This window comes from Macrotis lagotis, chromosome 7, assembly GCF_037893015.1.
Source record: "Macrotis lagotis isolate mMagLag1 chromosome 7, bilby.v1.9.chrom.fasta, whole genome shotgun sequence".
In the NCBI taxonomy this organism is placed as follows: Eukaryota; Metazoa; Chordata; class Mammalia; order Peramelemorphia; family Peramelidae; genus Macrotis; species Macrotis lagotis.
Window position 1 is genome coordinate 198,551,612 of NC_133664.1, and position 72,089 is coordinate 198,623,700.

A 72,089-nucleotide genomic window follows, 5' to 3' on the forward strand; every position below is an offset into this window, starting at 1 on the left:
AAAGTGGGGAATATGAATGTTAAAAAATTGATTTGTATATTGTAAGAAATGATAAATATTAAGAATTCAAATACAATGAACAAAGTGAGAAGATAAATGAAAGTGACAAAGGAGATATTAAAAAGAAGAGGAAACCAGGTAAATATGTTATCTCTGATGCTTAGGCAAAAAAGAATATCTGCTAGGAGGAAGAGGTCAATAGAATCACAAGAGGAGTACAAGAGAATGAAGATTGAACAAAGGCCATTGAATTTAGCAATTAGCATGTCATTTGAGACATTTTAAATAGCAGTGCTGATAGAGTGATGGTAAAAACCAATTTAAAAAGCATTGATAGGTCTTCAAGTTTAAGAGATATCAAGTGTTAATAATTTTTTTCTTTAAGATGTTTATGAAAAGGGAGGTGGTTTAGTTGTTAGATCAAGTAACTAGGTAGAAGGAAGTTATTTTTTATTTTTTTAGAAAGAATTTATTTATTTTGAATTTTACAATTTTTCCTCTAATCTTGCTTCCCTCCCCTCCACCCCTCACAGAAGGCAGTCTATTAGTCTTTACATTGTTTCCATGGTATGCATTGATCTAAGTTGAATGTGATGAGAGAGAAATCATATCCTTAAGGAAGAAAAATAAATATAAGAGATAGCAGAATTACATATAATAAGATAATGGGTTTTTTAAAAATTAAAGGTAATAGTCTTTAGTCTTTGTTCAAACTCCACAATTCTTTCTCTGGATGCAAATGATATTCTCCATCACAGAAACCCCAGAATTGTGCCTGATTGTTGCACTGATGGAATGAGCAAGTCCACTTGAGTTGATCATCACCCCCATGTTTCTGTTAGGGTGTACAATGTTCTGGTTCTGCTCATCTTGCTCAGCTTCAGTTCATTGCAAATGAGGGAAGTTATTTTTAAGGTTGAAGAGATATAGGTATATTTGTAGGCAAATGAGGACAAGTAGACCTCACCCAATCATACAAAAAATTTATTTCCATTGTGTTTTACTCAGGTTTGGGTGGGGATAAAATCGTTGATTAGATTGCCCAAGGCTGGGGGTAATTTAGAAGTAAATGAAATAATCAAAATTCATTAGAATAAGTCCAACCCCTCCTTGTAATATTCCTTCTCTCTCTTTAATCAATAACCAATCAGAGTTGATGACCAGCCTTTGGAACACTCACTTTTCCAAGGCCAGCTAAGTCTTGAACTTACACCCATGAAGGTTTTGGCATTTGCCTAGAAGCACTAGCCTCTTTTATTAAAATATTAACATTATTAATAAAATGACTAGTTACCTAGAAAAAACCAAAACCAAAACCAAGAAGATAAGTGAAAATATGACAGAAAGGAGAAATACAAACAGAGTACTATAAGATGGGGAAAGATCACTTTCAGTTTGAGGGGAGGTGTTCACATGGAGGAGGCAGTGTTGGAGCTGGGTCTTAAAGGAAGAGAATCAAAAATTAAACAATCACCAGTAAAATGAAACATGAAAATATGAAATAGTATTTCACCCTGGGTGCTTCATTATCTAAACAAATCTTTCCAAATCCATGTTTTTTTCCTGCTAAGGATTGTTCTATGTTAGTGGTCATCTTCTCTGCAAAGAGCTAGCATAATTGCAAGGAAATCCAGAAACACAGTAGGTGCTGACTGAGGTCTTAGAAATTTTCAACCTCTCAAACTCATAAGGTTGCATCTAGGAAGGCTAACTAGAAGCATTTATCTCAGGAATTCTGCTCAGCTATCTATTATCAGAACAACAGCAACAACAAGAAAACAGAAAGAAGTAGCTAGGGCTTGAAATAAAATCTCAAGTTGACTTAGGCTAGTACATATGCTGACTGCCACTATTTCTTCCGGTCTAGGAATGACTACTTCTCTTCTGGGTCTCATCATTCTCAATCCAGACAAAATTACTTCACTGCTATTTCCAGACCTTTGAAGCAATGTTAAACTCTTTCAGTAAATAACAGTATTAAGACTGGGATCTGCAAAACCATTCTGGTTGCTTCTCTAGACTTTGACAGGTTTCATCAATGGAGCCAATAGAAAGTTACATGTTGAAGAGCAATGTAAGCAAGCTACTGTGGGGGTTCCCCTTTCTTAAGTGAAAAAGGTACTAGAGAACAAGGTACCTTTTCATCAGTCATTCCTTCAGGCTTAAGAGTACTGGGACTGGAATCATCCAGCTGCAGCATATTCCTAGCTATATGATATTGGACAATTCATTTAACTGTCTCAGTTTTTTTTAATATTAAAATGAAAATAATTATAGCTCTAGATTGTTGCAAGGATCAAATGAGATAATATTTGTAAAGAGCTTAGAAAAGTATCTGGCATATTTTGTGGTTGAATTGTTTTTCAGTCATGTCTGACTCCTTGTGACCCCATTTGGGATATTCTTGGCAAAGATACCTAGAGTAATTTGCCATTTCCTTCACTAGCTCATTTTACAGTTGGAAAAACTGAGACAACCAGGGTTAAGTGACTCGCCCAGGGACACCCAGTGAGTAGGTGTCTGAGGCCAGATTTAAAATACAGGAAGATGAGTCTTCCTCCTTGCAGGTCTGGTCTATCCACTGTGCTACCTAGCTAACCAGACTTTCACATAGTAGAAACTTAATAAATGTTTGAGTTTTTTCCTTCCTCATAGGTCAGGTGTGTTTACCCTGGGGGCCTATTTATTAATACATTTTAGGGGTTCTCTGGACTTGAATGGGAAAAGAACATTTTCATTTTCACTAATCTTTGTTTTACTTTAAACTCTTATGAATTTTATTTTATGAAATTTATGAATTTTATAAATTTAAAAACAAAGAAAAAATGTTATCATTCTGATAAGAGGGCCACAGATTTCATTAGATTGATGGAAAGGTGGATGGCACAAACTAGAATTAAGAACCCCTATTAAAGGGAATTGTTTTGGCAACTGAGGATTGATTGGGAAAATGAGACTAGGGAGACCAATTAGGAGGCTTTTAAAATAATCCAGATGAGAAACAATGTGGTCTGACTTTGGATAGTGATCACCAGAGTTGGAGGGAGGTAATATATGCAACAAATCTTTTAAAGATCAAATTGACAGAACTTGGGATCAGATTGGATATGGTAGCGAGGGAGGGAGAGAGAGAGAGAGAGAGAGAGAGAGAGAGAGAGAGAGAGAGAGAGAGAGAGAGAGAGAGAGAGCATCAAGGATTATTCCAAGTTTAAAAACTGGGAAGATGATAATGATCTTAACAGAAATAGGGAAGTTTAACAAAGGGTAGAGCTTGGCACAGTAAGACAATATAAATGTAAATATAAATCTACATAAAAATCATCATTGACTCCCACAGAATGTGGGTCAATAACAAAGAAAAAATAAAATAAAATTACAATTTACATTTTCACATAATCCATATTTCTACCCCTATAGTTCTATGGAACAGAACCTCTAACTCTTTGTTTTGGATCGGATAGATAGATAGACAGACAGACAGACAGACAGACAGACAGATAGATAGATAGATAGATAGATAGATAGATAGATGTGAAAAGACTTCAGAGCCCATCCTAATCAATCTCCTTATTTTACAGATGAGAACACCAAGGAGAAATTCCTCAGATACTCATTGGCAAAGTCAGGAATAGGAAATAGGTCAAGAAAAGGGAAATAGCACATAATATTGTTAGAGTAATCTAAATCAATGAAATGTCCTTTAGGACTTGAGACAGGGAGGAGCTTAGAAGATAAAGTGGTAAATTAAAATCTGACTTTCAATGCCTACTAGATATAGGACCCTGGGCAAGTTCCTTAACATTTGTCTGCCCCATTTTCCTTAATTTTAAAATGAGGATAATCACCTCCTTCCCAAGGTAACAAATCTTGGTAAGGCTCAAATGAGATGATACATAAAGCACTTAACACAGTTCCTGGAACAAATCAGACATTTAATTAATGATTGTTTCCTTAGACTTATGATTATTATTTTTTTTGCAAGGCAAATGGGGTTAAGTGGCTTGCCCAAGGCCACACAGCTAGGTAATTATTAAGTGTCTGAGACCGGATTTGAACCCAGGTACTCCTGACTCCCGGGCTGGTGCTCTATCCACTGCATAACCTAGCCACCCTAGACTTATGATTATTTAGAACCTATTTGCAAAATAGAACTTTCAACATGTTAGAATAAAATCTTTCCAGTCTTTTATTTAAAAGTTCCCAAAGAATAGATTTGGTGAGGGGAACGATAACAACAATGACAAAAGCTAAAAACAAAACATCTGACTTGACTTGTAATTAAAGTTTCCAGATTGATTCTTGGCTATGCCACTAACTTGCTGTATGACCTTGAGTAAGTCTTTTCTCTCCTCTGGACCTAAATTCACTCATCTATCAAATAGAGTGTTCTGATTAGACAGTCTTTTAGGTTCCTTCCAACTTGGATACATTGTACTAGAGTAATGGTCTTATAGAAAATTAAGCCCAGAGTCATTTTACAACAGAAACTTCATTGGAAGAACTCTGTGGAGAACTCTTTTTCCAGACCATAGCCAAATCTTTCCCACCAGCTACTGCAGAATTGAACAGTGATGGATAGAGAAAGCTCTGCCAAAAGGAGCTGCTCACAAAAATATGCAAGGGAGACAATAAAAGATATTATGGTAAAGCACAACTCAGAAGTCCAAGGAAAGCAAAGAAAATCATATACTGCAGAGTGTGCTGAACTTGGCTACTTGAACAGCCTGGTATTTATTTTGAAATTTGATCAAACATAATTTCAGAATGGGAGCCTTAGAGGCACTGAAGCATGAACTGATGATCACTTTGAGGATTCCTCACCCACTCCCCTTAAATATTTAGAAAATTCAACATTTCTCTTCATAGACCTAAGTAGAAGTTCAGATATTTGACAGTCACAGAGAAGGGGATTATTTCAATGCTTAGATGGAAAGGGAAACTCCAAAGTCTCAAATATCATCTTATTTACTCTGCCTAGAGTCAGCACAGTATAGCAGAAAAGGTATTGGCTCTAGAGTCAGAGGCCATTTCCCCTTTTACTCCCTTCCTTTTCTGTATCCTGTTTCTCCTGTCTTACCTTCTTGAGCCAATATTGGGCAAGTTACTTTGCATTCCTAGGCCTCAGTTTCCTAATCTGTGAAATAAAGATGTTAGACTAGGTAGTCCCTGAGGTTCCTTTCAGTTCTGTGACTTCCCTCTATGCAGGAGTAGGATTTCATTTCTGCCATCAAAGAGGAGTGTTTTTAGTTGGACTACCTATTACTTTGTTTCATAATATAGGAAATTCATGTAAATTTATCTTTTATTTAAATTAATATTCTAGATTTACAATATACTAGACAAGTATCTAATTTTTGTGAAGTATTGTGCTAGGTGCTGGGAAAGATACAAAGTTTAGGTAATAAATGATCTTCATTATTATAAAATTTATATAATAGGAAATATAGGATTAAATTTCCTTCTAAATCTAAATATTCTGACCTGATGACAAACATACCAATACCTATAATACAAAATAATATATTATAAATATATCAGAAAGGTAAAAATGCTTTCTGAGATAATTACTAATTAAGGATGGTAGGAAATTAAGAAAAAGCTCCCTGAAAGAAATTGTATTTATACTAGGTATTAAAGGACGGCTACAGTGTAGTGGAGAAGGAAGGCATCCACCATAATTGGTGAGGGAGGCTATTGTTAAAAGAATCTGACTATGGTGCAGGAAATATATATGAACCTTCAATATTAGACTGGGAAATCATGGTAGAGTTAGTCTGGGGGAAGTTTTTTTTTATTGGGAGGCCCAATAAAGAGCTGTGCCTCCATGAACAGAGTCATCAACCAGGAAGAACATATAGGTGAGTTCCTAGGACAATTTGGTACCCAAGAGTGGGGGGAGGGGAATACAGATCAAGAGATGATGATACTCTCTTTTCGAGGTACTGCCTTCATACAATATTGGTCCCTTAATGATGTGGTATTTTTTGGAGTGATGAATGTAATGTAAAAAAGAGAGGATGGAGTAAAAGTCACAAAAACAATGACACAGAAATTGGTTGAAAGGGGTAACTTCAACTTGAAATTTTAGAAACTTTAACCCCATGAAGGAAATGAATATAATAATAATAATAATAAATGAATAAAAAGAGTATGTCATTAACCATAAAATTCAGGATAGACTGAAAGAGAAGATAAATAATGAAAAGAGCAAAACAAACAAAAACTGCTTAGAAATATAAAAATAAGGTATGCATTTGAGTGTTTCTTAGTGTGTGTGTGTGTGTGTGTGTGTCTGAGATCAATGGATTTGTTTTAACTATTTACTTAATTGAGTAGGCAAAGAGAAGGGACAAAGGAGGAGGGGAAGAAAGAGATCACAAATACAGTTTTAAAAGAGATAAAATAATAAACTTTTAGATCTTAAGCAAAGGTCGGTGAGGGGAGAGAGAGAGAGAGAGAGAGAGAGAGAGAGAGAGAGAGAGAGAGAGAGAGAGAGAAGATCAGAATCAAAAGAGTTTAAATTAATCACAGGGATGAAATTTTAACTGAAAAGAGATAGAAAGAGCAGAGAAATATAGAGAGGTTATATATAAATAAATATGAAGAGATAAACACAAACCTAGAAATCATAAATGCGAATGGATTAAATGATCCAATAAAATGAAGAGACTGATAGACTTGTTAAAGAATTGATTCTCCATAAAATCCTATTCTATTACCTCATCATTGTGTAAAGGTAGTAGTAGCCCTGACTTCCCAGAGACTATTCCAGAAAATCACCAGTTTTGATAGATTCTACTATATTTGAAGGCTTTTGCTTGGCAACAGAATAATTCTGCTTTCTGAGAGCCAGTCTAGTTAAACACAAAAAGATTCAACACCAGTAAACTAATGATGAATTCTTTGGTTATGGTCACCCTTGGAAAAAAGAAAAATATATTATGTCCTTCAGTCTTATGTGCATATTCTGAAACATATCAGCACTCCTTTAATTCTTCTCTTTTACAGAGTAAATATTCTCAGTCTTTCAATATATTTCTGCAATTGTTGTAGAAGAATGTTGGGAAAGTGAGACAATGCTAATAATTGGAATTTTAAAATTCAAATTTAATTATTGGTACTTTAAATATGAGATCCTTGTTCAATGACATGAGAATAGTCATATTACTGACGTAATTAAATCATTAACTTGACTTTCTCAATAAAAACAAAACCATAAAAAGGAAGTTGAAATTGGAAGAAGAAACTAAAAAAAGGGAGATGTACTTGGTTTTATTAGATGCCCTAATACAACAAGAAATATCATTTGGCCATTTCATAATGAAGTACTCACAATAAGTTTTGCAAGGAGACTGCCATGAAAGCAAAGCTATTGAAGAGGATAATAAAGTGGAGAAATAGTATGAATGATTTGATGAACCTCTAAATTAAATCAACTATACTGTTACATTTAGTGACTTCAGTTGAAAAGTTTCAGTTGTTGTAGTTTCATGTCATATATTTTTCTTAGTTTTATGCTTTCTTCTTTCTTTCTGCAAGTTCTGATCTTTGCCCTAACAAATTGATAGCTTGATTATTCTCAGTTAAATCAGGATTGATTCCTATAAGAGAAATGAATCATTCTCTGTAAAATGTAATTTTCTTGTGTTTTAAGAAAATGTCTACCATCTTCTTGAAGAAGTCTTCATAGTACATATAGGAATGAGACTTCCATGGGGTCTATATAAGACTTTGTCTCTTACTCCTTGTTTCTAATTCATATTTTCCAATTTATTTCTTACTATCCATTTGTCACTTTTGAACTGAAGTCATTATGTATCAGAGTAAGACTGATTTAATTTGGAGACTCATCAAATCCTTTATAACATTTCTATAACATTTGGCTTGGGTTGTTTGTCAGAATTCCAAGCCACCTATTTAAATCGTATCAGGAGGAAAGAAATGTGATGGGATATAATAGAATAACAATATATTTAAGTTTTCAGATATTTGCTGAGAGTGCTTATGCTTTGCTTTATAGTTCTCTCTAGCTGAGGAGAAGGGGAGCTAAAGGGAAGAGACATTGTTTGTCGCTGCTTTTATTTTCGAGGAGTGTTGTTGATTGGAAGAAGCATTATTGTTGGGAGTTGGTTGGATAAAGTAGAATCCTTCTTAGTGAAGGTTTATCTGGTTAGTATTATTCTTCAGGACCCAGAGCAGGGAGTAGACCTAGAAGGTCTGTGCTACACTGAAGAAGAGCAATGCTGTTATTTTTGCTAAAAACGTTTAATACTTTCTCAATGCCCTGACAAAGGTAGCTGTCCTGTGTGCTGAAAAAGTTTGTCATGTCAGAAGCTCTTGAGTAGTAGAAAAGCAGTTTTTTTCTCAGGAGAGTTGTGAGGAAGAGAAGAGCAGATAATAGAAAAATGATTTTCCCAGCAAGTAAAATCAAGGACAGCAAGTTCTGCACAGCATAATTGTGATTGATCTAGGGACATGGGTCTCATACTCCTGTGCTTTCTGGCTAGGTTTCTTAAGATGTGAACACCCATTGACCCCGAGTCAAGAGTGGACATTAAAGAGTTCCTTCCATATCCATATTTAAGGAGGTACTTAGGGCAGTTATTTCATCATTTCCCACCTAGTTAACACTTCTCTGGACTTCATCATATTCCCTGGCTAAGTTCCCTCCCTTCCTTTATTCCCATTTTCAACTTTTTTTGTTCCCTGCCTGCCACCACATTAGATTGTGACCTCCTTGATGGCAGAGATCATCTTTTGTCTTTCTTTATATCTCCAGCACTTACCAAAATACATGATAGGTACTTACCAAATGGTTATTGACAGACTGATCAGGGACATTATTGTGATTGCTTTGTGTAAATGGGAAGCACACCAGTGGGGATTCAGGGGCTAAAGTAGTAACTAGGAGTTATGCCTCCCCCCTCCCCACCAGGGTTACCTTTAAGACCTTGAGGTTTTAATTGTAGCCATGTAGATATCCTTCTGAAGAACCACCCTGATCTGCCAAAAAGGATGAAGAAGGGAAATAGCCTTCCCCACAGGAGAGAGTTTGAAGAGAATGGAAGTAGATATCATATTCCAGCAAAATCAGTTTAGGCTTTGGATTCAATCTTATATTTTTTATTGTATAAAAGTTATTTTTATTATATACACACATATATGTATATACATACATATATATGTACACATATGTGCTTATGTTATATGTTGAGAACTAGTATTTACATAGTATTATGGTTTGTAAAGTACTTTTCATAAGTTTTCATTTGATATTCCTGTGAGAGAAGAGTTACTATTTTGCTCATTTTACAGATGAGGAACCTAAATTTGAGAGGTTAAGTGATTTATCCAAGGTCACACATTTAGTGTCTGAAACAGTATTTAAACTTGGGTCTTCCTGACTCGAAGTCTAGAATTTTATCTCCTATAACACCTAGGAGCCCAGACATCTTGACATGTGTTGAATGAAGATCTGGCCTCAGAGTTAGAAAAAATTAGATTTAAATCTTGCCTCTGACACATACAGCATTACCTGGATGGCTCTGGGAAAGTTACTTCACCTTTAAATAGGCCAACTATTCTCTAAAATCATAGGTTACAGACTAATTTAAAATCTGTGTTGGTGGAGAGAATTTCTTTACATGAAGTTTCCTACAATCATGAGATCACAGGTTCAAACAAAAAACCCTAATAATAATTTTTCAAAAGATATGAAACATTTATTCTAAAACTGACCCCATTCCCCATCACCTTCCATCTGTATTAGAAAAGGTATTAAAATACTTTGTAATAAATATCTCTATGTAACCTTTAGAACCCATGCGTGACTCAGTACTTCCTTTCCCAACATTCCTTAATACTCCCTTCTCTTCTAAAACAACAACAAAAGCAACAACAGCAATAACAATGAACTGAAAGTGATCCCTTCCTCATAGGATCTTATAGCATTTTGCATTTCTTAATGAACTTATCATGTTCTAATTAATAATACTTATTTATGCCTTTGTTTTATCAATTCTCTTAGGTTTTAAGTTCCCTGATGCTTTTGCTACCTTTTTATCTCTCCATAGTAGGCACCAAAATGGGTTGAATGTTGATGAGTAGTTGAGTTTCTGAGCTGGAAGCTGCCAGAGGAGGAGAGAGTAGGTGTGGACCAGTCATTAAAAAAACTTAAGGAAAAGGAGGGAGACAAAAATGTTGAGACAGTGCTAAGTGGTAATTTTAAATGATGAACTGAGTTCCAAAATCAGATAATGAAGAAATTTTTCTTCTAAAGCTTGAGACAAATGGTTCTTCAGTTTGTTATGAGTATGCTGAAAATCTGGATAAATGTTGAGTTATTTGGTAAAGTCTTTGAGTATTTGCTATGTTATTATACAAAACACATATACTAATATGCAGTGGCCTTGGAGAAAGAGCAGAATTCTCCTAGCAGAAGCATTTAATTCCAAACCATTTCACTGCAGTCTATAAAATATTTACAGTGTTATTCTACATATACATATTGCTTATATTCCATCACATTTCTTTCCTCCTGATGTGATTTAAATAGTGGCTTGGAATTCTGACAATATAGCTCAAGTCAAATATTAGGAGAAAGGACAATAGAATTATACATTTTGAAAGTACTTATAAGCAATTAAATTCTTGCTCCTACCCCTTAACAGAGAAGTATCTAAACTACTTTAAATATGAGCATCTATATAATATCTAAATATTTATTCTATGAAATTTTAAATATATAAAAAAAATCTCTCAGTTATCACCCAATCCTCAAAGGAAGGACATTTAAAAAATATCCCATAACTTCCTTATTTTTAATTAGTACAATCCAATTTAATTAAACATATCTTTATTAAATTCCTATTATTCTCACCAAGCTAAAAATAGGAGCAATTGCATGGGCAATTTTTAAGAAGCTCACAACCTTATTAGTCCAATGACATAAAATGTAAAAATAAAAATTTGATTAGGTAGACTGAATTAAGGAGGAGTCCAAAGTGCTTTAGGAAATTCAAGGAGGGGGAAAATCACTTTTTTTTTGAGTTGGAAGGGATTTTGTTGTTCAATTCTTTTCAGTAGTGCCTGACTCTTTCTGCACTCATTTGGCATTTTCTTGACAAAGGTACATAGGTGGTTTACCATATCCTTCTCTAGCTCATTTTACAGATGAGGAAATTGAGCAAATAGACTTGTTACTGCCCTAGGATCACTCAGCTAGAAAGTGTCTGAGGCCAGATTTGAAATCAGGAAGATGAATTTTCCTTACTCCAGGTCTTGTGCTTTATTCTCTGAGCCACCTAAAAAGTCCTGGAAGAAATTAGGGAAGGCATAAAATAGAAATCTGTACTTTTCTCATTTCTGTTCTTCTGTTAGAGCCTGATGTCTCAAAAGCTTGGATCTTTACAAAAGTTTATATAAAGACACATGAAGAAGAATGTTGATGACGATGATGATGATGAAAAAATAATGGATAGACTGCATTCAATTGGAGTATACTCTTTAGCAAAAGGCCTAAATTCCTAAGGATTGCAAAGTGCTTTATCTATGTAATAGATGAGGTAGACTCAGAGGGAGTAAGTAGAAGTCTAATTTGTCCTTCATTCTCAAAGAAGATGACATGACAAACTAGTGAACTGGATTTGAGTGAGGGGTTGATGTGCTAAGTCACCAGTCTCACATTTTTTCTCCTGTGTCATCTGGGTCCAATGGCCAGACATAAATCAGGCTGACTGGAGATGGCCCTGGATGCAAGATGCTGAGACTAACAACTTCAGAAAAAACAAGTGATTCAATGCTGAAGGACTTGTTTCATTGGGCTTCTACAGGAAATTCTTGATCTGTACTCTCCTCCCTGCCTCCACCTATTATTTCTTTGATTTCTATAGTGAGTTGGGGGAGATAGGCTACCTAAAAAGATTGGCCATGGAACCAGGAGGAGCACCTCACTCCTTATTGATCCTAAAAGAGTGACTTCTCAATCTTTGGATCTTGCTTCTTCTTTCAAGGTTGAGTAACATCTAAGATCTTTCACCAGGATTTCCCATGAAATGGTTTGGAGCCTTCCTCTACTCAGCAGCATAGAAACTGGGAATATATTTATCCTCCCAAGGAAAATTTGATACTGGATCTTGGGTACCTTTCTAATGGTTTTTTTCCCTGAGAATAGCAGTAATCCTGAGGAAGATTTCCAACCTTGGAAGCAGCTATGTGAGTTTGGAGACTGGGAATTCAGTTCCTAGGTTGGTTAATTGGCTAGGAGAAGCCCGACCACTTCTCTAATACTCTTTGAAGAAATTGGAAGGGAGGAAATGAGGAAGGAGGGCTGAAAGGAAGGAGGATGAATACAGTTGGTTTTTCATAATACATAGATAGATCTTAATGGAAATAATTATGCTAGTGGCCATAAATTACTGCTGTTTGTTTTGGTCAATACAGAATTGTAAATCTTTTGAGTTGAGTGTTCCTTTTGTGTATCTCTGATGTACATTGTAAATTGAAATCTTCTTATTCTTTTTTTTTTGGAGACATCCTAGACATTTCCCCAGGGTTCAAGTGTGAAAATATAAATAGCCAGAGAGTTAAACAAAAAGCCTGACCTCTCTCTATACAGGTTCAGATCTCCTAGAACTGAACATAGTCTAAATTTGTGGGCCCAGAGCTGAAAATGGCATTTTAATAAAGAGAGGACATACATCCCTAATGGAATTAACATCAGTTGTATTTATAAGATATTATCTCCCAAATCATAATCAGACATGATCACATCTGATCCTATTAATAACATTCTACAAATGTTATTATGTTCATTTTAACAGGAAAACATTAAGATTGAGAGAGGTTAAGTTCAGTTAACAGAACAACAAACCACTCCTGATTAATAGCATCTACTTTTTCCAATGTGTAATTTTAACAATTTGAGCTGGTTCAAGCTGGCTCCAGCACATCTGTAGATAAAGGCTTGGATCTATCAAAAAAAAAGTTCATAAGAGATGTAAACCTTGAAGAATTTCAATAGATAGAGATGTAAAGGGGGGTATGTTTTAGAAACAAGGATTGACTGTGCAATCAAATGATTCAAGGCAAAATGGGATCATGAAATTAGTCCAAAGTGTTTGGAATGTAGAGTAATTGAAAAAGATTGAAAAGACAGATTGGATGCAGATTATGAAGGACACTAAATGCCATACTAAGGTGTTTGTATTTTATTCTTTAGGCAATGACTGTAGAAACATTAAAGGGTTTGGATCAGGATAATCATATGGTCAGACCTGTGCATTAGGAAGATTATTTTGGCAGCCATGAGAAGGTACTGTCAAAGACAAAACTGGTGTAGAATACTAAATCATCTGTATAAGATTACACTGTAGGACAGTAGAAGATTACAAGCAGCAGTATCACCTCATAAAACACGGAAAAGTAGGAGAAGGGGAAATGAATCTGCAAAAAACTTGATCTCATTGAAGCTAGGTCATCCCAAGAGCATTGGGAGATGAAACTGGATGTCAGCATTTCTGTAATCACTGATTCTCATCAATGGTGATGGTGACATTGCTATGTATGAACTTTAACTCTTCCGTCCCCAATGTGCCACATGTTTATATAGTAAAATTGAGGTGGCAAGTAAGACTCCATTATAGTTGTAAAGAGTGGCTGGAGCAGACCAAGTACTTGCAGAAGAAATTTGTGCTAGAAGGAACACAGTTTTAAAAGCATTGGTTGAAGGTTTTTGTTTTCTTTTTCTTTCTTTCTCTTTGGAAGGGCAATGTGGTTGTGACTTGCACAGGGTCACATAGCTAAGTATTACTTGTCTTCAATCTGATTTGAACTCAGTTCCTTCTGATTTCAGGACTGGTGCTCTATCTACTGTGCAATTTATGTTTTCTTAATGCATTTTGGTTTATATACCATAATCACTTTCCAATAATCCCTCTCTCCACATGCTATAATAACATGAACCAAAACAGGTATGTAAAACTATTTAAATACAATGATGAAAATTAATAGAGAATGTAACTTTCTGTACCCATAGTTCATCATATCTGTTATTAGAAGAAAGTCCAGGGAACTCACTATTGATCACTGTATTTGTTTTGTGTTCTATTATCTTTTAGTTTAGTTTAGTTTTGTTTGTCTTGCTTTACATAATTGTGATCAATGTGTAAGTTTAGATCATTCTGCTTTCTTCTGTATTAATTCAGAAAGACATTTCTCTGAATTAATCATTTAATGGTCAGTCAATAAACATTAAGTTTCTACTATTACCAAGTGTTGTGATAGATAATGGGAATACAAAAGGAGGCAAAAGACAGTTCCTGCCTTCAATGAGTTCACAATCTAATAGGGGAAACAAGTAAACTTTATATGGACAAACAAGTTATTTACAGGAAAATAGGAAATAAGAGGAAAAGCATTAGAATTGAGGGATTGGGAAAAGGTTCCTGTAGTAGATAGAATTTTAATTGCCCCCCCCCAAGTCTCCTATCACATGCCTATAAAAAGTCTAAAAAGTCTGTTCAGCCATTTTCCAAATGATAGGTAAATCAAATCAATAAACAATGTACTATATTTCAGGAAGGGGCAACTGTGGTGTAGTGATGTGGCTGTAGCACTCAGGACTTGAAAGACCCAAGTTCAAGTCTTAGTTCTGGGACATACTAACTACATGACCTTGGGCATGTAAGTCACTTCACCTCTTAGTGACTGGTCAAATCTAAAAGATTCTAAGTTGGAACAAATGCACTGATTTACATTGTTAAAGGGAGCTTCCTCAATGGAGAGTTCCTTATATTAATGAAATTACAGGTCATGCCCCAATCCCTATGGTTCAGGCACCTTACAGGTGCCGAGGATATAAACAAAATTATGTCTGCCTTCAAGGAACTTACATTCCAATGGGAACATGCAATACAAAAACAGGCAAACAAATCCAGAGAACATCTAAGTAAATAGAAAGTAACCAGGAGGAGGGAAGAGTAATGCCAACAGGAAAGATCTTGGGAATGTAAACTCCTCATTAAACCTTAAAGGGAAGTAGGAACTTTAAAAATTGAGATGAAAAGAAATATCATTCCAGATATGATGATAGCCTGTGCAAAGGCATACAGGCAAGGGACGGATGCCATATACAGCAGGTCATTTTAGTTGGAACATAAAATGTATGAGGGCAAACAATTAAGGGAAAGATGGGATGAAGCCAGATTGTGAAAGTCTTTAAAAGCCAGGGAGGAAGCTTGTATTTTCTAGAGACAAAATGAAGATACTGAGGGTTCTTAGAAAGAGAAGTGACATAAATAGACCTGTGTTTTATAACACTGTAATTTCATACCAATGTAGAGGATGAATTGAAGAATGAAGGCACCATAAGCAGGAATATCAATTACAAGGATAATGTAATAGTCCATGCAATGGAAGATGAAATCTTGAGAAAGCCATTCCCTCTATCTGTGCTCTTGATACCTCCTTTGTGAGGTTTCCCTTTCAAACCATCTACTTTCTATTTATAATCTTCAATTTTTACATACTGGTTCTTTCCCCATTACATACAATCATACCCAGAATTCCCTTATCCTTAACTGACACTACCATCTCCTTAAGCTATTATTCTATTTTTCTCTTTTTATTTCCAAACACTTAAGAAAAAGACTATCTATATTGTCTCCAGTGCTTGACCTCCTATTCACTTCCTAACCTCTTAATTACAATTTGACTTCCAGCCCTATCACTCAACTAGAATTATTCTCTACAATCTTACCAATGATCTCCCTACCTCTAAGATCTAAGGTCTTTTTTCAGTCTTCTTACTTCCTGATCTTTCTGTAGTTTTTGACACTGTTCACAACTTTTTCCTTCTTGGTGTTCTCCTCCCTCCCACCTACCCTCTTGGGTCTTTGTGATGTTTCCTCCTTATTTTCACTATCTGTCTCACCTGGTTTTCCTTGTCTCTTTGATTGGATCATGTCCAACCCCTTTAAGTGGGTACATCTCAGATTTCTGTCAAGGGTTTCTTCTCTTCTCTGTAAATATTCCCTTTCCTAGTTATTCCATCTGCTCCCATGGCACTGTCATTTCTATATAACTAACTCACTAATCTACATATCTAGTTCTCATCTTTCTTGAACTCTAGCCTTAGTTCTTGAATTACTGGATATTTCCACTTGAATTTCTCACTGATATTTCAAACTTAATAAATCCAAAACTAATTATCTTCTCTTCTAAGTCTTCCCCACCCCCATTTCAAACTTCACTATTTCTGTCACTACATTTCTAGTCACCCATATTCATTACCCATGGATCATTTCTCAATTCTTCACTCTCATTCAATTCCCACATACAATCAATTGCCAGGTCACCATAACATTTATTTTATCTCTATTCTCTACATTCATACAACCTTTCTGATTCCTCATCACATCTCACCTAGACTATTGCAATAAACTCCCAATTGTTCTCCTTCCATCCAATCTCTTCCATAACACTTTTGCCAAACTGATATTACTAAAGCACAGGTCTTAGTCATGTCATTGACATGCTCAAGAATTTTCACTGATTTCCCATTATCCCCAAGTCAAATGCAAAATCCTTTGGCTATTTTTTAAAGCACTTTACAATCTGACTCTACCTGATCTTTTCAAGCTGATTGTACACCTCTTCCTCAAACACTCTATATTCCAACCAAATTAATCTATTTATGATTACCTAAACCTGATATTTTTCCTCCTGCCTCTTCATTTGCTGATTGCCATGATAGAATTCTCTGCCTCCTCACTTCTGCCTAGTAAACTTAATGGTTTCTTTATAGAAAAGTTCCAGAGGCCACTTTCTACAGGCCTTCTGTGTTCTTCCTCAATTGTTAGTACTTCCCATCCTGACCTTGAAATTACTTTTTATTTACTTTTCTATATTATTACTTATGGATATATTGTTTTCTAGAAGTAGTATGCAAACTCCTTGAGAGCAGGGATTGTTTGGGTTTTGTCTTTGTATTCCTAAAACTACGATAGAAAGAGAGACTCAGAAGATGTTCAACCAATCCTTGTGATGATCACTAATAAGCAAATCAAGGTCCCACAAAAAATTCCCACTGTCAAATTAATTTCATTTCCCTTTTCGATGGGGTTGCTGGGCTAGTAGACTAGGATAATTTGTCAGTGCTATTTACCTAGATTTTAGTAATCTGATGGCTCCCATTCCTTTCTTTGAAAGATGGTGATATGGTGCAACATTTGCCTCTGATGCGAACTACATATATGACCTTAGGCAAGTTATTTTACCTGCATTGGTCTCAGCTTCTTGATCTGTTAAATGAAAGGGTTGTACTAGATTGCCCCCTGAAGTTCTTTCTAGCTTTAGGTCCACAGCACTATCATTAGATAATCCCATGGGAATCCTTGATTTATTTTATCTGTAATCATGTGTTCTCTTTTATAAGCTTTTTGAGAGTAAGAATTGTTTCATTGTTATATTTGTAACTCAGTAACCTGCTTAGTAAATGTCTATTGATCAATAGATAAGAATGGGTTTACATTTAGGGGAAGATAATAATTATGTAGTGAGCTTGTTGGCATAGTGGATAGAGCAGGTCTGGAGTCAGGAAGAGCAAGTTTAAATTCCACTTTAGGCACTTCCTAGCTAGGTAACCCTGGACAAGTTACTTCATACTGTTTGCCTCAATTTCCTCATTTGTAAACTGGGCTGGAAAAGGAAATGGCAATTCACTCCAGTTTCTTTTCCAAGAGAAGTTCAAATGACGTTACATAGAATTGGACATGACTGAACAACTATAAAATGCATTTGTAAATAATCACAAAATAGAAATAGAACAAGAAAATTGCAAAGAGTAAAAATAAAAATTTGGGGGTGAATTATGCCTTTCCTTTTTTTGTCATGACCTGGAATGGACATGGAACCTGAGAAGAAATGATCTGGTCCAAATACAGAGGTCATGAATCAACAGAATTTCAAAGATGGAAGAGACAGTCCAACTCAGAATCTCCTCCCCAACATATCTGACAAGCTGACATCTAGGACTTGACTTGAATCCCTTTGGCTGGAGGGAACCTATTCTTTTTTAAAGTATCCCATTCTAGGGCAGCTAGATGGTACAGTGAATAGAACATTGGTCCTAGAGTTAGGAGTTCCTGAGTTCAAATGTGACTTCAGATACTTAATAATTGCCTAGTAACCTTGGGCAAGTCACTTAACTCCACTGCCTTACCAAAAAGAAAAACCTAATTAAAAAAAAAAGTATCTCATTCTACTTTTTTGTTAGACCTAATCATTAGGAAATTTCTCCTTAAATCAAAACTAAATCTGCCTCTGTAACTTCAGCCTACTGCTTTTAGTTCTGCCCTCTAGGGCTTACCAGAAGAAATCTAATCTTTTATTCTATGTGATAACTCTTTTCTGTCTAGCCTAGGTAGTCATGAGTTCCTCCATCTGAGTCTTATATGATACTAATTCTACCACTCTAGTTACCCTGCCCTTGATGTTCCTGAGCTTAGTAGAGGTCTTTCTAAAATATGGCACCCAGAACTAAATATGATACTTCTGATGAGATATGCTCAGTCTTGATCACTATGACTTTCTTCATGAAGCCTAATTGTATTATCTTCACTAGCTACTATATCACAATGCCTAATCTTTTATTTTATCTTAGATTTCACTAAATCTACCAAATATTTTCAGACATGTTGCTATCTATCTATCTATCTATCTATCTATCTATCTATCTATCTATCTATCGCCATACCTATCATCTTCATTTTTGATTTGTAGATTTGATTTTTATAACCCAACTTTACATTTCCCCCTATTTACTTTCATCTTTTAAATTTTGGTTGAAATTTCTAAATCTGTCATGATCTTTTGGAGATTTCCCCCTTCCTCCTTTCATTATTTTTACTGCCCCTCCAAGCTGTGTGCCATATGCAAATTGGAGGAATATATAATCTAAGACTTTATCCAAGTCAGTGATTAAGATGTTAAATATCACAGGGCCAACCCTAGATCTCTGGGTCATTCCTCTTAGCCACTTCTTCCCTAGCTGACAGCAAACCATTAGAGTGAATACTCTCCTAGTCTGGTTGTTCAAGTAGTTCTCAATCTACCTACTCTTTTTCAGACCACACCTCTCCATCTTATTCACAAGAATAGCATGGGAGAGTTTGTCAAATATTTAATAAAACCTAGCCAAACTCTTAATTTTTAACATTCCTCAAACTCAGTAATCCAATAACTCAGTAGAAAACAAGTAAATTAGATTTGTCGGGTATGAAATGTTTTTGATGAAGCTCTGCTAGCTTTTTTGGATCACCTCATCCTTTTCTCTACTCAAGTTCTTTTAGGACTGCAATCCCTAAATGCTGAGTCAGCAAAACTAGAGTCTGTTTTTGGCAGCCCAGACCAGGAAGATAGATAGATTTGGTGGGTATTCAATTCAACTGAACTCAATAAGCATTTATTAAGTGTCTCTGCTAGGGTCAGGGAATGCAAAAACAGGACAGAGAGTCATGGAGCTTACATTCCATTGGGAGATTTAGCAGGAATCCCCAAGGGGAATAACCTTGACTATATTTTATCTTTAGGAACAGAACTCGCAATAAAACTGTTAAACAAGGTGCTTAATTCTCTTTTATTTCAGAGCTCAAAGGTTTGTCAAATTGAATTTCCCTTACCTCTTCAACAGCAGAGACCTTTATAGGCCATGACTCCTTCCAGATAGTTGGGGTGGAGGAAATCTGTACTTAAGAGAGGATGGCATTTGATCTAGACTGAGGGAAGGAGGTACTTATATAAGATACCTCAGCATCCTCAAAAAAAATGCAGGGGTGTGAGTATGGGGGGAGGGAACACATAAATAAAAGGGAAAGCTTTAACACTTTCTCTTCTAGTAACCGCTGAACTGCTAGAATAACTGTCCAGAGAAGCGGGGAATCCATCAGACATCCTTTGGTGAGCCAAAGAGGGCCACTGGGGCCACTGACCTTGATTAAAGAGGTGGTGGTGTAGGGTAAGCAGAAGAAGGGGGAACGTGTGTGCGTGGGGGTGTTGGTGCCAGTACATCGAAGAGAACCAATCACTAGCGACGCCAGCGCTTCCCCCTGCCTCTTCCGAGCCTCAGCCGCAGCCCTCCGGAGCTGGAGTGTGCTCCCTGGCTTCCCTTCTGCTGCAGGTTTAGGCGCAGCGCCTACGGGGGCACAGCTGGCGCCGCGTGCCTTCTGCGCCCAGGCTTCTCGTGCCAAGAACTGCGTCCTACCCCGCATCTCACCGCCTGGCGATTCCATGGGGGCGGCTTCCTGATTGGAGAAGTGGCAAGGGCGGCATGTGGCTCCGGAGGGGGGGGCGGGAGGGGGGATCTACCGGGAGAATGAGGAGGAGGAAAGGGCAGTGGCGAGGGGGTGGGGGGGAAGTGTCAGCCGGGCTTTCCACCTAATTGATTTAGTTGGCATTAAGTGGGCAGGATACGCCACAGAGTGAAGGCGAACTGTTCTCTCCCAAGGCAGGCACATCTTGTCTAATTAAAAATAAACAAGAAAACTTCATCCCCATGTTAGGACGCAAGGAGATGATTCCTTCTCTTCCCCTAAAGAATATCCCCAATCCAGGTGAACTCGAATTGCTGACTTTACGTCCCCCCAAAACATGCATCGCTCTAACTGCTAGGAAAAGGGCTGAAGCCGTTTCTGAAGTAAAACTCCAACTTCAAGCAAGGGGGGCATTTGGGGAGGGGAAGAAAGAGTTGGGTGGGCACGGAAGAAGGGGTTTCGGGGCAAAGTATGGGAGAGAGGAAGTATGCCAGTAATGCATCACAGGGTGACTAAAGCAGCACATCTATCCAAGCCTCCACATAAAAGCCACCAAGGATTCTGCTAGCCTCGAGTACTATAGCCTGCATTGCGTCGAAAGTGGTCATTTGCAATGTTAAATCCCCTGGGAAGGTCGCAGCTCGGTAGTTTCGCGTGTTCCGGACTCTGAATTGTGATGGGCTGGGGGGGGGGGGGGTTCAGGGTGGGGGGTGTTTGTTGGAGGAGGAGAAGGATGGCTGACAAGGGTGAGAAACTCGCTCCTCTGCCCCCCCCCCCCCAATTCCCCGCCCACTTCTCTATCCTCCAGCTCCTTCCTCCTCCCCCCTCCCCATCCCACGACCCTGGCGGGCCAATCCCGGCTCCGCACCAGAGGCGCCTCCTCGGGTTTCTGCTGATCTTGCAGGGTCCAGAAATGGACCGCGCCGCCGCTCTGCCGTCGCTACCGCCGCGGCTGCTGTCACTACCGCAATAGTCCCGCTCGACTCCGAGGCTTCCCGACCCCCGGGTGTCCGGCGGAGCATCCTGGAGGACCAAGCTAGCGGGAGGAGGGGTGGAGGTGCTGGAGTAGCTATGTAGATCCCGGGGCGGCTCTCTCCTGCCGCCCACTGCCTGAATCCATCCCTCCATAAGCCAAGCAGAGACTCTTGGAGTGTCGGGGGAGAGCGAGATATTCACATATATATATATATTTATAAATTTTGCAATTCGAATTTTATATCAATTACAGGGCTTTTGGAGCGATACCTCTCCAACCTCCTCCCCACCCCCACCGCCCTCTCCAACAACCCGAATAACTTGGAACACTGGAGAGGGTCCTATTCTTCTCCTTTTCTATATAGTCCTTCGAGTTGCTAGAAATGGGGACGGGCATAAATATTTCGGCAGCAGCAGCAGCCCTGTAAAGCCCTCTCGGAAAGCGGAGAAGCGCAGGAGGAGAGAGCTGGAGGCTGAGTTTGCCACTGCGCCTTTTGGATGCTGCTGTTGCTACCGCCGCCGCCAAGGAGACTTGCCGCATTCCAACAGGAACTCTTCTTCCGACTCAACATCGCCACCGACGCCTGCCTAGACACCCCTCCAGGTAAGCCTAGAAGGCCGGTAGGGCTCCGCCATTCGGGGGGCTGGCTGAACGAATCAGAGTGGGGAGGGTGAGGAGGAGCGGGGCGGGAGAAGCCTGGATCTCTGGGAGCCCCCACCTCTGGGCTCACTTGTTAATGAAGTTGTAAACAGATTGGCTGAAGGGGAATGGGGGAAGTGGGCAGGAGAATCGAGAAAACTTGAAGCGTTTGTCTGTGTGTGTGTGTGTGTGTGTGTGTGTGTGTGTGTGTGGAGAGAGAGAGAGAGAGAGAGAGAGAGAGAGAGAGAGAGAGAGAGAGAGAGAGAGATTGCCTTTAGCTGTGCTTGATGTTTTCCAGTACAGGAAAGGTAGATAGATCCATGTATGTGCCTTTTCAGTTTCTGTAGATGCGTTCCGTCTGAATGCTTTGGATTTTTTTTTATACCTTCCTATCACTTTCTATTTCTCTGCAGCATCCATCGATCGCCCTGGTGGGAGCTTAAAAAGCAGCAGAAGAGGGGTAGGAGGGAGGATAGATCAGAGAAAGAGGGAGAAATGGAAGGCAGGGGAGTCTGCTGAGCTGACACAGCACCCAGTCCTGTTCTTATGACGATTTAGGGCGGGGGTAAAGGGGTTGACCCCCCCCAAAGGCAATGTCGAAGTTTGCCAGAACAGCATTACCTTGAGAGGAAAGAGAAACAACAAACCCCCCCACAATAGAACAGGAGCCAGGTGCTGGTGCAAAGGGAATTCCAATTTGGGAAAAGCCTAGGCTGGGGTGAGAGTAGATTGATAGAATCCAGATTGGTTTTCTTCCACCCCTTGTGGACTATTCTCCTCAAGGGGTGGCGGATTCAAACACTCTAAGTGGGGGGGTGGGGACATTTTCACCCTCTCCCCCCCCCCCTTTCAAAATCTTCACTACCCCAGTCCACCCTCTCTGCTCCACACCCTTCCACTCAGCTTAGACCATGACGGTGATGTCTGGAGAGAACGTGGAGGAGGCTTCTGCCGCCCAAGGCCATCCCCAGGACATCAGCTATCCAAGGCCAGCAGACCATGACGACCATGACTGCTGTGAAAGGGTGGTGATCAACATCTCTGGACTGCGTTTTGAGACACAACTTAAGACCCTGGCACAGTTCCCCAACACGTTGTTGGGAAATCCCAAGAAACGCATGCGCTACTTCGATCCCCTGAGAAATGAGTATTTTTTTGACCGCAACAGGCCTAGCTTTGATGCCATCCTCTATTATTACCAGTCTGGAGGGCGACTGCGTAGACCTGTCAATGTGCCCCTGGACATGTTCTCTGAGGAGATCAAGTTTTATGAGTTGGGTGAGGAGGCCATGGAGAAGTTCCGAGAAGATGAGGGTTTCATCAAGGAGGAAGAGCGCCCATTGCCAGAGAAAGAGTACCAGCGCCAGGTGTGGCTCCTCTTTGAATATCCTGAGAGCTCTGGGCCTGCTCGGGTCATTGCTATTGTCTCAGTCATGGTAATCCTCATCTCTATAGTTATTTTCTGCCTGGAGACTCTACCTGAACTAAAAGAAGAAAGGGAATTCAGCACCTTTCAACCAAGTGACAACACAACACTCTACTACAAATCCAACATTTTTACAGATCCCTTCTTCATCGTGGAAACATTATGCATCATCTGGTTTTCCTTTGAGCTGGTGGTACGCTTCTTTGCCTGTCCTAGTAAAACGGATTTCTTCAAGAACATCATGAACTTCATCGACATTGTGGCCATCATCCCCTACTTCATCACCCTGGGCACTGAAATGGCAGAACAGGAGGGACAGAACCAGAAGGGTGAGCAGGCCACTTCACTGGCCATCCTAAGGGTCATTCGATTGGTAAGGGTCTTTAGAATCTTCAAACTGTCCCGCCATTCCAAGGGTCTCCAGATCCTAGGTCAGACTCTCAAGGCTAGCATGAGAGAGCTAGGTTTGCTCATCTTTTTCCTTTTCATTGGGGTTATCTTGTTTTCTAGTGCTGTATACTTTGCAGAGGCAGAAGACACTGAGTCTCACTTCTCAAGCATCCCCGACGCTTTCTGGTGGGCTGTGGTGTCCATGACCACTGTAGGATACGGTGACATGTACCCTGTGACAATTGGAGGCAAGATCGTGGGCTCCTTGTGTGCCATCGCTGGTGTGCTGACAATTGCCCTGCCTGTACCTGTCATTGTGTCCAATTTCAACTATTTCTACCACCGAGAAACTGAAGGGGAAGAGCAGGCTCAGTTGCTCCATGTTAGTTCCCCTAACTTAGCCTCTGATAGTGACCTCAGTCGCCGTAGTTCCTCTACCATCAGCAAATCTGAATACATGGAAATTGAAGAGGATATGAATAATAGTATAGCCCATTATAGACAGGCTAATATCAGAACTGGCAACTGCACTACAGCTAACCAAAACTGTGTTAACAAGAGCAAGCTCCTGACGGATGTTTAAAAAAATCACACACACACACACAAATTCCACTTAGCAACTTGAAAGACTTAATAGGAAAAAAAAAACCTCAAACAATAATAACAAAAAATTTAGTGACCTATGTCACACTCTGTAGATACTTTACTAAATAGTCTTTGAATGCTCTATTGACCTGTAAATGCATTATTGCATTGCAGATTTTTTGGCTCAGCGAACCAGAAGCTTTCAGGATCCATAAAAAATACTATTTTCATTTTATTTAAAAAAAAGAAAGAAAAAGAAAGGGTATTTTCCAAAACTGATAAAAATGAACAGTTTGGACTAGTCTAGGTAAAATAAAACTCATATGCTTTTCTATATTGAAATGTTTTTCATCCCTCTGCTTGTTTAACTTAATTTTAAAGAAATATTTAAAAAACAGATGATCATTTAGAAATAATATAAAAATGAAATATGCATGGGACTCCAGTTAAAAATCTCTGCAAACTGCACAGTGACAGTGTATCAAAGAAAGTGCATCAACTATCTATACATATAAGATATATGTATAAATGAATTGACCAAAAAGCATAGTGAATATTGGCCGTTTTTATTTGAATCAGCAGAAGTCTATCCTCTTGAAAAATAAGTTAGTCATGAATGGACCATATAGCACCTTATAAACATATTGGGCCTGATCTCTAATGATCTCCCTCTCTTTGTCCCATTTTCCTTCTCATCCAAGCCAAGATTTTTTTTTTTAAAGGAAAAAATCAATGGAGACATCTGCAATGCTGCTAAGTTTACTTAACTGCAGATGAACTACACATAAGTTTTTTTTTCTTCTTGTTAGAGCTCCTTGCCCCTTCACTTAAAAGAACTGGATGCAAAACCTTTGTTCCCCCTCAGCCCCATTCCCACTTTGTTGCAAGAGAGAACAAATGGAGTTTAATGTACGCATGTTTGAATTTGACAGTATTTATTTTATAATCGCATGTGGGGATCATTACCTCAAACAATAGAGGATAAGCTTTCTTTTGAACTGACTCTTCTAAAAATAGGCCCTTTTTTCATTTGCATTCACCAAAAGTGCACTCCTTAATTTATTACCTATTTTATTAGTAATTTAAAGTACTGTATTTAAGTGCATATGTTAGTCAAATGGGAACAATACTTTTTTTGGAGCTCAAAGCATGTTCTATTATTCCGCATCATGGCTTATTTGACTAAGGTGTAACTTGAATTCATTAATGCATGATTTCAGTAAGACAAAAAATAAGTTAAAAAAAAGTTTATGATATGAAGGGCCCAAACAAAGTGAAGGGAGAGGGGGGACTCAGTGAATTTTCCTGTCTTTGCTCAGGGAAATGTTTGGTTTCTGTCCAGGTGTTGTCAGAAAGAGGATAAAATATTCCCATCCCTTAAAGGGAAAGTATATGGAAAAAAACTTATCAAGTTATATATAGCAACACCTAAGAAACAGTAGCTAAAGACAAAAACAAACAAAATAAAAAATGGTGCAATACTGCATGCTTTTTGGTGCATTCTTAGAATGTAAATGAAACTCTTTATCTAATGTGCACATCCAAATTATAGAGGATTTCTTTTTGCAGTTATGATTTGAAGTCTTTAGAGACTTTGGTATACCCTTTGAGAACTTACTGAAGAAAACCAATTTATTTAAATAGTTGCTTAGTGCCTTTATCCTGCACCCACTGAATTGCAGAAAGTGCCTCCATTAATACAGCTGCAAAGTTAAAGAGGGGTAAATGGGGAGGAGGAGCTGGGGCATTTTTTTTTTTAATTTTCCATCCTCACCACCTTCCCTCCCTCACTGCTCACTCTCCCCTACCTCCATCAAAATGAGAAGACCACACTAAACTGACTCCTGGAGAGAGAAGACAACAAGAACAACGATGTCCTGTGTCATCAGTGGATTTGTTTCCCTTTGGTAGTCTGATGTTGATAGTAACTTGAGGTCTGAGAGCCAGCTTCAAACTGAACAAGGACAATGGACTCAATCTCTCTTTTCCTCTACTAAAAACTGAGAGAAATGCTTTGGGATTTTGACTCCTGCCAGAGTCCCTGTGAAGTTCTAATGTCTCTTCAGATTATATACAGGTACTTTTCCTTTTCTCTCATATTCCCCTCCTACTCTTACTTCTCTATTATTCTGGAATCCAGAATAACTCAGTAAATAACCTTTTTTCATAACCTTCCCACCCCCAATCCTTTAGTTTTCTAGTTAAACCTTTTTTTCCTTTCCACCCTATTTTAATCTGCCCTTACCTCCATTAACTGAACATTTTTACAAACCCTGCCCCAATCACCGATCTCAGAGAGTGGTGGTCTGTTTATGGACCAGGTAAAGGAAGAAAATGCATAGGTCCTTGGAGACAAACAGCTGTCACTTAACTGAGAGGCACTCAAAAAAATCTTTAAGGACACACAGGTGGGGATGGAGCTTCATTTTGAATTTAGCATGAGGCTGCCTGCTGCTGACCACTTCCTTCTCCTATCCTGCTTTGTATAGGGATCTCTCCCCTTCTCTTCCTTCTGCCTTTCCTTCCTCTCTAGGCAGTACAGTAAGGCACTTAACACAATATAATCGTGCACAAGGCTTACTTGCTGAGCTAAAGCAAAATAATTTAGATACTTTCTTTGCTTGTTTGGCATCTATGAGCCTGAAGGATGGATACAAACAGCTATGTGAAGAGGAACTGAAAGAAATGACCTTCCTGTGATAATTGGAAGGCACCTGACTGTAGGACAAGAAACCTCTCCAGATTGAGCCTGTGGTGCTTCCTCCCCACTTTCCCCCTTACCCCAACTTACCCCACTTTCCTCTTTGATCTCCCCTCCCCTCTATAACTCCCTGTTTAGGGGAAGAAAAAAAGCCACCCTCAACAAGAACTACAAAACAACCAAGAATGTTCCAATCCTTCATCTCCACTCAGAGGTCTAGAAACGCACAACTTCTTGTGTTCAACTGCACTCAGTCAACAGCAATAATCGTTCAGTGCTGTGGGATGAATGCTGAAAGGATCAGCAAATAGGACCAAAGCGGATGAGACTGATTGGCTACTAGGAGTCTCTGGTAGCTGGAAACCTTCACCTTAGCCTGTCCACTGGACTGATGATTCTCTGCATGTGTTAGAGGAGACAGATGTGGATGGGCTTGTTGACCAGGGTTTGGGGTGAGTTCTAAAGAGTTTGGGGTGGTATGGGGAGTCTGGATGTCCCTTACCCATTCTTAATTCATTTCCAGAATTCAACAAGGATGGATTCAAAAGATTATTTTGTGTAGTATAGGCATGCAAAGTTTGACAAAGACTCTTATTCCTTGCACTACCACAGGGCTGAAATGTATTTGTAGACCTGAAGGTGCACTTAGCAAAGCTGCCTGTTAAGGAATTGAATTAATACCCCCCTTTTTTTTCAAATTTATATTTTGACTGGCTTTTGTCTTTTTTCCTTTCCTTCCCCAGAGACTGATATGGCTCATGTTCTGAATATTGGTTTTCTCCAGGGGGAGAAAATTTCAGAAGGACTGAGAAGCCCTTCTACAATTTTGGGACCCTAGTTTAATAGGGTGAAATGTTGGTCCCTGCCAGTGCTGTTAGTGTATCAAGAAGCTCTGAAAGGAGCTAACTTAACTAAACAGATTTGAAGCGACCAAAGAAATTAAATCACCTCTGTCCTTGAATGTGTAGAAGACAGATTATAGCCATAAACCTTTTCTGTTGTTTTTTCACTTGCTGTTCCCCACCAAAAAAAAAGTTGATATTATTAGATCAGTTTTTTGGTGGTGGGTTAGCCCAATAAAACCAAGTTAAGCAGCAGCAGTTTCTTGAAGTTTTGGCTAATGGACAATCATTTCCTTAAAAAAGGAGTTTATATGGATGGCTTAGTTCCCATTACAGTAGAGCTGAAGCACAAAGGAAAATTACTATCCTCACTCACTTAGAAATAACAATCATCAGGCATTAAGTGAGGGATTTGTTTCCCTAAGTAGAATTTTCATTCCATTGTAGGAGAAAGGGCCTCTTTTATTTCATGCATTACCTTCAGATTTTCCAAGTAAGAGAAAACACATCTGAAGGAGGCAAAAATAAAGGGCCTATCCCATCCCTCATTTATCAAGAGAGATCCAGAAGCATACACTAATAATTTTAACTTCTTGTTTGGTCGATAGATAACCCAATTGGGTGAAACAGAAAGAATGAAAGAAAGATTGAGCAGAAGGCAATTCTCCTTTCTCTTCCAGGAATGGCATATTCTTGGGAGTGGTGAGAATTGGTGGGTGGTAACCATCCATTGTACAATTTGTTAGGAAGAATGCAACTGCCAAACATGTCTGAACTTTTTAAAACAGAAAACTAAATCATGAAGAGTTTGGTATGTCAGGTCTGCTTTTTATTTTCATAGTAAAGACAAATAAATATGAAATCAGGTATAATATGTATTGATTGGTGGCATTAGGAAGTAGAATCCCATATGCCATTCAGATTATTTTGCTCATGTTTATGTTATAGAACTTTGAGATATATATGTAAAATTTCTCTTCCTCATCACTCAGGCAAGCTAACAAGAAATTTATATACTTCATTTTGCAAAGAAGCAAAGGATATATTAATTAGCTAAAACTCCTCATCTACCTTAAATGAACTTCAAAGTTTAAGGTTTCAGCTTGAAACCCTGAATCTTTACTTAATATCTGAGTATTTAAGTTCAGAATCCATAAAGATAAACTACTGTAGACTTCCTTAGGCATGACAGGACATCCAAAAGGGGTTCTTAAGGAAGTCTTTCCACCACAAGACTGTTAGTTTGAGGGTTATCAGCCCTAGTTGCAGGGTAACTTTAATTGGGAGGCTACTTAGATTTTCCACAATACAACAGAAAGTGCAAAGAAGTTTTGTGTTCCACAGTTTAGTAAAAACAAAACCTCAAACTGTTCAAACAATAAACAAGGATAAGAAATTGTGAGAGGTGGGAAAGTTGGTGGGGGGGGGTAGGGGATAAGGAGGGATGAAATCCCATGCGTAATATGCCAGCTGAAAAGTTTTCCTTTCCATTAACATGCAGAAGCACTTTTATTCTCTAATACACTGTTTGGAAATCATGTATCCAACAGTTGCAGGTAGATAATATGGGCTGTATATGACATACCTCTGTTTTAAAAATAAAGTATTAATCACCAACATTAAAATAGAAAATAAATAGTATTAATTTAAAGTGCACCATCAGGGCAACAAACCATTGAAGCTGACAAAGCAGTATTTTGCTTCCTGAGTTTGCAAATTGCTAACCTCATTTTCAGGGTACTGCTCATTTTCCCCTCTCCTCACAAAGCTCTTTGATTTGTCAGTTAGAGGACACTGAATGTTATGAATTGAGAGCCTAACTGAAGTGCATAGTTTTCATCTATGCAATTTTCCTTGCTTCTGTCACTTTATTATCTGTTCATACTTGGCATTAATTAAAGATAATTTCTAAGGATCTTACCCTGGAACATCTCGACTGATTCTTTGTTTGGGGTCTAGTTTATCTCTTTGGAATATGAAGCTCAATATGGACACTGAGAGACCTTATTCACTTACTGATGGGATCAATACAAAATTATGAAGCATCCATGTTCTCTTGGAGAAACATAGTATTTCTATTTAGGGGTGAGAATCTTTGAGATTGAATAAAGACATCAATTGTAGGATTCTCTTTAGGTTGAATCCAACTAGAAACCTGTTGCATAAACAATAGGAGTCAAACCCTAGTGAATAAGAAAGGAAATGTGGGCCAAGCAAATATGTAGTGAATGCAATTTTCTTATATGCTGTTGGAATATATTTATGATATGTCATTGCTGTTGTTTTGCGCTTGTGGATTAAGCATTGTTTTGGGAATTTGTCATAATTGTAAAAAGGATATGGATTGACCCAGTGCAAATGATTTGTCAGAAGAATGTGTCGAAGGATAAGGTGATTTATTAGCTATTTCTTTTATGATACTTTTTTTTCCCCTTTGAGGGAAGTCATGAGCTTGGCATGACTTTTTTTGACTCTTGTCTATGACTGAATGGTGGAAATGATGACATTTCTTTTTGGTTTATTGCTTCTTTGAGAGGTTACTGTTTTATCCTACTCATTATGGATCATCTAGGTGTGTGTATGTGTTTAGAACCAGTACCATGACAAAGCATTTGTATTTCTGATGTTAAACCAGAAATGCTTTTGTTGTGATATGAAGGAAAAATGTCACAAATATCTATTCTTCTCAGAGCAATGAGAAAAGCAAGACCTCAGAAGCTTCATTTGAGAACTCACTTTACACTTTGCACAGATCTGGACTTTCAGGTGTCCTTGGGAAGCAGTGTAGATGAACAATAAAGTAGGGTAGAAGAAGGACCATAAGGCTGGATATGAAGTTTTTTGAGACTCAGCCTAAGTGTAAAGTCTTCTTAGAACAGCTGTAGTCAGAACCAAATAACTATCAGGGCCAAGGCTGGGGAGGGAGCCAGTAGCTTCAAGCTTACCCAGCTTTGAAGGAAAAAAGAAGCCAAACTAACTTTGAAGCAATACAACCCTTGGAGTTGAGAACAAGGAATAGATGTAATTTGGTCTCTGAGGGCTCAGTAATAGAGTGAGAAGGATCGTGGTGACTACTTGTAATCAACTGAGAGTCTTAATCAAAAGTTAAACCAAAGAAAGGGAGCAGTAAGGTCTGATGGGAGGGGATGTGTTATTACTATAAAATCACCTGCAATTTTGAGAGAGTATATATAGGCTTACAGTCAGAAAACAACTATCTGTACCAACTCAGCTGCTTGATCTTCCCAAAAAGTAGGATATTGAAAATGGTATATACGCTTCATTGTTTTCATCTTGCACTGATGCTAAGAGAGAGGAAATGAGTAATTTAGGTAATTTTCTTTAGACCCCAAGCCCTGACAATGATCTCTGTATCTCTTCCCTTTTTCTCAGAATGCTTTGGCTCAGACACTCACTCATCTTTCCTCTCCTCAAGTTTCAGAGATGGCTGAAGTGTTTTGATTAAATTGGGTCTTCTACCTTTTACAACATCCCCTCTCTCCTGAACCCATATTCCCTATCACTCATGTTGGGGAGCACAGCAGTTTGATAATCTCACTCATGCTAAAGAGATGTTAATGTCATTGCTATTAATAATCAGCAAGCATTAATTAAGCTTCTGTTGTGTACTTGTACTGTCTTGGGTACTAGTACATGAAAGCGTGAGAGATAAGGTTAAGGATATATATATATATATATATATATATATACATATATATATATATATATATATATATATATATATATACTCGTGTGTGTGTGTGTGTGTGTGTGTGTGTGTGTGTGTGTGTGTGTGTGTATTGGGGCATAAACATGCTCACAGATAAGAAACCAAAGGATGTATATATATATATATGTTTTATATACATATTTATGTAGACATATTTATCTAGACATACTATATATGTGTATATACATAGCCACACATATATAAATGATGTGAGAGTGAACAAAACTGGAAGAATCAGAAAAGACTTTCTGAAGGGAGTGGTACTTGAATTATATCTTCAAGAGAGTTAAGGGCTCCATGTGGTTGAGTTAAGGTAAGAGGGAACATTCCATGCATGGAGAAAAGCCTATACAAAGACAAGGAAGTGGAAAATGGATTAGCATGTTCAGGAAACAAAAAAGAATACTATTTAATTGGAGTGGAAATAATCTGTGAATAATGCATATTCAGCCTGGAAAGATTATCTGGATCCAGATTTCAAAAGGTTTTGAAACAAAAGTCTGAATTTAATCTTTAAGGGAGCCATGAATCTTTTTGAGCTGTGGAGTGACATGGTCAGATTTGTGCTTTAAAAATATAAACTTGGCAGCTATGTGGAGATGAATTTAAGAGGACAGAAACAGGAAGCATGGAGGCCATTTGGAAGGCTATTGAAATAGTTCAGGGGAAAGATGAAGATGCCTGGACTAGGGTAAAGTGAGATGAGTAGAGAAGAGAGTGTGTATTCAAGAGTGGTTGAGGAAGTATAACTGAGAATCCTGACAGCTGATTAGATATGGTGATTGAGTGAGAACAGAGTTGAAGATGACTCTGAGTTGTGAGTCTGGATGACTGGAAGATTGTTGGTACCTTTATAAGAACAGGAAAGTCAGAAGCAGGAAAAACAATGAACTTTGTTTTGGACATATTGAATTGAAGATGCCTATCACAAATTCAGATGTCTGTGTCTAGCAAGCAGTTAGAGATACAGTACTGGAGCATGGGAGAGAGACTTGATTCACTTCAATTCATTAAACACTTATTGGTGTCTACTATTTGCCAGACACAGTGCTAAATAGTGGGGGATACAAAGAGACAAAAGACAGTCCCTGCCCTTAAGGAGCTTTCAATATAATGAAGGGAGCAACATGATAAAATATATATTATATATATATATATATATATATATATATATATATATCTACACATGAATAGGAAATAATTAACAAAGGGAAGGTCCTGGAATTAAGAGGGGTTGAAAAATGTTTCCTGCAGAAGGTAAGATTTTAGTTGGAATGTAAAGGAAGTTATGGAGGTGAGTAGGAGAGATGAGAATTGGATATATAGTTGAATTTAAGATGACTGCCAAGACCACTAAATGAGAGTATAGGGAAAGAAGAGAAGAGGGTTCACAATAGGATATCTTTTTTTATAGGGTTTTTTTTGCAAGGCAATGGAGTTAAGTGGCTTGCCCAAGGCCACATGGCTAGGTAATTATTAAGTGTCTGAGGCTGGATTTGAACTCAGGTACTCCTGACTCCAGGGCCAGTGCTCTGTCCACTACACCACCTAGCCGCCCCAATAGGATATCTTTCAAAGGATATTGAGGATTTTTTATATATGTACGAAAAGAACCATAAAAAACTATGTCAACAATACCCAAGTTGGAAATAGCATACAGAAAGTGGGAATGATAAACAGTGTTTAAGGCTGGTGGGAGGTCAGGAAAGATGGATGCTAGACTAATTAATTAAGAGGTCATTGTTAACCTTGGATAGGCCAGACTGCAAGAAACTGAGAATAGGCTAAGGTAAGAAAGTAAAGGCAATAAACCCACACAGACTTACCCTAGATCCCCACCTTCACTTCACCATCTTCCTGAGAATTAAACTATGAAAGAAAAGAGAGATATAGAGCAATAAATTGAGGGAATGTTAGCATTGAGTCATAATTTTTTTTCATAATAGAAACTACAGATATGTTTGAAGGAAGTACAAAGAGATAGATAAAGTTAATAATTAAAGATAATAATTGCCATTATCAGCAATGTTTATTGTAATACTAATAAAATGGTGATTATATTAATACCTTGTATTTATATACAATATTATATACAATATAAATTGAAAATTTATAATTTTCAAAGTACTTCACAAGTATTATCATCTCATTTGAGACACCACAATCCTTTAAGATAGATCAGGATAAATTTTGTTCTTTTTCATTGTTATAATTGTGGAAATTGAGTCTAATAATTAATCATTTATTAAGTACCTATTTATTAAGTGCCAGGTCCTGGGGAGAAAAATACAATATATGAAACAATCATTGTTGACATGAGCTTGAATTCTAATGGGAAAAAAACAATGCCATAAATTTAAAGAATATAAATGCTAAAAATTGCAAATTAGCTAAATACAGGGTATATTGAGAGGAAGGGAACTAGCAATTGAGGGGATTAGATAGAAAGTAGTCCTTGGTCTACATCTAGAAGGAAGAGAGAGATTTTGTGTGCTATAGGTAAAAGTGGAAGGTAGATAGAGTAAGTTTAGGCATGGGGACTTTTATTTTATTTTATTTTATTTTTTTTAGGTTTTTCAAGGCTAATGGGGTTAAGTGGCTTGCCCAAGGCCACACAACTAGGTAATTACTAAGTGTATGAGACTGGACCCGAACCCAGGTACTCCTGACTCCAGGGCTGGTGCTCTATCTACTGTGCCACCTAGGCACCCCTAGGCATGGGGACTTTTAGCAAATGCAAAGATGGAAGATGGAACATCATGTGTGAGGAATAGAGACAAAGCCAACTTATGGAGAACAAAGAATGTAGGAGGAGGAATAATGTATAGTGAGATTGAAAAAAGATTAGGGCAAATTTGTGAAGGAATTTGAAAGCTTAAACAACGGATTTTATACTTGATTCTAGAAGTAAGAAGAAATTATTTCTTGATGGAATAGGTGGAATGGAATTGACTGTGATGTGATCAGATCTTTGCTTAGAGAAAAATCACTTGGAAGCAGAGTGGAGGATAGGTCAGGGAAAACATGAGGGAGGGAGATCGATTAGGAAGTGGTTGCAATAATCTCAGAAAAGGTGATGAAACCTTCAAGTAAGTAAGTAAGGTGGTCAACCTGTGAGCAGAGAGAAGAAATCATATGCAAGAAGTGCAGTAGAGGTCGAAATAGCAAGATTAGGCAACTGATTGGATATTGGGAGAAGGAGACTAAGGAATTCAGGATGACGAGTCATTTATGAACCTGTGAAGGAACTTGGTGTCAAAGACACCACCACAGGGGTGGTCATGAGGAGGAAGGGAATTGAGTTCTGTTTTGGACAGAAATTTCTTCAGTTTACCATGTTCAATAAACAATTGGTGATAGAAGATTGAAGCTCAGGGAATATATATATATCATCAGCATAAAAATGATAATTAAATCCATGGGTGCTGATGAAGTCACTGAAAGAGAGAACATGCAGAAAGAGAAGCATATGGGTCAGTGAGAGACTTTTGGTGATCAGTCTCAGGAGTCATGATGGCTCATGAACCATCAAAGGAACTGGAAAAGAGTGGGAAGACAGATAGGGGGAGAACCAAGAGAGAATGGTGTCATAGGGAAGTGTCAAGAGAGAAGAGAATTATCTGTGAGGAGAGGCTTGGTCACCAATGCCAATTGCAATAGATAAATCAAGAAGATTGAAATAATTGACAACTGGGGAGAACAGTTCTTATCAGATGATGATGTTAGAAGGCAGTCTGAAAAAGCTTCAGGAGTAAATTTAATGTACTTGCCCTCCCCAGAAGGAATATTTATTTTAAGAGAAATCTTTGTAGGGCTGGAGCAAACATCTCATGGGAATGAATCACTAATGTTAACTTTTGAGGCATTGGTGGTAGAAATAGTTTTAAGAAGAATGTGAGCTCGAATCTCAAAATCACATCAAGGCTTGTTTATTTTCCTTATACTTTATTTGTAAATCTTACCCTATCCTGATAATACTAAAGACCTTCAAATTCTAAATGTCAGTGTCTAGTTCTGATATAGGATAAACTGAATCACCAAATTTGATTTTGGATAAATATTATCCTCTCTTTTTGCTTCATTCTTTTCATAGATAAAATATTACTGAGATGGATTTCTTTCTTTCACTTAGCAATATTGAGACACTATGAGTAGGTAAAGTTCTTTGTAAAGTTTGTTGGGTGGCCACTTTTCGAATGAAAAAAGTTATTATTAACCTTCTTTATTCAAATAAATAAATAAAAATTCTTACACATATGTTGGTTAAGAGGATAGATGATACATATAGTTAAGGCTTTCAGGAAAATTCGACTGCCAAGTCTGTCTCTGTAGAATTGTAAAGATTTTTCCTCTTTATACCCAATTTATTGAAATAGATGTGGTTAAAATACTAGTGAATCTTTCAATAACTGTACTTAAAAAGAAACTTAATTTTGATTAACTAAGGAAATTAGAGAAGCAGCCTGATCTAGTAGATAGCTAATCTTTGAGTTAAGACTACCCAGGTTCAAATTCTACTGAAACTACCTTCACTAGAATTACAAATGATTTCTTACTTGCCAAATTTAATGACCTTTCTCAGTCCTCATCCTTGACCTTTTCACAACTTTTGACCATATTGATTACCTTCTGTCTAGGGTTTCATAGCAGTGCTCTCTCCTGGTTCTCTTCCTACTTATCTGATTGCTCTGGATTTGCTGAAACTTCTTTCATATCACACCCAGAAACAATCAGTATCTCCTAAGTCTCTATACTTGACCTTCTTTTATTCCATACTGTCTGTCTTGGAGATTTCATCAGTTACCATGGATTCAATGATCCTCTCTAACCGATTATCCCTCAATCCACAGACCTAGCTCCAGTCTCTCTTCTGAGATATAGTTATGTTTCACCATGTGCCTAATTGATGTCTCGAAATGGTTATTCAAAATAGAACTCATTATCCTCCCTCGCTTATTCTTTCCCTCTTACCAACTTTGCTATTAATGGCATCACCAACTTCCCAGTTGCTCAAGGTCACAATCCTCAGAGTTATTCTCAATTTCTCATTCTCAGTCATCCCACATATCCAGTTTAATTACAAACTTTGCCATTTCTAACCTTGCAATATCTATCCTATATATCCTTGTTCTTGACTCACACAATCACAGCCCAAGGTCCTCATCAATTCTTACCTGGAATATGGGATAGTTTCCTGGTTGGAATTCCTGCCTTAAGTCTACTCTCAAGTCAACTGTCAAAGAACTCCAAATGGTCCCTTATTATCTCTAGGCTCAAATATAAAATCCTCTATGGAGCAATTAAAACACTTAACAACCTTTTCTACTAGTCTTCAGATAGTTCATACTCCCCACTCACCACTTTGCTATATGGATCTAGTGATAATGATGTACTTTCTGTCCTTTGATGTGATGCTCCATCTTCTTCTTTGTGTCTTTGCATTTGCCAAACCCCAGTGCTAAGAATGATCTCCCTCTTCACCTCTGCAGACAATGTAGTATTTCGGACTTATCTGAGCTCAAACTATAACTTCTACCTATGTCCTGTCCTGGTCCTCTTAGCTTCCAGTAGTGCCTTCCCTTCTGAGATTATCTTCCATCTTCTCACAGAGGCAGTTAGGTGGGGCAGAGGGACCTGAGTGTAACTACTGACCTCAGGTACTTACAAGTTATGGGTCCCTGGGCAAGCTACGTTTCCTCAGCTGCAGGATGGTTATCATAAAAACCACCTACATTATAGTGTCATTGTGAGGATCTAATGAAATAATATTTGTAACAATGCATACTTAATACATGCTTATCCCCCCTCAATCTCTCTGTCTCTTTCCGTATCTCTGTCTTGTTTCTCTGTCTCTTTTGCTCATATGTATCTGCATGTATATACATCATTTTCTCCTTTAGAATGTGAGAAACTGAAGGCAAAAACTATTTTTGTCTTTTTTTGGAGGGTATTCTTTGGTATGTGGTGAATGATACATAGTGACTGTGTGACTTTGGGCAAGTCTCTTGAACTTTAATAGTCTCATGAAGTTTTGTAAGACTAAGTTATAGAACAGTTACAGATGGGCCTTAGTAGTTAATTTCCTTACTGAGAAAGTGCTATATAAATTTGGACCAAAAAAAATAAAGAAACAAAGGAGAGGAATTAAGAAAGGAAAGAAGGAATTAAAGAAAAAAGAAAGAATATTGATAATATAAATCTTGAAACTGAATATTTATTTTAAGAATAACAATCTAGAGGTAAACCAGATTACAGGATACATTTTTAAATGTACAATAAATGTATTTGGTGTGGTAAACTTATAATTGCTTATATGTATGTCTATACACATACATGTATGTATGCATAAACAGATATGTATGCCCACAAATAGGTATGGCACGGTTGCATCTCAAGCTTGTTTCAAAAGTTTGGAATTGATGTGTTTTTAGGAACCTTTCCAAAGGAACTAAGCAAATTCCATTTGGGTTTTTCAGAATTTAAATCAGAAGATGATCAATGAATAGAATATCAGATTTGAGATAATTATATTTTGAGGTTGGGCCAAACCTAACCTTAATAAAAAATTCTCACCTCTTAATGCATTCAATTAGTAGTGTTTGGAAATAATAGATACTTTAATTAGACCAACAGTGCCCATTGCCCTTTTCTGTGCATTCTACACAATGTAGTCATTTTGGGGGGGGGGTAGAAAAGAAGTAATTAAGCTTTATTTGAATTTCAAAAGAAGCCTTTCTTGACTGGTAAGGTTAATGTTAGGGTTTGTTCTCCCTTAGTCGGGCAAAACTTCCTTTGGAGCTGGAGACAGTATGTCTATGACAGTTCCAAAAGAAGGGTCCCTAAATCTGTATTTTTTCCAATTAAATTCATGTTATTAAGTTTTGTTAAATGAGAAATTTTTAGTTGATAATGGTGATATTTAATAGTAATTATTATAAATATGCTTAATTGTTTAAAAGCAATGTTACAAATGTGTTCATTTTACTATACCTAATATATTGAGAGGTTAACTTGGCTTGAGGGACAGAAAGCTTCCTCAGGAAGACCTGAGGCCTTTAAACTGTTAGTGCCCCAGACTAATTTCTGAGAGTTTCAGAACAATTGCCCATTTGCACTGGTTGAAAGTATTTCCCCCTGTGAGAATTTCCTTCACCAATGAATTAATAGAACAAAACAATCAAATAAAAAGCTTTGGATATTCTTAACAATGACAGATGTTTCATTTTCTATTTACTAAAATAATTTAATATTACATAACACAGTAAAGCACTGACAATTAAATAATAGCAAGTAAATACCTGAAGAAAGGTTCCAAGAATTGAAATCATTTAACTTGAAGAAATCTTTCTAATGACTTTAACAAGTTTAAAGAATGTTACATTTAAAAGAAATGTGAAAAGTGGTAAAAATTTTATCTATTAGGATTTATATAACTATGCCTTACCATTCTAAAGATAGGAGACTGGGTTGTTTTCTTTTACTATTCATCTTTTTTACAGATTGTAAGATCTGTAGATTCAGCATAATAACAGTGAGGAACTAGTTATTGAGTTTGAGTTGACAGTAGCTTTAAAGGTAATGGTATGACTCCATGTTACTATTTGTGACAAAACAGCAGAATTTACATGGCTAAGTTTGGGAAATTTATTAAAGGTCTCAGAGACAATATTCTCTTTGAATTTTATGATTTGACTTCAGGATTTCAAGTCACCAAATTCCCACAAAAACTTTAGAAAGTATGTGTGTATGTACATAAGCACAAATCAATAGGTTTTGATTTTCTCTTACATTTTTCCCTAATATTGATGTGTTAAGATGGTTTTTTTGTGTCTTTACTGTCCTTGAGATACATTGTGAACAATTCTTCTTTACACATATTTCCTCAAAGTACACTTGTCTAATCCAGCTGCTTTTCCCATCTTTCCTTTCTTTCATATTAGAGTTCAAGTGTAGTGGCTCTATTATCCTTGATAATGAAAAACATTTGTTATGAAATCTTTGGAGCTCCTTTCTACTTTTCTTCTATTGGTTGTCCTTCCATTTCGATCCTTTAAAGTCCTTGGCATACTTTATGTGTTTGGATCTCTTACTGAAATCACTTTAACCTGCTTTTACCCTCCATTGCCTCACTTTTATAAAATCACACTCCTTATTAGATTCTACCATTCTTTTCTATAGATTTAAAGAAGAGTTTATTATTCAAAACCAGTATGACCTCAGGCTTCTTCTATACTTTTCAATTTGGCAAATGAGTCAAGTGTTTCATAAAATCATACAGCTAGAACCAGAAGGGACCTCAGAGATAAGCAAATCTCCCCATTTTATAGATGAAGAAATTGAGACTTAGAGAAGTGACTTGCCAAAGGTCACACAGATAGTTTCGGAAGAGAGGTTTGATCCCTAGTCCTCGAACTTCAAAGTTAGTAATCCTTCTGCTGTACCACAATTTTCCAACCAACTCTCTCTTTTGGTTCTTTTTGTCTGCTTGTTATATATATTTTATTTACACTGATTAAAAAATGTAAAAAATTATTATAGACTATGCCCTTCTGTTTTTCATTTTTCTTTATTTTTCATCATTAAAAATTTGCTTAAAAAGTCAGGTTGGTATCATTCTAATTACCTATCATATAATTTTTCCTCATTTGCATGTTTTTTCAGCTTTTACTAATTTTGATTTTTATTTAAATTATTAGTTGGTGGTCTGATGGGTATTTGTGGAACATAAACATCTCAATTAATATTGATTCTCATATCAGGAACAAGTTTCATGTTCATCAAAATGTAATCAGTTTCATTTTTGTGATATTATTCAGTAGCTATCATGTCTGATCCTTTTCTGTAAGTAGATATTCATTTTTTAAATGCATATATATACACATACATGAAGCTTGTGTCTCATCTATAAGTCTTTGACATCTCATTCTTTATATATGATCTATATTTTCCAATATATTTCTTGCCATCTTCATCTTTGTATCAAAATCACCAGAATCCAAAGTATTTGCTGAATTAATTTTGAGGATCTTATCTAGTACTTTTTGGAAGTTCCCTATGTTTTCATCTTCTCTAACAGGTGTTGCAGGAACTACAGTGATCTTCAGGTTGGCATTTGGGCAAATTAGGCCACTCAGGAGTTCCATTATCTCCTGCTTGATTGGACAAGTCCTATTACTGAGGTTGACTCAGTTAAGTGACAGGAGTTGCCTTAATAGGGATGTTTCACAAATATAGCATCAATTGTATTGATAAGTGGGTAACACATAATGTTTGAAAGAACCATTTGGAAATTGTCATGGCATATTCTCTTAGAACTTGCTTTTTAGCCAGTGATCCCTGGCATATGTGCTACTCTAGCCTACCCAAACTAAATCTGACACGTGTCTAAAAATATAGACAATTTGGAGGCCCAAAGAGTAATGTCTGACTTGGACAAAGGCATCAGTGTCACACTTATCAAGTTTCCAGTTATATATTGTCAGTCAGATCCAGAAGGCTCTTAAGAGGATAGAGCATTGGTTAAAATCTAATTCAAAAATTATAGGGTAAAACATGAAATCTTAACCTTTCAAATAAAAAATTTCAGAAGTTGAATATTGGAGAGGACTGGTGAGGGAACAGTTTGTTTGAAAAATAACTGGGGATTTACAAGAAGATTTCAGGCTCAATATGGATCAGTAGGAAGGATAATTAAGTGGGGGGATAAGGCAACCAAAACTGATAATGCTTTAGACAACATGAAGAAGGGGCAGCTAGGTGGCAGAGTGGATAGAGCACCAGCCCTGGAGTCAGGAGTACCTGAGTTCAAATCCATCCTCAGACACTTAATAATTACCTAGCTGTGTGACCTTGGGCAAGCCACTTAGCCCCATTGCATTGCAAAAAAAGACAACATAAAGAAAAGCATAGCATCCAAGACTAAGAATGTAAATAATAGTCCATCTATTCTATGACCTGTTCAAATCACATTTGGAGTATTGTGTTCCTTAGAGAGGATGACAAGCTCTTAGATACTATGCCATGTGAAAGTATTACTTGAAGGAACTAAGATTCTTAGTCTTTAGAAGGTGAGACTTAGGGAAGATTTTATATATACTTGGAATTTTTGTAATTGTTTTGGAATTTTAGTGTTCATCTTCTGCTTCTCTCCACCCCAGTGGAATTTCTTCCTCCCTGATCAAGTATTTGAAAGTGTGTCAGAAGAGAAATGAACCTGATGTTTGGCCACAGTGGTCAAAATTAGGTGGAAGTTGCAAAGAGATATAAAGTTAAACTTGATTTAAGGAAAAAGAAATAAAACTTAATCAGTGCTATTTGAATATAGGATGGTCTACCTTTGGAGATATTCCTTCTGACTGGAGACTATCCTTCTACTTCTCATCCTCTTCTAATTTACCAAAGCTATTTCTCAGAGGATAGGTACATAGAAAACTAGTTTGAGGTGTACTCAAAGTCCTTTTAGCTTGGTGGGCCCTGCTCATGTATGCACTCAGTTGGCTTAGCTTTTCAGAATCCATGGAACTTCCATCAACTATTAAAGCAGTGGAGTAAGATTTCATGGGGGAGGGTTTAATGGATATAATTGCTCGAAAATAATGATAATAATTTATTTTTCTAGAATATTTTACATTTTAAAAAGTTCTTTTCCTCACAACAACTCTAAGGAGGCAGGTAGTAAAAGTTATTATCAATTTTACAAATGAGAAAATGAAGATTCAGAGAAGTTAACTGAGTTCCCCAAGATCACATAGCCAATAGGAGTTTTACCCAGACCTTTGGAACTAGGGCTCATTATGCCACAATTCTTCTTCTTGGACTGAATTTTTAATGGTGTATCCATCACTAATTAATTTTTAAATAATAAATTGGTTGAATTATTAAGTGTACAAAAATACAAAGAGAAACTTTGACAATGACAGAGATCATCAGGATGAGTTATGCTTCTCACCTCTTGACTGAGAAATGATGGAGTAAGTAGACAGAATGAAACACATTTTCCAACATGACTAATGGAAGAATTTATCTTGTTTGATTATGCTTATTTATTTCAAAGGAAGGTTTCTATAAGTGTATGAAAAGGGGATGTGGATGACTTATGATAGTCATGCCAAAAGAAGAAGAAACAACAGAAATATGTCAACAAAACATTGACAAATACCCAGAAAGGAACAAAAATAAATTCAAAAAGTAACACAGACAAGCAGGGCAATTTGTTATTTATAAGAGATAGTCAGTTTTTAAGAACTTAGTCTGGACCAAGCTTTATGATTTCATTTTGATAGAGAACTCTCCTATGAGGAAGAGCATGGAGTTGTTAAATAACTTTCCCTGGGTCATAAAATGAGTGTATGTGAAACAGAGCTTGAATCCAGGTCCGGTTATGCCTTGGGAAAACCCCTTTATATGCTACTCCATATTACCTTTGTTACTATCGTGTTAGCTTTAGTATACACTTAAAAAAACATATGTAATAGAAGTTCTTCCTTCCATATTCAGAAGAAATAATCAGAACCTCAATGTCTAAATCTAGTAATTAATTACTAAAGGAGTTTACAAGTGGGTGTGATAGAATGGGTATCCTCATGGAGCCCCTGGGAATTCTTTCATATGTGGGCCTAAAAAGTTGCCTCCTATTCAAGGTACCCTGCACATTTCTACTCTTCTTATGTAATTGCTTTTCCAGTGAACTAGCGGACACCTTAATTCAATTCAAAACATATTTAATTAAACAGCATAATAAATGAAATGATAAGAAAAGGTTACCATCCATGTCCCATGCACATGGGCAGTATATATTTCCATAGCCATCAGGGCACATTGAGAATACCCATGAACAAGGAATATGCATGGAAGGACACACATATGGAGGGAATAAGGGTAGTCAGGGAACATGCATGAAGGAGTAATATGGCAGGGACCAGGAACTTCTGTGTCCAATACATAGCAATCAATCAATCAATAAGCATTTACAAACATTACAATAATCACCTGCTATGTACCAATCTACCTTGCACTGGGTGTTAGACATACAAATGCAAAAGAATTATAATAGGGATGATCACATGTATGTATATGAATAATAAACACATAATAAACAGCTAAACACAAGGTAGTTAGGGAGGGAAGTCCTTCACAGTTGAGGAATTTGAGAAAATCTTCATGGATAGCTTGGCATTTGAGCTACATCTTGAAGGAAGAGATAAATTCTATGAAGGGAAGGTTTCTAGGCATGGAGAAAAGTACGAGGATGGGAGATGGAATGTCACATATGAGGAACAGAGGTAAGACCAGTTTGGCTGTAACTGTGAAGTGTGGGAAAGGGGGCAGTATATAAAATGAGACTGGAAAGATAGTATGGGATGAGGTTATGAAAGGCTTCACAACCAGAGGAATGAAAGTTGCCCATGAGTGGAGTACCATATGTAAGGACACATGCAGTCAGTATACACACACATGTCTGGGGTAGCTCATCTTCCAATGTGGCTTTTATCATCCTTTATTGATATTGGACATTGCATTTATTCTCTCTCTCTCTCTCTCTCTCTCTCTCTCTCTCTCTCTCTCTCTCTCTCTCTCTCTCATCTTGTGGTCATTATAATGATCTCTGCTCCCATTTGTTTTACCTCAAATATCTAGTCTCTTCAAGACAACTGCTTTTTTCTCTATTATCTACTGAGGTATATCAGCTGGTAAACCTGACTAAATATAAAGCTCTGATTTTACATGGCCAAAAGCAAGGGTGTCCTGGGACCCAGTTTGCCAGAGTTATTGTTAAACTTTCAGTTTGAACATTTACACCTCTGAAATAGGTGCATCATAAATCAGGGATGGGTTTATTGTTTAGATTTAAGAAAGTGATGAAGAAAATGCTAACAATGCAGATTAAATGTAGAAATAGAATATATTTACATTTTTTTCTTCAGAGAGCTGATTAAGCTCTTTGTGAGCAAAGAGCCAGAAGGTAACAGTTTAAAATTGTCTATCCACTTGTGTCTGGTACTGATTCATATCCCAAATCTTGGATAACTATCAGACTTAGGATTAGAAAATTACTTATAAATCTTGTTGCATTTATCTCCAATTGAGATGTAATTTCCTTTTTCCCTGGGCTAAATTTGTCAGTTAAATTAATTTCATGAAGAATTTATGTATAGGTTCTCAACTCACTTGAGACTTGATTAGTTCTAACATGTCTCTTTGAGGTTGATCAAGATTCTAAGATTTTTCAGAGTATATACATTGAGACAGAGATTCCCTAGCTATAATGTGTTATGTTAGATTTTATAATTTTTTGGTTTCTTATGCTTTAAAATTATTGAATGGTTGAAAAAGCATCAGTCACAGAGTCAGGAAAGCTTGTTCTATATTTTGAATCTTAAATTTCTAGCTCTTGTTTGATCATGAGCCAGTTTCCCCATCTATCTGATTTGAAAAATACTACTTGTTCTACAATCTTTTTATACAGAAATTATTTTATTCATTAGTAAGTTCACATAAATATGAGTTATTAAAGGATCACAGAATGCTAGATCCAGAAGATACACTTAAAGCATATCCCCATATCACAATTTACAAATTAGGAAACTGAGGCCCATAGAAGTTGAGGCCCATGTTCACTGCAGCCAGGACTAGAACCTGGGTTCTCTGAATACAAGTTTAATGCTTTAAAAAAAAGGATATGGGAAATAGGATAATATTAATATAACTTTGGGTTGAAATTCTCTTAACTCAGAGTTAAATATCAAATACTTAAGTATCCATCAACTTATCTAAGGCATCAGGCATCTATGTAGTACTTTTAAGGGTCTATTAAAAAAAAATATATATATATATAGTAAGCACTTGATGATATAGATTATTAATTTTAGTGAATTTTTATTTGTCTATAAATGCAATCTTTATTAGATAACTCCTAAAGCCACATATTTCAACTTTTTTTACTGGACTTTCCTCCCTAGATATCTCATAGACATCTCAAATTCAAAATGTTCAAGTCAGAATTCATTAATATCTTTTCCTCTTCTTTCACATCATGCTTCTAATCACCTAGCTTCATAACTCAGGAATCATCTTTATTTTTCACTTTTCTCCATTCTAATATTCAAAAAGTTATTAAGTCCTGGAAAGTCTGCCTTCACAAAATTTTTCACATTTGTCCTGTTTCACATCCCTCATCATCTGTCATCTGGATTATTACAATAACTTCCTCATGGGTTTTCCTTCACTCTGGCTCCTTCCTCCAGTCTATGCTTTACTCAACTGTCAAATTGATAGTCCTAAAGCATGAGCCTTTTCATGTCATTTCCCTGCTCATGAATTTTCAATGCTTCCCTATTACATTGAGAACAAAAGTCCAATCTCTTTTGTTTATCATTTAAATCCTTTGTAAACTGACTTTGGTCTTCCTCCCCACCCATTAGCTACATTTCATTTAAACTGGCTTATTTTCTGTTCTTGGACTATTCACCAAGACTATTCCCCCAGCTCACCTTTCCTTTTTTTGTAATATTAGTCACCTTTTTGACTCAGGTCAATTTTTATCCCTTTCATTGAAGTCTTTCCCTATCACCCCAGTCATTCATGCTTTTCTCTTCCTTCCTCTTTCCTCACAATATTAATTTTTATTCACTCTGTATATTTTTTAAATCGATGGATCTATTTATGTGAACTTTATAATGAATAAAATCATTTCTTTATAAAAAGATTGTAGAACAAGTAGCATACTTTTCTCCAAAATCTAGCAAGATCTCACATATATGAATCAATTGTGAAGAACAATTGAGACAGGATTTGGACTCAAGTTTTTCTAACTCCAAGACCAATCTCTAATAGCTTCATGGTAGGTATTTAAATGTTTCTTGATTTGACTGTCCACACAATACCCCTCGAGGTATACATATATGTATTCTGTGTTAAAGGAAACTATTTAATTTAATTTTCTGTAGGGAAACACTTTTGCTAAAGTTTTAATTTGGAATGTATCCTTTCATAAAACTGGAGATCTTTGGTTGAAATTATAAACTCTGCAGTCAGATGAGAACTTATTCACAAGACATAAGGGGAAAAAAGTGTGAATTATCTTAATTGGTCTCATACTTTTCATTGAGCATCAATGACAGTGGTATAATGTGAAGGGATAATAGCAGCAGAGAGGGATGGCTCCCAACTTACTTTTCTAAGTTCCCACTCTTCATGTCTCCCATTTTTATTTTATCCTCCCTGAAACTCTAGAACTGATCTAGAGTTTGTTGCAACTGTCCATGAGGGAAGGAACCAACTCTTGGTCACTGGGAGATGAAAAGAATGCCTGGGGACATGCATTGGGTAAAGTCAAGGAACCCAGAAGGAACAGAAATGGATCTTCTATGGATATGCTGTCTTCCTTCTGGGGCCATTTGTGGTCAATATGGTATATTTCAAAGAATACTAGATTTAGGGTCCAAGAACCTGATTTTGAATTCTTCCCTCAGGCACAGCACTGAACCATTATGAGCCAAAGTTCCTTATCTACAAAATGAAGGAATTGAACTCAATGTCTGAGATCCCTTCCAAGTTTTAAATTCATGACTGAATGATATGGGAGTGATAAATTTGTATTTTAAAATGTAATGGACAGGGGTGGCTAGGTGGCACAGTGGATAGAGCACCAGCCCTGGAGTTAGGAGTAACTGAGTTCAAATCTGGTCTCAGACACATAGCTGTGTGGTCTTGGGCAAGCCACTTAACCCCATTGTCTTGCAAAAATCTAAAAAAATAAATAAAAATAAATAAAATGTAATGGATAGAAATATCCATTAGGGACAAGAACTTATCCCAAATTCTTTTTCTGGGTTTATGGAAGATATGCATGTAGAAAAACTCCTCCCATCCCCCCTCCAACTTTTTTGGTTCACTTCTATGATGTCATTCACATAGGCTGATTCCTGTAAGGGAAATTCCTCTGTTATATTTTGTAACTTAGAATATAGGAGAGTTACCTTTGAACATTGAGAAGTAAGGGACTTTTCCAGAGCTATACAGTAGAATCTTCATTTAGCTGTTTTCAGTTGTGTCCAACTCTTCATGACCCCATTTGGGCTTTTCTTGGGAAGATACTGGAGTGGTTTGCCATTGTCTTTTCCAGCTCATTTTGCAGAAGAGGAAATTGAGGCAAATAGAGTTAAGTGACTTGCCCAGGGTCACACAGCTAAGAAAAGGTTAGAGTCTAGATTTGAACTGTGGTGTTCCTAATGCCATTCTTTGTATCACCTAACTTCCCATAGTATAAGTATAGTCTAAGTTTTTGAAAATCTCCTAATTACTTTCTTACAGAGTGATGCTTTCCTCTCCCTAATTTCTTTAAGATTTTGATCAATAGCCTTAGTAATTAGATTAATTTTAAAAAAAGAAAATTATTACTGTAAAGAAAATCTAGCAAGATCTCACATATATGAATCAATTGTGAAGACAGTATGTAGTAGTAAAAAATAAATATTTTGAAAAAATGCTATTTATTTTATTTTTTGCTTTGAAGTAAATATTGCACATAAGGCTATTTAGATTGCTCTTAAAGTCTTGGAAACAGCTTGTGCTATACAAGATGTAAGACACTAACCTTGTAATGCATATTAGGAGTAATCCTCTAGACACTCTAGAGTTTTCCTATATAGATTATGCTCAATTATTAATCAGAGATGATGGGGATGGCTGGCTAATGCTAGTTAATGGCAAACATTATGTAATAGCTCTCCTTTTTAATGCATGTTCAAAGCATAGGTTCGGGTGATATTGGTATGATCTGTTCTTCCTGGCTTGGACACCTCTGTGGTGTAATGCTTCAAAGGTCATAGAGAAAGCACTAAGGCACTGGAATGCTTTAATGTAACTTTACAACATTATCACATTTTCCTAATGATGTAACATGAATTACATTATAAAGATGCCTGGAAATAGGTTACCATCACAGGGGCTGTTAAGAGAAAAACCTCTGAAAGAATAGGGTTCATCTATCTGCTTTCCAAATCAGAGACTATAAGAGTTGGAAGAAATCTAATAGGTTATTTACTTCATTCCCCTTATTTTTCAGATGGGGAAACTGAGGCCCAGAGTTACTAAATGTATCCAGGTGTACACATTTGCTTAATGGCAAATCTGAAACTAGAACCCTTAGTTCTTGGATAAATGTTTTCCATGATACTCAGCAGCATCTTGGTTTTTTTCACTAGAAAACTGATTCCACAGAAAGAGTTCACTTAGAAGGGATATGATCTCTTTGATTCCTTTTACACAAATTCAGTGATTTGATGGGTAAATTTATTTGAATTGAGATGTTCTAAGTGGTCTCCAAGGAATAAATCCATATCTTATAAGGTTAAAATCGTCACAGAATTGCATAATTTCAAAGGTAGTAACATCATTAGTAGCCATCTAGTTCATCCCATTCTCCACCCCCCCCCCCAAAAAAAAAGACTAGCCTCTACAACATAAGAAAATGATTATTCATTTTCTGCTTGGTGACCTTCAATGAGAGTGAACTTATCACATCCTGAGAAAGCTGTGACTGGGTGGTTCTAATTGTTCAACTCAAATCTCTATTTCTTTGCCTCTTTGAAATTTCTACCCATTCTTCTCAGTATTTTCCCCTGGGGCCAAACAGAACAAAGTTGAATTCTCTTTCAAGTGATAACCCTTCAAATATTTTGAGAACTTATGTTCCTGCTGAATCTTCAATTCTCTGAGGTAAATATCAGTTCACTCAACCTGGATGCATGAGTCAAGCCCCTTTACCATTGTGGTTGTTCTCTTTTTGATGCTCCCCCCCCCCCCCCGGCAGCCTATCAAGGGCCTTCCTAAAATGTGATATCTTGAACTTCATGCAGTTAAATGATCTGATCAGGGCAGAGTATTGTAGAACTGTCACTTCCTTTCACCTGAAAGTTATATCTCCTTTAATGCAGCCCAAGATCATATTAGCTATTTTGATTGCCATAACACACTCATATTGTGTACTCATATGGTTCATGTAGTGCACTAAAATCCCCAGCTCTTTCTTTGGACAAATTCCTGTCTAACCATGACTCCTTCATCTTGAACTTAAAAAATAATTTTTTTTTTAGGTTTTTGCAAGGCAAATGGGGTTAAGTGTTTTGCCCAAGGCCACACAGCTAGGTAATTATTAAGTGTCTGAGACTGGATTTGAACCCAGGTACTCCTGACTCCAAGGCCGGTACTTTATCCACCTAGCCGCCCATAAATAAATTTCTTAAGGTCAAGTATGAGAGCTTTTTTTATTCCTGTAAAGTAGCATCTTAGTAGATTCAGTCCAGTTCTTTAACCTGTCAATATCTTTTCAGATCTTGACTGCTATCCACTATGTTGCTCAACATCCTAGCTTTGTATTATTGACAAATTTCAACTGTATCTTTATACAAATTTTTGACTAAAAATATTAAGTAGTACAGGGGCAGCACCAATCCCTGAGACACTCCACTAGATACTGTCTTCCAAGATTACATGAGTATTCATTTTATCAGATTGTTCAACCACTTTTGTATCCATTGAATTGTATTATTCTCTAGAAAATCTTGCCATCTTTTCTACAAGAATAACATGAGATACTTTATCAATTGTATTATTAAATCTAAACTTGCATATAAGGTGGTCTAGGGCCTACTGGTCAGAAACAGAACTAATGTTAGTTATTTATAGTTATGTTAATGTTAGTTATTCATAACTATTTTTGGTCCTTTGACATAATCTGTTTCTTTACTCATTAATTCTCCCTTTAATAGACTAGTCTAGAATTTTTCCAGGAATCCTACTCAAACTCACTGGTTTATAGTTTGCAGGGTCCATTTCAACATCCTGCTCTCTTTTTGGTGGGGGACTGGAATAATACTTACTCTTTTCTAGATTTGTTGTACTTTTGATCCTTACAGTTTTTTGGTTGTTATTCATGGCTTTTCTCACTAGCTTCACCTTGTTTTATTTTTTGCAATTTAATACTGACATTTTCCTTATTGGATCATATCTTTAAAAATTTATTTTCTATTACCATCTCTTGATTGCATCTTTTGAAAATAAATGAAAAAATCTGTTCGTTGGTGAATTCCATTTTGATCTCTTCAGAAAACTCTTATTTTCCCTCCTCATCAGAATTGTTATATCAGCAGACCTTAATATCATTGTTTTTACCTTTCATTTATGTGGAAGAACAGACTTAGGAAACTTTTTTTTTGGTGTATGGGTTTTAGATTTGTAAGGGAACTTAAATCATTTATTCTATCTTTTTCTTCTAAAATTAGATTAGCAATGCTAGCCGCCAATTGCTGTGGCTCAAATCTAATAGGAATTGGGGGAGGGGGAGGAAGTAAGTGCCCGGTCCTTCAAACCTAGGAAAGAACATGGTTCTGTAACTCTCAAATACACTTATATAATCTGTGCTTATGTAGACTCCTTTATAAGCTTTTAAAGAGCAGTAACTATATCTCATATGACCTTTGCATCCTCTCTATTGCCTAAGAAAAAACTCTAAATGAGAGCTTCATAAGTGTGTGCTGAGTGAGTCTGTTGAATGAATAAATTTCAAATCTGATACATCTGAAGAGTCGTTTGAATAGAGATTATCTTTATTCTTGAATCAAAGGTCAGAACTAGGCCAATTAGTTACTTCATATAAAGAGAATTTTTCCAATAGTTAAAATGCAATGGTTTAATCCTAATTTTGGTGAGTTCTCCATGTCTGAAAATATTTAAGCAGGGACTGAATGATCGCTTATCATATTCTACTTTTGCTCTTCCTCCCTCCCTCCCTCCCTTTTTTCTTTCACTCCTTTCACCCTCTCTCTCTTTTATACTTTCTTTATTTCTCTGTTTCTTCTTCTTTTCCCTCCTATCAGTTCAATGAGGTGGAGTAGAAATAGCACTGATTTCCTCAATCAGCTTTTATTAAAACCTTAAAATTTTAGGATGGATTTATCAAATACTCCTTTGTGTGGTGTATTTGTTTCTTTTCTGAGATAGCTAATTTGTCTCATTGATCTATTTTGTACCAGTAGTAATAGCTATTTCAGCAATGTTGATTTCATAGTATAATATGAGATTTCTTGTTGCAAGTTCCTTCTTGTTCATTTTTCCTTTCATAATTTACCTCATTATTAACATTCACTTTTATTTATCATTATTTTATTCAGTTAGATGGAATAACTCATCCATATTTTGAAAGACATTAGAACAAATCTATGGATTAATTTGAATAGCAGTATAATCCTAATTATATTAGCTAGCCTTAGTCATGGAGAATATCTTTACAATTATTTAATTTTTCTTTAATTCCTATAAAATGTTTTTAGTTTACTTATATGTTCCTTATATGTGTCTGCTTATATTAATGCATGCTTTTTGATTTGAATGATTTAATGAATAACTCACATTGGTTTTTCTAGACAATAATTACAAAAGCAAGTTATTAGATTAGTAGAGAACTAGCTTGGATAGTCAGTCCAGTGTCCTATAAAGTCAGGAGAACAGGACTAGGTTTTATAAGACCTGGGCTTTAATTCTATCTTTGCTATTAATTATACATGAGATGAAGAGAAGCTCAACTTTTGGATCTCATTTTCTTCTCTAATTTCTATATGCATGTATTTCAGAACTAAATGAAAGAAAAAGTATGTATTAAGTAACATAAAATTATTTTCATTGTTCAGCAATTTCCAACTCTTTGTGACCTTTTGGACTATAGCATGTCAATGCTCTCCATGGGGTTTTCTTGACTAAGATACTGAAGCGGTTTATCATTTTTTCCTCCAGTGGATTAAAGTAAATAGAGATTAAGTGACTTGTCCTGGGTCACACAGCTAGTGTATTTGACTCTTCTTGACTCCAGGCTCAGTGCACTATCCAATGAGCCATTTAGCTGCCCTGATGTTTTAAGCCCTGTGCAAAGTACTATGGATTCAAATGTAAAAACAAAAACAAGTCTCTGATTTCAAGAAGCTTCTATTGTAATGGGGGACAGATGGCCAGGGAGGAACATTTTGGCTTGAATAGTTACGGGGATGGTGAATAGAGCCATAAGGGAGTAAACTGATATAGTTTATCTAGGAAAATTGTCAGAATTTGATCATTTCAGGGTCCCCAAACTGAAGATTGGGGAAGAGATGTGGGGGGGGGGATGGTACAAGATATGAGGTAAAAGGGTTAACAAAGAGGCAGTAGAAAAGGTGGTCAGGGTGGACTGTGAGATTGTATTTATTTTTTGATAAGGAGATTATCTTAGAGAAAAGGGAAGAAAATCTATTAACAACTAATCATTATTTAACTGACAGTAACTGAAAATTTAATATGAATAACAGAAAAAGAGATCAAGAATATTTTCATTGATACTCTTTAGAACAGGAATTATTTCCATAGGTAAACCTGACTCTGTTTCATAGAGCCAAGCCAACTATATCTATGTGATAGGGCTCTATGGGGCTTGTGAGTGTTGGCTACTGTTGACTCAAGTCCTTACCAAATGTGTATCTCAAATGTTAGGGACCTATGACTAGCACCTTAATATTGATTAACTTCTATTTAAAAAAAGTATTTATTTCAGAGATATAGGAATAACAAATAGAATAAATATTTCCCATAACAACTTGGGGACATACCCTTCTCTACAACAGCTCAGTCTGGGGAAATAGGCACAAAACTTTGCTTGGTTCTGACATATCATTGATACCAAATTCATATCCACTGTGGTAAGTTTGCCAGGTCAGTCTTCAACTTAGCTTCCATCTCAGCTTCTGTTCTCTAGTTTCAAAAAAAAGTCAATTTCATGGGTTGTTCTTACTCTTCAAAGCCGAATTAGCTACAAAATCTAGCCTGGATTCTGACTGAATTCCTGTGGTTTGCTCTCCTGACCTTTCAAAACTCAAAAAGTTGGAATCCCTTTTCCCTTTACTTAGAATGGAAAATAAACACAGAGGCTAGGGATAAAGGCTCATTTCTTGAAGCCCCATGACTTTGATGAAGAGAAACTCCAAGACCTCTTCCCTTACAGCATTGTTCCTCAAGATGTGGGGTAAAGCCATCCTCAAGGAAATGCCAAGGCACATATGCGTGCCCTTCCTGAGGAGACATCATCAAAGATCCAAAGAAATGTTCTACACTATATGGGTCATCAAATTGATTGGACTGTTGGCTTTGTTCCCATGTGTATAGGCAGGATGAATTTTCCAAAAAAAATTTCTTTTAGCCAACTATTTTTTTATGGTCTCCCCATGTTGCTTAGACTGGAAGTGCAGTATCCACTCAGGGGCCTGATCTCATTGCTGAGCATGGATTTTTTTTTTTTTTTAGATTTTGCAAGGCAATAGGGTTAAGTGGTTTGCCCAAGGCCACACAGCTAGGTAATTGTTAAGTGTCTGAGGCTGGATTTGAACGCAGGTCCTCCTGACTCCAGGGCTCGTGCTCTATCCACTGCGCCACCTAGCCACCCCATGAGCATGGATTTTTTGATCTGCTCCCTTTTTGGCCAGAATTGATTTGTGCCTCCTTAGTCTGGTGCCTTCCCCTTCCCTCACTCCATATTGATGCCAGACTTTGTTTGGACAACTGATTATTTTCAGTTTAGAACTCCCAAGTCAAGTTGATCTACCAGCTTTAACCTCCCCTTTAGCAGGAGCTGCAAGTCTGTGCTATCATATCTAACTGGTCACCAAATTTTCTAGGCATGAACTCTTTCCAAAATGAAGTTTGAGATGAACGCAAAATTATATTCTTTCATAGGTTTACTCATAATTTATTTTTCTTGATGCCTTTTGTTTTTTATATCACATTCATTTCTTTTTAAATTTTTATTTTTTTTGTTTCTGAACTCAGCAGCAGCAGCAAAAGAACATTTTCATATACAAAGGAGAATAGAAAAAATGAGTATATGTGAAAGTACAAAGCTTCATTGTGTACTTTTCTTTTAAAAATGAAAATATATAACAGCTTTAACATGTTATTTGCAAAGTTGTCATGTTTCCTTATGAACTTTCCTTTTATACTATTCTATACATTAAAATACCTAAACTTCTTCTCCTCCTCTTCATTCTCCTCCTCCTCTTCCTTCTTTTCTTCCTTGTCCCTCTCATTTTTTGTCCACGTTATCATGCATTCACCACACACCCCTGTTATGAGTGGAAAAAAAGAAAACTGCAATTCTCCTTATAAATTGGCATGGTTAAGCAAACAAAATCTCTACAATTTTCATGTCCAAAACATCATGTTCATATCTGAATATATCCTTTTGTCATTTTGGAAGCCAGTAAGCTTTCCTTTGTAAAAAAAAAAAAATGAAACAAAGCAATGGAAAAAATAAGGTCCTGCTTCAAATTTTAAAAATTTCTTCCCAGAACACTGAAAAACAAATTTAAACAGAATCCAACTAGGTTTATAAGCAGTGACATATAGAGTTTTTCAATAAGGGGCATATTCTATTTTTCTGATGACAGATACCATCATGTTTCAGCACATTAGGATTCCAGTATGTTGTTCCTAGTGAACACAGAAGAAATTCAAACAATCGGAAATGACAAGCAAGCAGAGGTAAAATGGTCAGCAAGATAGGTAACAAGAGGAGAACAAATATGAATCACTAGAAAGTAGAAGGGATTTCTTAATGATAATACCATCCTAAGGAGAAAGATGAGAAGTACAGCCAGGGCAACAGCTGCGCAGTAGCATTAATAGCCAGAGCTGAAATTTCTGCTTGAAGGTTTTTACTATTTTCTTGAAGTCTTTGAGCAGAATCAGACTCACTCCATCATTGGAGATCTGGATCTGTGACATTGACACATTGATATTCCCTGGAAATCACAGTGTTTAGAAAGGGGAATGGCATGGCAGCTTTAATTATCTGCTTGCTGCCATAGCTGCCTACCTTTTGAAACAAGGGAACATGCATCCCCACTAAGTATAACTGCTGTCTCTATGGGGATCCAAAGATTTCTGTCATCTTTTCTCTGCAGACTTCTTTTCTTCACTTCCTGAGCAGAACATAGGAGCACAGACATGCATCGTTTCCTTTCTGGGCAGCTATCTCCCTCCTTATCTACACATTATTTCTTCTGTTTTGTGTAGCAAGAATGCTATTTGTTGATAACTATTATTATGATTATTTTTAATAATCATTATAAGCAAAAATCACTGGCATTAAAAGGATTAACTTTGAAAAAAATCAAATTTATAAATAAAATCAGAAGTTTCTTGAAAATAATAAAAATAGACATATAATTTAATAATTAAGAAGGGAGGAAAATAAAGTTGTCAAAACAAAAATGAGAAAGGGGAAATCATAGTGAATAGGCAAAGGGTTAAGGAAAATACCTAGAGAATGCTATGTCTATTTAATGAAAATTAGACAAATGAAATGGATTAATAGGAACTTAGATTTCAGTGTTAATATGAATATGTGATCTCCCTTATGTGGGTAATGTAGTCAGTTATGCAGAGCACAATTCATCAAATGCTTTTTCATCCTGGGTGATTTTCTGTGATCTCCCATACCTCTTCTCTGGGGAAGAAGGTTGGCCCAACATACCTTTCTCTAGGTTGTTTAACACTGAGAAAATAACAGTGTACTTTTAGACTGTTCTTTATTACCCCCACTCTTATGACATAAGCAGCCCAACTCTTTTTACATTCAGTTATTACTTTGATATCCTTTATTAGGTTTCTTGTGTACAAGTAATAAGCTGAAAATTTCTTGCCTTAATTTTACTTTCCACAGGTCTCCAACCATATCTTTGGGTGAATCCTAATCTTAGTTCTTCATACATTATGATATTCCATGATTCTTAGACATGTAGTACTATGGGAAGAATTAATGATATAAGGATGGGTTTTATTTCAAGGAGCAACTTAGGGTCAGTGAAAGTATTGTTCATAATTTCCTGATGCAATCTATCTCAATTTCTCATATTTATTCATTCATTCAATGAACATTTGTTAAATGGATATATTCCAGTTTCTGAACTGGATCCTAAATATATTTACTCAAATGGAACTGTGATCTCATCAGTTTGGAAGTTCCTTCCAGTGATACAAATTTGAATCTTGTTATGTCTGTCCATCTTGTGAAACTCTTGTCTAAGTTCTTCCAAAATTTTGCCTCAGGAAATCCACTCAGTATGTTGGGGACCTTCCTAACTTTCTTCTGTCAATGCAAATGATTAGTGGAGCACCTGTCATCCTCACCCTAATCACATGAACGTCTTTCCTTCATATTGTGCATTTTTTTCATCATGTCTTTTACTCTTATTCCTTTTTTGAAGTTCCTTATTGGTTATATGTGACAGGCTACTCATATTTATTATGTGCCTCCTTATATCCCTCTATATAATATTAATTTTAATTGTTTTGAACACTGTTGTATTCTTTGTTTCACTGCCATAGAAAAGCAATGGTATAATGCTGGCATTAAAGGGACGGTGGGATTCTGAAATAATAATTAGTAAATCTGATATAATGTAAAATTCTTTGGGAGGGCAGAGATTATTAGTTTTGTCTTTGTATTTCAAGCACCTAGAAGAGTTCCTGGTCCATAATATACATTTAGTAAATACTTGTTGATTGATTGATTAATAAGGGAAATAAAGACTTTTCATTAAAAAAAAATGTCACCGGGGCGGCTAGGTGGCGCAGTGGATGAAGCACTGACCCTGGAATCAGGAGTACCTGGGTTCAAATCCGGTCTCAGACACTTACTAATTACCTAGATGTATGGCCTTGGGCAAACCACTTAACCCCGTTTGCCTTGCAAAAAAACGCCCTCCAAATGCCACCATCTTCAGGGGTCACAATGGGAATAAATAAATACAAATTCAAGACATATGTATATACATATATATATATATATATATTTAAGAGAATAAAGAAAAGGAGGGGAAGTAATACATTAGAGGAGGAATAAATAGGAAGATCTCACTTTTTTGTAAATTTAGAGCAGATTAAATGAATATCAAAGGGGAATTGAAGGGAGGAGTTATCTCATGAGCCTCATTTTTATTTGAACTGGAAAAGAAAAAGTTGGGGGGGGGATATAGAGTAGAGAGATAATAAAGGCAACAAAGAATTGGGCAGGGACAAGAATATATTTAAAAAAGAAGGCAGATTTGGGAATGAAATAGCCATAAGTTAGCCAAGAAAGGCTTATTATGAAGCAGAGATCAAAAGGTTAGAAAAAAGAAAGGGCAAGACCTAGGGATCTCTGTGAGGAGAAGATAGGATCACATTTCAACTAGATTGTTATTTCTGATTTACTCTCCTCCTCATCCCCTTACCTTTCTTTTCTCGAGATGGTGTGAGGGAAGGTATAAAGATATTAAGCATTTCAGGACATATTGAAAAGAAATGCAAACTTAGCAGTCATAACTGTGAAAGTGAATGGAATAAACTCATACATAAATTAGAGAATGGTGAAGGAATAAATCAGAAAGCAAATTCAAACATGTTGCTTCAAGGAACACAGTGGAAACAAATTCTCAAAGAAGTCAAATGAATGGTTGAAGTAGAATCTATTTTGCCTTAGTAGAATCTGAGAATCCAGGGATGCTCATTTAAAAATGAAGACATAGATACAAAGATATAAGAAAAAAAATTAACATGCTTAAAGACATCCTACATAACGAAACAATATAAATACTATAAACACACGCACTGACTAGTATCGTATCAAAATGCTTGAAAGAAAAGAAAATCAAACTCCTGGGATAAGTAGAGAAAAAACATAATTATTGCAAACTTTAAATATGTCAGTCAGTCAATAAATGCTTGTTGTTGAGTCATTTTTCAGTCATGTTTGACTTTAAATTGGGGTTTTCTTGACAAAGATATTGGAGTGGTTTATTGTTCCTTCTCTAGCTCATTTTACAGATGAAGAAATTGGGATGAATAGAGTTAATTGACTTATCCAGAATCACATTTGGTTAAGTGTCTGAGGCCAGATGTGAACTTAGGAGTCTTCCTGACTCCAAGTCTGGGCACTTTATCCACTGTGCAACCTACCTGCCCTAAATGTTTGTTAAATTACAACCATTTCTAGACAATGCGATAAGTCCTGGGGGATACAAAGAGAGAGAAGAAAAGGAGAGTTGTTGCCCTCAAAGGGCTCACAATCCTTGTGGGAGACAACAAGCAAAAAAAATATGCAAAAACAAGCAATGTATAGGATAAATAAATAATTAACAGAGTTTGGAAGGCATTAGAATTGGAGGGATTGGAAAGAATTTCTGTAGAAAGTGGGATTTTTTGGGGGGGGGGAATTGAAGAAAGCCAGGGAAACCAGGAAGTAAAGATGAGGTAGTAGAGTATTCCAGGCTTTGGGGACAGCCAGAAGAAAATGCCCAAAGCCAAGAGTTGATTATCATATTCATGGCAAGGATGCTGTCTAGTGTCACTAGATCAAAGAGTACACATCAATGAGTAAAGTATAAGAACACAGGAGTTGGAGAAGGAGGGAATTTTAGGGTTTTGAATACCAAACAGAGAATTTTGTATTTGATCCTGGAAGTGATAGGGGGCTACTGTAGTTTATTGAGTACGGATGATATGTTTTACCTGTGCTGTAGGAAAATCATTTTAAAGGCTAAATGGAGAGTGGACTGGAATGAGGAGAAACTTGAGGAAGGCATCAATCATTCATCATGGTCTACACCACGACCAATAGAGAGAAAGAGGTATCAATATATTGGACGTGGAAGAGTGAGATATAGTGAGAGATTGAGGATAGCAACTAGGTTGAGAGTACAAAAGAAAGATAAATGAGGAAAATTAGGGATCAGAAGAGAATTTTAGAAAATTAGATGACATAACTTTAGCAGTTATTGAATATGAATCTTGAACATTTCTCAGCTTTGACTGACAAATTTACACAAATTAATGAAATTGTAGAGCATAAAGAATTCATAAAACATGTAGAGATGTCAGACTGCTAAGGATATCATTTATAGGTGGTAGCCCATGCAAACTCTGTGATTCCCTCTCCTAACTCTGAGTGTTTCAGATGAATTTGGGTCCCAGAGCAAGGCTACACCTTTTCCCTCAGGATACTAGGAATACTAATGAGTGGTTCAAAGTGATTCTCTAATGCCCGAATCCCCTCTATGGCATATTTCTAGTCAAGATTATCAGGTGAAATTTAGTTGACCATAAGAAAGGAATATTAACCAAGGTGGTCAAGTAAGCAGAATGACTGCAAAACATCAGCCCCACCCCTCACCTCCAAAAGGCAGCAACACATTCTCCCACAAGTATAAGGGAAGTGGATTCAAGCCTAGAAAGCAATATGACAAAAATGGAACTCACAGATTCTGGTTGCTTTTCTCCCATTTGTGGGGTGCTTTTGTAGTTTATCTTTAGTATAGTTAAACTGCTAATCTAGCTTGGACTCTCAATGCAGATAGTGCCTTGGCTAATCAAAAGATACAATAAGGAATGATGGAAGATGGGTGTCCCCAAATCCTCAAAAGCTGGCAAGGTCCTCCTCCAGCTCAAGGGAGATTGAGCAGTCCTAGTCAAGGAAACCTGAAGTTCCCAACTTCTCCAGAAAGTTTCTCCTTAAAATTGTGTTGGAAAGTCACATTTGAAATAACTTTTGGGATGAATCCCTTTCATCTCTCTTGATAATTTATAGATGATTCCGGCATATGGCCATGTTTCCTTGACTATCCTTTTCTTTGTGCAACTCATTCTAGTTGGAAAGTCTTTTCCCTCTTAGTCTAAGACCTATGATTGAATTGATTGATTGGGCATCTTAACACTTTAAGTGGAGATGGAATTGAGTAAATCAATCATTCCATCCTTACAGTACCACAGCACAATAAAAGTGAAAAAATCAATAAGAAGAGCTTGAAGAAAGGATTCAGGTTTAAATGGATACTGAACAAACATAGAAACAATAAATAATTGTATAAAAGAAAATGATAATGAGATAATAAAGCAAGACTTTTGGGATATAGCCAAAGCAGTTCTTGGGGGGAAAGGTAAATATTGAAACATTTTCATCAATGAAAGAGAGAAAAGAGATAAATAAACTGAAAATGCAACTTGAAGAACTAGGACATTGACAAATAAAAAAATGAAAATAAAGAAATTCTAACAATCAAAGAAGAAAAATCCATTGTAAAAAAACTATTAAGTTGATAAGTGAAACTAAGAATTTTTTTTAAAAAAGAGATTCTGAAAATAAGCACACTTAAATTTGATGAGGAATAGAGATAGAAGAGAAACAGAGATTTATAAGTAATTTCACCCAAATATATAGAAATAAAACTGAAAACTTTGAGGAAATGGGTGAATATTTGCAAAATAGAAAAATATTTAGATTAAGAGGTTCAATTCAAGGACCAATTAATTCCACTGTTACATTAATTATTTGCGTAAGTAAGGATAAAAGGCACCTGACCAAACTCATCTATGAGTCAGAAATATCCTAATATCCAAACTAGAAGAAAAGGAAAGAGATTTTTTAACTCAGACTTGTGTAGGGAAATTCTAGTGAAGTCTCTACCTAACCTGTTTGTTTTCTATCATTTATAATCTTAGGAGGTTGCCTGGAATGCTAAGAAGTTGAGTGATGGTCAGGGTTACACAGCTAGCATTTTTCAGAGGTTAGAATTGAATTCAATTCTTGACTTTGAGGCTAGTCAACTCTTTATTCTTGATATCATGCTGCCTCTTAAAGGACTCCATAAAAACCTCATCATAACAAAAAGTTGGCATTATTTTAAGTTCTAAATAAATTATATAAGTCATGACCTCTGCCTATCTATAGGAGGAGCTATCCTTTTAATGAAGGTGGAATACCCAAACCAGTGATGCAATTGGGGAAGGAAATTCCTTTTAACCAAATCAAGGTGCCTTTTCAATTCAGTCTTAGGGTTGCCTGAAATACTAAGAGGTTAAATAATTTTCCTAGAGTCACATAGTTGTATATGGGAGAGGCAGAATTTGAACCTAAGTTTTCTTGGCTTTGGGGCCAAGCTTTCTCTCATTAACTCCACATAGCTTGCTCACATGACTAATAAAGATTCTGGTTTTCAGTTATAGTAGTGACCCTCGTTTGAACCCAGACAGAAGACAAGCATACCATATCTTAGGTTGTAAAGCTGACAAATAAGGGCTTCTTCATTTAGTAGGACAAGAAGCTACTGGATCTTATATCTTCTGAACCCCGGGGTTTCCTGCTGCTTACAAACATGGATTTACGCTCATTCCATAAAATTTCTTTATGCTACCACTTGCGGTTCTCAATTTCTTGGTGTTCCTATAATTCTAATTCACTACCATTCACCATACTAGTGAATATTGATCCAAAAATATTGAATAAAATATTAGCAAAGGGTTTATAGAACTATATTGTAAGGATCAAATAGTTTGGATTCATGTGCCAGCAATGCAAGTCTTGCCAACATTAGGGCAATTTTAACTATAATAGGGAATATACAACCCTAACTTCTCATCATATGTTGTCACATCTTGGACTTCTTATATTCAACATGTACAAAATAACTTATATTTTCTTTCTTCTTTTCTTAACTTTCCTTTTACTTCTCACTATCCTTTCAATCAACCACCTGTTTCATCTTCAACTCCTTATTCACACATTCCTTTCCCACATATACAATCTATTACCAAATCTTGCTGTTTCTACCTGCTCAGCATCTCTCCTATATGCCCCTTTATTTCTCCTCATGCAAGTCTCATCACCTTTAAGCTGAACTATTGCAATAGCCTCTCTGTTTGAATCTCTTCCTATTAGAATGAATCCTTTACTCATTTTACAAAGTGATTTTCCTAAAGTTTGGTCTAGTCAAGTCATTCTCCAGTAGATAAATGGTCAATTGATATGAACAGTTAGTTTTCAAAAGAAGACACACAACCTTCCTATGAAAAAAGACTCTGAATCACTAATAAGAAAAGAAATTGCAAATTTAAACAACTCTGAAATTTCAACTCATTCTAATAGAATGGCAAAGATGACAAAACTTAAAGAGTAAATGTTGGAGAATCTGTGAAAAGAAATTTTCACTAATATAGTGTGGTGGAGAGATGAATTGATCTAATCATTCTTAATTCCAATTTGGAATCAAACTAGAAAAGATGCTAAACTTTGAGCAATACTACAACAAGGCACTTAAATGGACAATATCAGAGATATAGAAAAATGTTCAATTTATATAAAAATATTATAGTAGCAATATTATATTATATTATAGTAGTAGCAGTAATATATAGTAATATTATAGTAGAAAATGGGTGACTTTATGCATAGATCTTGAGTTCTTTTTTAAAAATTATTATAATTTCTTCCATATATATTTGTTTTATTAATCATTCTTCTCACAGCAGTCCCCCTATCCTCCTTGAGAAAACGTCTTATAAACCCTAAAAATAAAACTCTCTGTAAATAGTTGGAACATAGGTGACTGTTGATCAGGGAATGACAGCAAATTGATGAAGGTAAGGAAATATTATTATTTCATAAGAAATAATGAATATGCAGTTTCAGAGAAACTTGAGAGTATTTATATGAACCCTTGCAGATAAAAATAAGTAAAACTAGGAGAACAGTTTACATAAGGACACCACAAAATAAAACTGTGCTGAAGACCTTCAGAACTTTGATCAAAGCAGATAGTAACCATGATTGCCAAAGGCTGATGATGCAATATGACTTGTTTCTTAGCAAAGAAGTGGTCAACCATAAGGATGGAATAATATATTTTCAGAAATGTATTGGTTTGTTTGCTTGACCATTCATTGAAAGGGAGTGTTCTATTGTGGTGAGTGGTCACTGCCAGTCGCAATAATATTTTACAAAAAAAAATCAATGTAATGTTTTTAAATGTCTCTATTTCATAATTTTCTTCAATAGTTGTTAACACATAAGCTTTTGCTATCTTTATAATAATATTTTTGTTTATTCTCACTGTGAACCCAGCAGGTAGAAATGTCCAAGTATCCAATAAAATGTTTTTTGTTGTCTTTTGGCATTCCAAAAAATAAAGTTCACAAACTTCACCTTACATTTATTTGTAATATTCTCATATCTTCTACTTTTATATGTAATAATAATTTCAATATTTGTTTGATTTAGTTCCATCAGTAGGTTATGAGCTTTTTGGTCATTGAACAAAAATTCATGAGAATTCATGAATTCATGAATATCTTGAATACTAACAATTAAATTGATGTTTTTAGATGGATAGTTTTCTTCATATCCATAAATGGCAACCAATTAATACTGATAAATACTCAAATAGACAAAATGAATAACCTAAATAAAAATCAAAATACAAAATTAAAATGGTCATTTAAAAAAAGACATCAGAACCTGACAAATTCATGAGTGAATTTTAGAAAACACAAAAAATTCTTGAATTTTGTGAACTTTCAGAAGTAGAGAAAGGAGGCATTCTATCAAATTATTTCTGTGAAGATAATATGACCCTGAGGTCCACACCACGGAAGGATAATGAAGTTAAGAAAGAGACTATGGGACAATTTCATCAAATGAAAAATGACTGATGGAAATATATAAATAAAATATTTGCAAAATCAATGCAACAATCAATCAATAAAACCATTTGCTATGATCAAATTGATTTATAACAGGAATGCAGCTCAATATCAGGAAAACAATTAACATCACATACCAAATTAATAATAAAAATAAAACATCATTCTATCAGTATTCAAAGATCTGTGACATAACATAGTCCACGCACTATCATTCTTGCCCATCCTGTGAAACTCTTGTGTTCATATTATTCCAAGCATGTAGATTGCAATTAGTGCATGCTTGATTAATTAATGTTTGTTGAATTGATTTCTGGTAACATAAGGAAATTGGGGATTCCCCCCCCCCCAGTATTGTGTGTGGTGAAAATAAAGTCCACGATAACACAACAATAGAATCAAATAGGTTAGACACTGGAAGTCATATGGTATGTTGGAGCCACATTGCTCAGAAAGCATTTACTTTTCTTTCTGGTTTTACAATGTTGTTCTCCATATTTCAACAACTATTTTAAGACTGATATCAAGATTCAATCACATAATAAAGAAAATTTATTATCTTATGAAATTGTTGATTTATAATTCTTCACCTTTTCCCAGAAAAAAATGTATATAATCTTGTGTCTATTTTGTTATCTCTTACATAAAATGATTGTTGACCCCACTATTCTAATGAAATGGATCTCTTTAAGGTCATCAATAATCTTTTGGTTGCTAAATTGAATAGTCTTTTTTGTTTTCATCTTTCTGGATTTCTGGAATGCTCTGACTTCCCAGGGTTTCTGTGATATTGCTATCTCCTGACTTTTCATTCTTTGTCTCTTTTGCAGAGTATTCATTTCTTGTTCCTACAATTTGAGTCAATTTCAGGGTTTTGTCCTGAGACCTTTTCATCCCCCTGTCCTTACTTGCCCTTGGTCATGTCTTTAGCTTCCATGGCTTACAACCACCATCTTGATGCAGATAACTCCTAAATTTATACATTCTAGGCTCTTATCTCCAACATCTCTGGCAGAGAGAGTTCTGCTTGGAAATTCCCTTGGGCAACTTAAATTCAGTGTGTCCCAAACTGATGGCATTATCTTTCCCCCTAATACTCCTCCTCCTCCTTCTCAGTTCTGTAGAACATCTCTATTCTTTCAGGCACTCTGGTTCACACTCTGGGAGTCCTCCTCCCCTCTTCATATGCCTTCATCCTTAAAATTCAGTTTCAAGTTCTTATCAGTTTTATTACTTCTTCAATTTAAAGGTTTCTTTTTGCAAGGCAAATGGGGTTAAGTGGCTTGCCCAAGGCCACACAGCTAGGTCATTATTAAGTGTCTGAGGCCGGATTTAAACTCAGGTACTCCTGACTCCAGGGTCGGTGCTCTATCCACTGCACCACCTAGCTACCCTCTGTCTCATGTTCTATGCTTATATGACTATTACCTCATCAACTTTTGCCTTTTTTTATTTCATTATTTTCTGAATTGGTCTTCCTGCCTCATGTCTCTTGGGTCTCCTATACACAATTGGTCAATTGATATTCCCAAAACACAAGTCTGGCCATGTCATTCCCCTGTTCAATTAAAATTCAGTGTATCGCTGTTATTTAAATGACATAAAGCATGTGAAGTGTTTTGTGAACCTTCAAGTGTTATTCAAATGGCTTATTATAGGATCAAGTGCAAATTTCTTTGTTTGGCACTGAAAGTCTTCACAATCTGGTGCCAACCTCTTTTTCAAGACTGATTTCAGAATATTCTTTCTCCAGAATTTGAATTTCCAGTCAAACTAATCATCTTGATGTCATTCCCTGCTCATACCTCACTTCATCTCCTGATACTATGTGTGTGTGTTTTACCCCATCTATCCCCAGTCCCTGGAATGCTCTCCCTCCCCATTTCTGCCTCTTGGGATCCCCAACTCACTTTAAGACTCAGTTCAAATGCCATCTTCTACATAAAGCCTTTCTTGATTCTTATTGTTGTTAGTTTGTATTCTTTTGTATTTATCATTTTGGATTTACTTGCCTTTGGATTTACTTTCTCCCTCTGAACCCTTTATCTCCAAGGAGAATGTCAGCTTCTTGTGTTTAAGTACTCTTATTTTCTATTTTTTTAACATCCACATTTCTAACACTCTCTCCCATGAAATAAGTGCTTATTGAATCAAGTTGCCCACTGACAAGCAAATTGTTTCATGTATAGGCAAATAATTCTAGTGAAGGGGATTTTTGTGTATTCTCTTCTTTCCCTTGCTAGTTAGCTAATCTTTGGATGCATTAGGTTTTGCCTTTTTCAAAAACCCAATGGAGGCATCCTCCCCTTCTCTGTGCAGACTCTGGATCTTGTCTGTCTTGCTTTATTTCTTTGGCCTTTGTGTTGTTTGCAACACCTCCTGATTTAGCAACCTCTTTGCCTTTATTGAATGTGTTGTTAGTGTTTTCTCCTCCTACCACATCATTAATAAAGATGTTAACTAAAACTGGGACTATCACCAATCCCTGTGACACCCCACTAAACACCTCCCACCCACTTGCTACATTACCATTTATCATTAGCCTTTGTTTACAATCCTTTCAACTGTTTCTAGTCCAAGTGGCAGTGTTTCTATCCCAGCCAACTTGCATTTGTTTCACATGGAAAGCACAGGGCACATCATTTCTTGCACTGGGTGGTATACCTTTTGTTCTAGTGAATTTGACATTTCCTGAGAGGTGATTTTTGGCAAGCAGATGCCTGAATTTTGATTTTCCTGTGAGTTAAACCAAGGTAGAAGGAAAATAGTACAGACATAGTTGACAAGGCAGCCAGATGCCCAGACAGCAGCAAGTTTTACCAGTCAACTTGCCAAGGAGATGCCAGCTGCTTTTTTCATCTTGTGAGAATGTCATACATATACACATTCATTCAGTTGATTTTTCATGATTTCAAAATAGGCTCACATTAAACCCCCCCAAAATGCTAGATGCAAAGTCAATGTTCTTATTTGCTTTTAATCACTGAATTACCTTTAGCTCAGTGTTTTAAAATCTTTTTTCATGTTTGATACAATTATTATTAAATCAATTATTCATTCATTCAATAAATATGTATTGAACATTCATTAATTATAAGATAGTTTGTTGAATACTGGAGATTTTTTAAACTAAGATTTCTAAGGATTCTAATCTAAAGCTATAATAGAATGTTACAGTTGGAAAGGAATGCTAAAATTGAGGAAAGTGAGATTTAGAAAGAATTGCCTAATGTCTATTAAAACTTACTTTCCTGATGTTATCTTTCAGGCTCATACTTTTTTCATTAGACAATGCTGACTTGAGATTTAAGAACTGACAACTTGAATCAGACTCCTGTTCTATCCAATCTAGGTTTTTATCCCTGATAATGGAATCAAGGGACATTTTGTGACAGTGGTATCATTATACAAAAATGTTCCTTGATGCCACTGTCAGTTTTGAAATTCTAGATTAGATGGACCAAGATTCTGACCAACTTAGAATTTTCCTTAAAGTTCTGTTCTATCTATCAACCAAAGGATAGTTAAATCTATCTGAACCAACTGATGTGTTTCCACCTGTATCATCCTTTGAAATAAGACACTCTGGGGCAACTAGGTGGTACAGTGGATAGAACAATGGACCTGGAGTCAAGAGGACCTAAGTTCAAATCTGGCCTCAGACTCTTAATAAAACCTTAGCTGTGTGACCTTGGGCTAGTCAATTAACCCTATTATCTTATCAAAAAGAAAGAAAAAAGCAGTTCCATAGGTTTAATACTAGCCATATCAAATTTTACTTAATTTTATTTTTTATTAGATTACTTATTTCAAATTTTGATTATTCTCTAGTTCTAAATTTCAGGGATTTGGGAATCAAGTCTCTCATTTAACACTATGTAAGTTTCATGATTTCTTTGTATGCCTTGAAGTAATCCTATCTCAAACTTCACTTGTTATTGTTATTATTATTATTATTGTTATTATCATTGCTTTTTTTAATGTAAGGCAATGGGGTTAAGTGACTTGCCCAAATCTGGGGCCAATTTGAACTCAGGTACTCTTAACTCCAGGGCCGGTGCTCTATTCACCCCACCACCTAGCTGGCCCCATTGCTTTCTTTTTATCCCATCTTGTGGGATCATGGAATGTCAGAACAGAGATGTTAAAGATTATGAAGTTGAACCCACTCTTTTGACATATAAAGAAGAAGATATCTGGGGAAGTTTAAATTATTTCACTGGTTGAGAGTAAAGTGGAGACTAAATACTCAGGTATCCTAAGTTCTTTCCAGCACACTTTTCTCTTTGTTTTATCATGTACAAGTCTTTCTCTTTTGCTTCTTTCCATCATCATTTTAGTTTTCTGGAGATGTTTCAGGTCCCTGATTTCCTTTTCTTCTTCTTTTATTTTGGTGGTGGTGGGGAGGCAATAGAGTTAAGTGACTTGCCCAAGATCACACAACTAAGTAATTCTTAAGTGTCTGAGGCTGAATTTAAATCCAGTGGCTAATGACTCCAGTGTCTGAGGCTTGACTTGAACTAAGGAAGTTCAAGTAAGTCCCTGATTTCTTTCTTGTGGTTCAATGGCCAGAATTACATTGGATGGACCATTATCTTATATGTGGACAGTATAAATGTTTTCTGTCTTGTTTCCTAGTGCATTGTTTACAGATTAACATCTTTGGTAATAGAAGAACTTTGGGAAATGATTAATATTTATTTTAAAGGGAGTACTTTGTGGATCTTAATGAATTATAGAAATATGTGTTGGCATTATTGTGATATTAGCTTGAATATAGGCTTTTCCTTAATATAAATCATATGCCTAAAATGAGATTTGATTTTTAAAAGTATATATTGTAAAAGAATCAGAAGAGCATAAAAATATTGATTTGTACTATAGTAGACTTGTTTTCATTTCTTTCCATCCAAAATAATGAACATTTATTCATTGAACTGAACTAATTTTCTTTTGGTTAGAACAAAGATACCTTTTATTTTGGCTCATCATTTATCATTTTTCTCATCTTCATAAGCTGTTCTTGTCTTTCTGATCTTCCTATAGGTAGGAAGATCTTTGATCCACAATTTTTAGTCTGTGTTCCAGACTTTCTCTGTCATGGCTCAATGTTGGATACCTTCTTGTTTGTATTGGCAGTTCCAGAGCTTAGCATAATGCCTGAACCACAGGAAACATGATCGATCTATGCTACATGCTATCTGTCAAAAAGGTGGCATATTTAGTATGTCAAATGAATATACCTTTTAGGACATGGACAATGTGTGAATTTGTTTTGTTTGAAAATTTATTTCAATGGTTCTAGTTCTTTTTTATATCAAACAGTGGGAGAACAAGAAAATAAATACTTGTTAATTGAAAAATAAAATGAAATGAACTTGCCTCTTACCTTTGTTTCTTCCAGTCTCTCGGGTTATTGGCAGATTTTGTCATGACATAGGAATTTCAGATCTTGCCAGAGGAACAAGATACTTCTAACTCCTTTGTGAGAGACTAGAGCAATAGAATGGGAATTCTAACCCATCTGCCCAATGTGTTTAAATCACAAACCTGAAAATTGAAAAAAAAAATAAAATTTAAACACATTTTATTCCCTTTTCAAATCATTCTATTCTCTTTTCTTCTTTGTTGTTGTTGCTGTTGCTGTTCAGTTGTATCTTACTCTTTTGGGAGTTTTCTTAGCAGAGATACTAGAGTGGTGCCATTTACTTCTACAGATAATTTTACAGATAAGGAAATTAAGGTAAATGGCATTCGATAATTTGCTCAGGGTCACCCAGTTTATAAATATCTGAGACTGGATTTATGCCTACAAAAATGAGTCTTCCTGACTTCAGACTATCCACTACCCAACCTAGCTGTCCCTCTTTTTTCCTTTCTTCCTCTTTATATGTTTTTCTTTCTTATAGAAACCATTCTGGCACACACACATTGACAACATCGAGACTGTAGCTTTTTCGCTATAAGCTGAGAGTGGAGGTGAGCCAGAACCTCAATAGCAATATAAATCACTCTCCTTTCTGTTTTGAAATGAACATTTAAAAATTTAAAAAAAACTAGCATGAATAAATGTGAAATGTATTGAATGGGAAGGGAAAAATATTCTATGAGCTATAGCAAGGCTAGACTTAGAAAAATGCACTGCTAATCAGAGATATGATTAATATCCAGTGTGAAAAACTATAGTTTCATGATGAAGAATTGAAAAATATATATCAAAATCCTGCAAATTCAATTTTAACTTATGTAAGACAAGTGATTATAGCAAAAAGAGAGCATATTATTAAACACACAGAAGAAACAATCTTTCTCAGTTCCTAGGAAAAATGTGCAGATCTTTCTTGAGTTCTAATCAGAGGATGACAATATATTCTTTTTTTTTCCCCTCTGGTCTTCCAGGATAACTTTAATGGCTTCAAAATGAAATGCGAGTTATAATGAGGGAAGAATACTGTATTCCCTGAGATACGTAGTCAACTCTTATAAACCCAAATAGTATGCAATGGGCTTATTAAACAAACATTCATAATTGATGGTCTTCTTTCCATGCCTCAGTGGAAAAGTCTGTTCTGCAAGTTCACCTTTGTCCATTTCAGGTTCTGATACTTTTGGACCAATGCTCAAGCAACTTAACACAAATCCAATCATATAAAATCCAACAGTCAGGCTAATCATAACCCAAAATATCAGAACGAGACCTTTAGAACTTAGCATCATATACCTATGAGAACAAAAATATGAGCTTCAGCACAATGCTATTAAAACTTTTTTCAAGGTTCAAAACCACTGACTGGAAGCACCACAGTCCACTGGAGCATTTTATTTGTATATATGTTTTACACTCTTAGAAAAAGAATCCCAGGATTTTTCCTCCTGTGTGTTTTCGTCTTGCTTCCTCATGGTCCATGATGCCAGCTAAGGTTGTAAGCACAATGAACCCAAACTGACGGGATGGTAGCAGATTATTCTGCCATTTTTCCAGATCTTTCAATTGAACATCAAATCTGGGGCTGATTACACCACACTTGTTTAATCTGCCCGTGAGGTTCACAACAATTTTTCCTGCTCTATGATCATCAATGATCTCAAATTCGCCAATGTAACCATGCTTCATCATCACAGTTAAGAACCGGACGATCACTTTAGAGCACGGCCTAATGAGAACCTGGCGTTTTCCTCGCTTTTCTGCATTGTTGATGCTTTTGAGAGCATCTGCCAGGACATTCATGCGCACCATGGTGGCAGTGCTGCAAGATGGCGGAAAGAGGACAGGACGGGTGAACGCGGAGCGACAATATATTCTTAATGTTCTTGATTATTTCATTGGGTTTGCAAGTCTTGTGCAAACCCAATGAAATAATCAAGAACATTAAATTTAATTTATTTTCTGCACACAAAATAAATATATATTAGACTTTATTTTTTAAAGGAATGGATGGATTAATTGTGCTTCTTTCTGTCGTTGTTGTTTGTCCTTTGTTCTTGAAGAAGACCATGCCATCAGGGAGGTGATGATGTGCATATGAAATGTATTTAAGTGAGGGAGTGCTTTGCAAAGTCACCAGCCTCACTTTCTCCTTTGGAGTCATCTGAGTCCAGTAGCCAGATATGGATCAGAACAACTGGAGATGACCCTGGATGCAGTGGGAGACCTTGACTTTTTAAAGTTTAGTCTTTCTTAGGTCACAGTTTGACTGAGGCAATGCCTATTCAGTCATTAAGTTTAGCTAAGAGAGAGAAGTGAAGCAAATTTCCTGGAGGAGAAGCTGGATGGTGAAGTAGATTAAGTTTTAGATGGGCAGTCAAGAAGAGTCATCTTCCTAAGTTCAAACCTGGCCTCATATCTTTACCAGTTGTATGAACCTGAGGAAATCACTTAACTCTGTTTGTCTCAGTTTCCTCACCTGTAAAATAAGCTGGAGAAGGAAATAGTATCTTTCCCAGGAAAGACACCCCTAAATG

The 72,089-nt window shown here is 36.4% G+C and overlaps 2 protein-coding genes across 2 annotated transcripts; one reads left to right on the plus strand and one right to left on the minus strand.

The window, feature by feature from the left end:
• The first annotated feature begins 21,279 nt into the window (after positions 1–21,279).
• On the plus strand, positions 21,280–29,313 carry KCNA1 (potassium voltage-gated channel subfamily A member 1). Its single transcript, XM_074194418.1, has 2 exons — positions 21,280–21,888; positions 22,338–29,313. The coding sequence occupies exon 2, from the start codon at positions 22,836–22,838 to the stop codon at positions 24,321–24,323; it is 1,488 nt and encodes a 495-aa protein (XP_074050519.1). The 5' UTR covers positions 21,280–21,888; positions 22,338–22,835; the 3' UTR covers positions 24,324–29,313.
• Positions 29,314–70,927: 41,614 nt separating this feature from the next.
• LOC141493953 (small ribosomal subunit protein uS8-like) lies at positions 70,928–71,403 on the minus strand. Its single transcript, XM_074195181.1, has one exon. The coding sequence runs from the start codon at positions 71,362–71,364 to the stop codon at positions 70,972–70,974; it is 393 nt and encodes a 130-aa protein (XP_074051282.1). The 5' UTR covers positions 71,365–71,403; the 3' UTR covers positions 70,928–70,971.
• Positions 71,404–72,089: the final 686 nt, after the last annotated feature.

What these genes read in the sequence shown, in the direction of transcription:
- KCNA1 (XM_074194418.1), top strand. Translation starts at nt 22,836, where the DNA reads ATGACGGTGATGTCTGGAGAGAACGTGGAGGAGGCTTCTGCCGCCCAA.
- LOC141493953 (XM_074195181.1), bottom strand. Translation starts at nt 71,364, where the DNA reads ATGGTGCGCATGAATGTCCTGGCAGATGCTCTCAAAAGCATCAACAAT.